Raw genomic sequence first — 72,089 nt, forward strand, 5'->3', positions numbered from 1 at the left:
TATAAGTGTTCTAATGCAATAGCAAGAAAAGTCCCCCCTAAAAAAAAAAGATAGTATAATAAAACTAGGTAGGTTTGGAGATATGTTTAATTTCAAAAGACGAACCAACAACTATCTTGTTTTTCAGACTCAAATTTAACGTGATGAGTAGATGGTTACAAGTAATGAAAGTGTAGATGCTCAAGAAAAGAAAATAGATGGTTACTGGTTAGAACCTGCACATCTTGAGCATTGTGCCAGTATCCAGCAAGGCAAATCAGACAACACGACACTAAAGAAGATATAGCAGAAGAAAACAGGACCAATGGATCAATTATGGTTGTTTTTTTTGTGGGTTTCGTGATGAACTCAGAATCAAAGAAGACCTGAAGAACAATGTATTCTTACTCATTTCCAGAATTCATCCGCATTGGATGGAAGTTGCTTGGCGCAGGAACGCCATTGACCACATGGCAGCTTGATATACCCATTGAATCTACATGAGGAGGTTGACCTGTAGCTGGAACTGGAGGTTGTTGCAGGACAGGATATCCCATGGGTAAATTGTTGACTGCACTGAAAATAAAAGTCACTGAATAACAGAAGAGACAGCAACCCATGCTTCACAAGTATGTAATATGTAGTATGAACTTTGCGTGACAGTAACAATTTTTTTTTTGTATGGCATTATCATCCCCCATTGTATTCTTGGAAGTGATGAAGTCATCCAATATAAGGGTAAAGGAAAGGAGGAAGTAAAGGGGGAAACTAATGTCAGCCTAACATTGACCTCTCCAATGAGACTGCCATTTCAACCCCCAGTGAAGGTTATTATATCTCCATGACTCCATTCAAGTCCAACAGTCCAGTATATATTTTAAGATGTGAGATAGAAATGCAGAAATGCTTGTGCATTAAAATACATCAAATTCAATTATCAATAGAACATCTACAAGCACATGTCACCAAAATACTACAAGTAATATAAAACAAAAACACTTTTTCGCCAAAAACAAAATAAGAAAAAATTGATTTGGGTAAGATAGAGTTCCAGAAGATTTGTCTTTGATGTTCAAGTACACAGTTACACTGATCATTTAGAAGATAATAATGACTTAAGTTTACCTGGCATGGTATTAATCCCATTTTGCAATGGAGCTAATGGAACCTTAGGGGTTACTGGATATTTCATTAGATGATACTGATTCTCAAGCAAGTGATTGAACAATATGATTTGTTTCTTCAGTTTCAATCTTATGTAGTAGGCTCGAAAAAAATCAGCATTTTCTTCTTCCAACTTTTGCCAAACTGTACATAGAAGTAAAATATATTATGAAAACTACAAATGAAAAGCCCAACATGAAAATTATCTGATCACCTAAAGTGATCACATGATAACAGTATGGTGATAAGACAGCAGAAATAAAAGTATTGCAGCCGAGGCATAGCACATTGACAGCCAACCATGAACAACTTCTTTACCTAGCAAAATGATACTTACCTAGAGTTGTAAATCCAGGGTCTATCTTTGCACGGCTGACAAGTGTTTTCACTACTTCATCTCTATTCATATACAACTGCAAACATCTCTCAATCAAGTTTTGAACCTACACCAACAACAATTGTCATAGAAAGTCATATATAAAAGTTCACATAAGCTGTGGAATTGCAAAAAATAATGGAAAGGAAGGTAGAGGGAATCTAAAGGAGTGTTCTATCTTACAAGCTCAATATCTTCATGTGAAACTTTCCTGTTTCCGTTGCCAGTTGCAGAAACTGATCCTGAATCTGCAACAGGATTCTCTGTTTTATTGTTCAGTTGGTCATTTTGGGAATCATGTGAGACTGAGACCTGCGTTGAAGGTTGTTTCTCTTGTGTTTTATGTGAGTCCTGCAAGTTCTTAACACAATGTTTCGACATGTAAAGTAGTTAAATTGGAAAACAGAATGTCTCCACACCAATTATTTGAAAACAAGGCCGGAAATATGGTTTCTAGCCAAAATTTAAAATCTACTTCACTAAGCACAATATTCAAGTATATATAATCAAATGTATTTAAAGCAAACTATTTCCATGTAATTTCAAATATTTGAAGATAAGTTTCATAATACATATATATAGGGGAAAGATCTGGTGTGGCTACTGCTTCCTGTGCGGTCATGTGGCTTTGCACCACTATGTATGCACAAATGCACTACCATGTGTTCATAAATGCACCCGGGTGCTGAGTGGTGCATTTGAAAATGCACGTGGTAGTGCATTTCTGAACACTTGGTGGTGCATTTGTACATACATAGTGGTGCAAAGCCGCACGACCACACGGGAAGTAGTAGCCGCATAAGAACCAACTTCTATATATATAAATTGGTTCATATGCAACGCTGGTCTCCCCTACGGTTGTGCAGACATGTCAGAACCGTAGAATGAGCTCAGCTCAGACGGATGAAAATCAATACAGATGAGAAAAAATGCAAGGGCAAATTTTGTAATTTTGTCGACAATGTTTGTTTTGGTGGTGCACTTAAATGCTGATGAATGGTGCACTTATGAGTGGTCTGCAGTGCATTGCTTGATACTTTGTGGTGCACCACCAAAGTAGCTGAAAATCAATCAAAAGGGAAAAAATGCGATGGCATTTTTGTAATTTTGTGCACCATGTATATTTCGGTAGTGCACTAAGTACTGGTGTGTGATGCACTTATGAGTGCTCTGTGGTGCACTTATGAGTGAATTGTGGTGCACCACCAAAAAGGAAAAAGAACACGGTGAGTTCAAAAAAACCCGTCGAGTGGTGCAATACTAAGTACACCACAATTCGCTCATAAGTGCACAACATACCAGCACTTAGCGCACCACAAAACTACACTTGTATATTTCGGTAGTGCACTAAGTGCTCGTGTGTGGTGCACTTATGAGTGATCTGTAGTGCAGCACCAAAAAGGGAAAAAAAAAAAAAAAAAAAAAAACGCGGTGGGTTCAATAGACCCATTGAGTGGTGCAATATTAGGTGCACCACGTATCACTCATAAGTGCACCACACACTAGCACGTAATGCACCGCCGAAATATACATGTTACAGAAAATTACGAAATTGCCACCACATATTTTCTCCTCTTCATTGATTTCCATCCGTTTGATCTCAGCTCATCCTACAGCTCTAACATGTCCACACGATCGCATGGGAGAGCAGTGCCGCACCAGAGCATGGATATATATATATATATATATATATATATATATATATATATATATATATATATATATATATATATATATATATATATATATATATATATATATATATATATACACACACACACACACACAAATATATAGGATCAGGTGCGGTAATAGGTTCAGGTGAAGGATGGGGTAGCCAAAATCAACAGCCCAGATTGAAGAAAACTTTAAAAAAAAAAAAAAAGTACGGTGACATTATGGTAATTTTGCATAAGTTCAAAACTTAAGGTGCGTAAGTTTATAGTTTAAGGTGCCTAAATTTATAATTTAAGGTGCCTAAGTTTATAGTTTTAGGTGGCTAAGTTTAAAGTTTAAGATGATAAAGTTTTAAGGTTAAGGTACGTAGTTTTATAGCTTAAGGTGCGTATGTTTAAAACTTAAGGTGCATTACTTTTATAGTTTAAGGTTAATCAATTTAAAACTTAAGGTGCATAGTTTTATAGCTTAAAGTGCGTAGTTTTATAACTTCGTTTTTTTTTTTTTTATAATTTTTCTTAATTTGAGCCATTTTTTTTAGATCAACGGCTCAGATCTCACTCCACCTTTCACCTGAGTTATATATATATAAATTTAATTGGTTACTTTAGTGTTTAATTAAAAGTATGAGTATGTGGGGTCAGCCAATTTATGGCACCCAATGAATATCAGGGGAAAATAGCATGAGCCAAACCATACTAAAGGATTGAATCCAAACAATTAAATAGTCGAACTCATAGCCTTATAAACCCATATGTTTTCTCTTATTTTTCCAATGTGGGACTCTTAACACAATTTATTCTAAAACAAGTTTAAGAGGCTAATGAAAGTGATACCAATCATGTTTTTGTTCTTGTAAAAAAACAAAAACAGAATATAAGCATAACCAAATGGCCCCTCAGCAAAGGACAAAGCAGACAATTACTTATGGACATAAAAAATAAAGGCAATACAAATATACAACTTTTGAATACGCATGTTGGAGAAGTTAGCATTAAGCATTATTGAGAAACATTAATTAAAGGATAAAAAATAAAAATAAAAATAAAAAATAAAAATAAAATAAAAATAAAATAAAAAACAGAAACTTTTTTGAAGTTTTGAGGTAACAACCTGTGAAGTCGTCATTTTAGCCAAGTGAAAGCACACTAAATATCTCCATGAATCTTCAATAATTCAGAGCAATAAGATGGAAGGAAGGTACTTGCTTTAAAAGGTCCGTGCTTCTAGTAAGACTGAAGACATTAAAAAGTACTTTAACCTGAAAGGAAAAATAAAAATTCCATGAATCTTCAATAATTCAGAGCAATAAGATGGAAGGAAGGTACTTGCTTTTAAAGGTAAAATGTCAGTGCTTCTAGTAAGACTGAAGACATTAAAAAGTACTTTAACCTGAAAGGAAAAATAAAAATTCCAACAAAGAGTAAGGTAGAGAGAATGCCCACAAATGGACATGCCCATTGTGCTGTTTTCCTGTTGCTGAAAACAGTCATAAACAGACTCCCCCAATAGCTTATACGTTGAAAAGGGATTTTGCTCTAAGTTAAGAGATTCCATGATGTCTATATATACCTGAGACTTTCTCCTGGATCAGGCACAAAACATAAAACACAGCAGAAAAAAACTGTAACCTTTCTACTCTTTCTCTTCCATCAAAAAGCTACTATAGGCAGTAAGTTCATTAAACAGGAAATCAGTTCATCTTTGTTATCAGCTTCAGACAAATTGATCAAAGAACAGAGAAGACGCAGCTTAAAGGGGGAATAATTATAGCCATCAAGGAAAGATTTATCAACTCCAACAAACAAACCAATAATTTTCAACTTCGGACACAAAATTCCTAACAGGTAACCTATAGAAAACCTCACATCACCATTGTCTGACATTGGATGTTAATGTCAACCATGTCACCCCCACAAAACTAATTTGAGACACACAACGAACTTGCACATCTTGCATTTCAAAAAGAATTATCCAAAACTTGAAGAAAAATGCTCAAAATTTTAATTTAAAACAACTATAAAATTTTTACAAGACAGGAAATGCATTTCTCATGTACATGTCCGCAATTCAGGATTAGTTGGACACGAATATTGCAGAGATGATACGTTCAGTTCACAGGATTCGAGTTACAATGAAATCATCCAAGTACAAGGCTAAATAACAGAATATAATCCATAACTGTAATTCTAAGCTCCATCTAAAAATAAACATCTGCATAAACCCTAATAGCATAATATCAGCAGGCGCCTCCAGCTTTTGAATTTAAAAAAAAAAAAAAAAAAAAAAAAAAAAAAAAAAAAAAACTCGTTAAAGATGATACAGAGATGCATACCTTTACTGACCAAAGAGCGAAGAGCAGCGAAGTCGGAAGGACAGAGTGGCGGCGAGGAGCTGCAGGTGTTAAGCAAACTCAGAAAAAAAGGAGTTAAAAGATGAATTAGGTGAAAACTGAAAAGGGAGATATAGAGAGAGAAAGGAAACAAAGAGAGAGAGAGAGAGAGAGAGAGAGAGAGAGATTTTGCTGCAAACTGCTAAAATGGGAACTGGGAAGTGGGAAGTAATGGGAACTTGAGTACAATTAAAGGATATTTTTGAGCTCCAACGACTAGTTTACATAACTAATTAGACAATTAGATTCATTTTTTAAATAGAAAAAAATATTTGCCGTATATACTTTTACGGGAGGAATTTGATGAATGATAGATTGTCAATATTTTATGAATATGGTGTGTTTGGTAAATAATGAATCGCATTAACTAATTATGACAAAAATTTTGAAAATAATAGTAGATTGTATTTGTTTAGTTCAAAAGACTACTATTTATTTAACTTTATATAATTATTTATATTGTTACTAAATTTATATTTATATGATAATTAAAAAATATTTTAATCTAAAATTTATATATTCTATATCTCTAATTTATTTGCAGCATAAATGCACAGATTTCTCTTGGAATTATCAGTATGTTCCATCACCTCCACAACAACAACAATAATAATAATAGGGTAATTCTATTTACACCACCTATTTTACTATTTGCACCACCTACTTAGTAGGTCAAATAGCTTTATAGGTGGTGTAAATGCCAGCATTAAATATGGTCAAAGATTTTTATTTATTTATTTTAATTAAAAAAAAAAAAAAAAAAAAAAACAACTCCATCTAGTCACCTTCTCCGGTGAGAAGGCAGCCCAGTGGGTTGCCTTCTCACCGGAGAAGGCAACCCAATGGGTTATTTTAAAAAAAAAAAAAAGATCTGTCACCTTCTCCGGTGAGAAGGCGATGGACTGCCTTCTCACCGGAGAAGGCAAATGGGTTGTCTTCTCCGGCGAGAAGGCAACCCACTGGGCTGCCTTCTCACCGGAGAAGGCAGCCCAGTTGCCTTCTCCGGTGAGAAGGCAGTCCGTCGCCTTCTCACCGGAGAAGGCGATGGTGTGTTCTTCGTTTTTTTTTTTTTTTTTTTTTTAAGAATTAAATTTTGAACTCATAAATGCAGTTTTAATAGGGTGGTGCAAATAGCATTTTGACCACCCATTAGGCTATTTGCACCACTCATATATTTATTACAATTTACCACCTTTTTACATTTTCAATGATACTTTATACCATATTTGGTCAAAGGGGGTGCAAATAGCAACACCCTAATAATATTTAAAATTAAATTATTATAAATTTGTATCTGAAATATAAAATATTTTAATAATCTAGAATAAAATCTTATATGAGGGAAATGAAGGTTGGTAGCGTCCAATTACATCTATTTTCTTTCTTTCTTTCTTTCTTTTTTTTTTTGTATATTATACTATAAGAATTGTATTAGAAAAAATCATCATTATAGTTATATTTTTTGTTATATATTCTCTTATTATAATCATACACCATATATTTTTTTATTTTTTAATTATAATGTTTATTAAGCCAAGGTAAAAGCATTATCATTGGACATGGGAAGCTATTGGGAGGCACCAACAAAAGTAACCAAACTTTAATCCTTCCTTGTCTTAGCAAATTATTATCGGCGGTTTATCGGGAGCTACTCAAAGCGGGCAACCCCATTGACGGACCTACTCAAGGGAAAGACGTGGAATGGTCCGAGCACGTACTATCAAATGGCATTTGATGACTTAAAGGCCGCGATAAGTTAAGATCTCGTCCTCGACTTAAAGGCCGCGTTAAGTCAAGACTCATGTGAGAACACAAAATTATGGTCTAATCTAAACTCTCTATTTGGCAAGATTTAATGGCTAGGATTTAATATATAATTAGGAAGCTGTTTAATTTATTTAAGACGATGGGTGTATTTGGGTAATTGTGTGCATTATTTTCTTGCATGATGAGTTCCCTCAAGCTTTATGCAACGTGTTTTTAGGAGATATATCAAAGATTTTTAGGCATTTCCTTTAACTTTATTGTCGTTGTTTTCTAACTGGGGTTGTCGTTGTTGGTCATGAGTTTTAGCCATGGCGTCAAGTCAATTTTTTACAATTTTTTTTTGTGTAGTTGTGCACTGTGGTGAGAGTAGTTGTGCAATGTTGCGGTAGTAATTGTGCATTCCTATGTTATGTGTGGGTATTACGTAAAGAGGTACGACTTTATGCTTTGAGGGTCAGTGTTGAGGGTTGAGAGTTGAGGGTTTTGGGTTTAGGGGTTTTAGGTGTGCAAACACGAAATGCTATACACAAATATGCAAGTTTACATTATGTGGGTTAGTGTTGTGCATTGGTCGTAGTATGGGTGTGCATTATCTGGTTACTGGTTACTTATTGAGCGTCGATGGATTATGTTGTCATTTGTTCATCGGCCATGAGGACGTAGAGTCGAGAGTTAGCAACGTAGAACACTAGGAAGCTTAGAGAGACTAAGTGCGTTCGAATATGATAGTGGAGGAAGCTTCATTATTTTGTTACGTGTTTACGCTATCGTCCAGACCAAATTGCCCTTTGGAGCACTTTTCCTTATTAAACAATGCCTTAATCGGCGCTTATTAGATGATTAGAAAGATTTGATCACATTCGTGCATTGTTTAAATTTAATAACTCATATTAGACCACCGTTCTCACTTGGGGCATGGTCCTCATGGGTTAGCAAGAGTTTGTGTTATTTACTTGCTTCTAATTGTGGTTTAATAACAGTTTGATAGAGCAAAAGATCTATTGACACAACATGCCAAATTTAAGAAAGGATTTAAATTTGATCATGTATGGGATATTCTTAAAGACTTAGAGAAATTTAGAGCTACCTCAAGCAGAGAACCAAGTATTAGAAGTCAAAAGTGAAATTCTGACATTGAAGAATCAAAGTCACAAGCCAATAAGTCAATAAACTCACCATCTTTTTGTGTTAATTTTAACAATGATTTCAAAACTCAAGGTTTGAGCAATGAACATCGTACTAAGCGTATGAAGGAAGGGAAAAAAAAAAAAAAGAATTAACAAACTGAAGAATGTCATCAATTTTTTGCAAAAGTCACAGCACAAAATGAAAAGATCGAAGTAATGTTCCAACAAAGTCAAGCTCTAATCCATAAAATTTATGAGCTTCAATTGTTAAAAGTTCAAACTGAAGCAAAGAGAGTCAATGTGACAGAATTTCAAGAAGAGTGCAAAATCATGAGCATAGATGTAGATTCTATTAGTGATCCAATAAGGAATGAGTAGATCAAAAATGCACAACTAAGAATTAATGCAGAGGGAGCTAATTGTCAACCATTTGGAGGAGTAGAATCAAGTAGACAGTTTAACCAATATTTTGATAATTTGAGAGGTAATAGGGGTGACCTTGGAGATTTTTGAATTTAAGTATGTTTAAAGTAATTTTGGATATACCAGGACTATGTGGTCTAATGGTATCCAGGTTAGACTTCCATTTGGAAGATTATGAGTTCAAGCCTCGGTGGAGGCATTATTGGTTCTTTGTGTTTTAGTAGGTTGAGAAAGTATATGAACAGATACTACAATGTAATAGAGCCAGTAATTTTCAAAAAAAAAAAAGTAATTTTGGATATAATATATCATTTTAATTTTGTTAAAATTATGTTTTATTTAGTTTTGTTTTTAATTAATTTATATTCAATAGTAGTTTTGTTTTAATTGTCTTGATGAGATCTTTCAAATGATATAATTTATGTTTAATAATATAAAAGTTATATATAAGTATTTAACAAAATATATAAATACATAAAAACAAAATAAATGATACAAAAGGAATTAACAAAAAAAAAATAGGGACATAACAAAAACATTAAAAAAAAAAAAATTAAAAATAGCGTAGTGAACAGTATTGTGTCATATTTGGCGCATCACTGTTCACGATCGGCAAAAATTTGTCGTTTTGTCGTCCACATTGGAGACGGAATTTGGCATTTCATTTGTCATTTTGTCAATTTGTAACGCCCTTTAGAGAGGGTATTAGAAGAGCTATAAAGTTAAAATTCAATCCTACTTTAATAATGGCGGGGTAAAGGGCAAAGCCCGTTTTGGTAGTTCTACACGTCTACACGAAATGTCATACAAAAGTTCATAAGATAACATTATTCCATAGCATAATACTAGTTTGACTTAAACATAATTGTAACTCTATTTATTAAAAAAAATATTCCGTAATAATGAAAAGAAATACATCTTCAAACATAACATTTTCATTTCAAAGTAACTCATAATATCACAAAATGCCATACAAAAGTTCATAAAATAAAATTACTCCACATACTCTTTTCTATTGTTGAAATTTCAAAGTTTACACAATTCTACATTGATGTAAGATTTTAATGTCAAACTTATTGTATCATCTCCTCTAAGTCAAATGATTAGGTTTGACTTGGTGCTTAATTTGCACGAAGAAAAAATGGTTGGTATCAACTTATTCCTTTTAGGAAAAACTAGTATTTGTCCCGTGCGATGCACGAAAAATATGTTATAAAAATATACTCTATATGAGGTTTATTCATATATAAAATTTTTGTTATTTAATAATTATTATGTGTGAATTCCTATGATAAAATTATGAACGACATAAATATATTTACAATTAAAATAATATTTAAGGTGGGTGATTACTACAAATCTTAAACTATATTAAAAATTTAGAACATAGTATTTAATATTACAAATTTTTAAGAACTTAGTAAACTACAATAGTAATTGAATTATAATTTTAGAGTCACCACGGATCAAAATTTTTAGACCTTTGAGATTTCTAACTCTAGATGTAGCAACATACAATTGACCTTTAAAGACCAAAATCACAATCTTAGTTCGAACATTGATTTTTTCTTCCAAATACTATCGAATTAAGTGTGTAATCAATAAAAGATAGAGAACTAATAATTCGAGAATATAATCTTAATGTTACTAAGCCTACTTCACGTCAATTAAGTTGGATAGTATCCGATGAATCCACGAATAACGCATCTTTGTCTCCGTAGTCCTCAATATGCACATCAACAATCTTAAATATTAGGTCGCCTAGCTATGCCATATATTAATTTCAAACTTATGAACTTTGGGGTTGCATGCAATAAAAAGTATATTTTATGTGGTCTAATGGTACCCGGGTTGGACTTCCATTTGGAAGATTATGAGTTTGAGCCTTAGTGGAGGCGTTATTGGTTCTTTGGTTCTTTGTGTTTCAGTAGGTTGAGAAAGTATATGAACAGATAAAAATACAATTATGTGGATCATCGTTCACACAATAATTTGCCAGTAGAAATTGAAATATAAATAAATATATATAATTATTATTATTATTATTGTTATTGTTATTATAATTAACAATATTATTATGGTCTTGTGAAAATTAAATGTTGATTATCATCATTTAATTTTCACAAGACCATATGACTTTATTATATATAGGATGTTAGTTTTATCATAAATAATATTGTATTTTATAATAAATATTATAAGTTATACATTAATAATTTGATTGAGAAAATTTCAATTTTGGTCCACTGACTATTGCACTTGTGTTAATTGCAACACTTGACTTTCAAAAACGTTAATTTAGTACCTTGACTATGCAATTTCTATCAATTTTGGTCGCGCCGGCCAAATTGCCGGCCAATTGTGACCGGAAAGTTTAAACTTATTAAATAAAAGGGGGCAAAAACATCATTTCAGGATTTTAAGTTTTTTTTTTTTTTTAAATTAAAAATTTGCAAAAGTGTTCACCTTCCTCTTCAACTTGAATTCAGCATGCCCCGACATTCTTTCTCCATCGTCTGGAACTGGAATTCACCTTCGTCTCCAACTGGCGTCGCCAAGCTCTTTCTCCATCGCTTCATCCATTTCTCCATCGTCTGGAACTGGAATTCACCTTCGTCTCCAACTGGCGTCGCCGAGCTCTTTCTCCATCGCTTCATCCATTTCTCCATCGTCGGCGGCTTCATACGTGCTTCAGTAACAGAGATTACGTCTGCGTCATCGGCGGCCGGCTTCACGCGTGCTTCAACAACAAATTTGGGAAGCCAATTGTTGACCAAATCCGACACCGACAAGCTCCTCTGCACCATCGACAAGCCATAGACGCCGTGGTTCTGTATGCCCGAGAATCTTCGAGAAGGCCGGCATAAAATCAGACACCGGCAAGCTCCTATGCACCATCGGTTTCACCAAAACCGTGTTCATACTGGTCGCCACATTCACGCTAGACAAGTTCGGTCGCCGGCAGTTGTTCCTAACCAGCGTCGGCGGGATGGTCGCCACACTGACGCTCCTAGGAACGACGTTGACCGTCATCGACCACTCCGTAGGTGGGTCCTTCTTCCTTTACGCGTCTATCGTCGCCGTGGGATGGGTGTTCTTCTTCACGCTAATGCCGGAGACTCCGGGAAGAACGCTGGAGGAGACGAAGGCGTTGTTTGGGAGATTTTTTAGGTGGCGGTTGAGGCAGAGGAGACGGAGGCGTTGTTTGGTCAAATTGGCTTTCCCAAATTGGAAGGAACATGAAAAGACGATTTTACCCTTTCTAATTAGGTTCCAATTTTGACTTAAAGATTTTCCGGTTACAATTGGCCGGCAATTTGGCCGGCGTGACCAAAATTGATAGAAATTGCATAGTCAAGGTACTAAATTAACGTTTTTGAAAGTCAAGTGTTGCAATTAACACAAGTGCAATAGTCAATGGACCAAAATTGAAATTTTCTCTAATTTGATTTTAACACTCAGCGTTGGAGTTTATTAACTCAAATCCTAACATATCTGCATAAATAAGAATGTAGAAATAAAATAATGAGAGTATTATTTTACATAGAGACTTGTAAAGGTAAGACAGTAAGTTTTTGGATTAAGTTTGAGAGTATTATTTTACATAGAGACTTGTAAAGGTATAACAGTAAGTTTTTGGATTAAGTTAAAAGTCAACTTCATTATTATTTGAGTTAATACCCAAAATCGTCCACGACTATAGTGATTTTTCTCAATTTCGTCCTAAACGACTTTGGTGACCTAATATCGTCTCAGATTTTTGTATTTCGCTCAATTTAGTCCTCCATTTGTTATTCCGTCAAATTGGTGTTAAATTAAGGGACAATTCAGTAATGTCAATATTTATCTCTCTTTACTTTCAACTTGTGAAGTGCGAAATTCCTCTTTCTTGTACGAATTACACCCAGATTTACTCCCGGACCTGCAAATTAAATTTTATATTCGCAGTTTTAGGAGTAATTCGTAAAATAAAAAGGGATTTCGCAGTTCACATGTCTATGAGTAAAGAGATGCCAATATTAAAATTACTGAATTGTCTATTTATTTTACACCAAATGGACAGAATAACAAATGAGGGACTAAATTGAGCAAAAACACAAAAATCTGAGACTAAATTAAGCGAAACACAAAAGTCTGGGAGGATATTAGGTCACCAAAGTTGTTTAGGACGAAATTGAGAAAAACCACTATAGTCGAGGACGATTTTGGGTATTAACTCATTATTATTTTATAGTTGTACACGGATTAAGTTAAAGTCAACTTCATTATCATTTTATAGTTGTATGTGTACATTGAACTTTTGAGAGTACATTTTATATTTATAGAATATATTACATTGGAATACACACACATTAAAAATAATACTATAAATATATAAGTTATTTTAAAATTATTATGATTAGTTTATTTTAAAAAAAAAATCTCTAATAATCAAAATCAATTTAAAACATTAATAAATATCAATTAAATATATTAATCATATTTATAATATTATGAAAAAATTATAATTATATAAGATTTATGATACAATCATATATAGACACATTAAAAATAATACTATAAATATATAAATTAATTTAAATTTATTATGATTAGATTTTGGAAGAATATTCTAAGTAATCAAAATAAGTTTTAAATGTCAGTAAATATCAATTTAATAAAATATTTTTAAAAAAAATAATTTAATAAATACATTAATTAATCATAGGGCATGTTTGGTTATTGGCGGATTCGCCGACTTTGGCGTTTTGACCAAAGTCAAAACGCCAAAGCCATTGTTTAGTTAACAGCGGATTGCTCCAAACCGCTGATTTTAGAAACGCTGCATATAGCAGCGTTTCTCTTTGGCGTTTTGGGCAAAAGCCCAAAACGCCCTAATATATTAAAAAAAAAATAACGTTGTTGTTGTTAATTAAAATGAGAAGCCTCATGCTTCATTAATAATGAAGCCTGAGGCTTCTAATTCCCTGCCCTGGGATGCAAATTGGGGCGTTGAGCTCCCCTTTTAATGAGGGAGCTCAACGCCCTTTTTTTTTTTTTTAATTTATTGTCGATTGTCGATGTGGGATCGAATTTGATCCCACATCACATTTTTTTTTGATTATTATTATTACCATTAATTAATTAATAATAATAATAATAATAATTATTATTATTATTATTATTATATGTATACCCTTTTGGTCATTTTACATGTTAACCGCTAATTTTACCAAACATCTTTTTACAGACCGCAGATATAATCCGCTGGTCAAACCCACTAACATAATCCGCTATTTGTTAACCGCTAATACAATCCTCTAACGCTAACCGTTAACCGCTATTTGCCAAACAAGGCCATAGAAGGATGACAGCTTTTCTGTCATTAGTTTTTTTATTATTATTATTAATTATTTATTTATTTAATAACCACCTTAGTTCTTTTATTAATATTAAGTAAGTTTGATTTAATTTAATTTATTAAATGATATTAACTTTAATTCAAATTATTTAGCATCAGTTATAACAAACAAAATGTTGAGGGAAGTACGACGCAAATTTTATTGTTTTTGACAAAAAATAAATAAATAAATTCAATTAAAGCCTTGAAAAAAAAAAATTAAAGAGATAATGGTACAGCATTACTAGTACAAAAATCCCAATCAAGGGGCATATGAAATGGACAGGAGTTTTGTAAATTTGTAATGTAACCCCAAATTGTTTATTGTTTTGACATGAATTTGTTCCCTAGACTTGTGACTTGCATAAATGGTGCAAATTAAAGTCATGTTCACAACTTCACACTGATTGTGGTCCCACTTCCAAGATCCTATCGTCAAGTGAACAGATCCTCTGATCATGGGCTCAGATTCTCATTTTACTATTTTACTCCTAATCATAATGAATTTCACCACGACTACTTTAATTAGCGCATCTCTAACACTTTTCTCCTCATTTTAGTATATCTTTCCTTATTTTCTCTTGATCCTTCTTCATTTTTCTCCCATATTTATAAGAACATCAATAGTAGTACTAGTCAGGGACGGAGCCAAAAATTTAATTGAGGGGGCGAAGAAGTAGGACGAATTCAAAAACATTTTTCAGTAAAAGCGAAACATTAAAACAAAAGAGATAATTTTAAAAAAAAATTACCTAAGATTTTTTTTAATAACCATTACCTAAGAAATATAGTTGTAAATATTATTGGATATGTGTGAAAAATAAAACACATCGAAACTTTATAAAAATATTCATAACAAAATATGAAACATAATAAATATGATAAAATAATTTGAATAGAAAACACATTATAAATTACACATCTCACTATTAATATAAAAGAATTATATATATATATATATATATATATATATATATATATATATGTGTGTGTGTGTGTGTGTGTGTGTGTGTGTGTGTGTGTGTGTGTGTGTGTGTGTGTGTGTGTGTGTGTGTGTGTGTGTGTGTGTGTGTGTGTGTGTGTGTGTGTGTGTGTGTGTGTGTGTGTGTGTATTAAATATTAAAAAAGTGACTGTGTTGAAGCCATAGGGAAACGACTCAAAAATAGTGACTGTGTTGAAGCCATAGGGAAACAACTCAAAAATAGTGACTATGTTGAAGCCATGGGGAAAGGACTAAAAAATATGTAAAACTATGTTAATGCAAGAATTCGAATCCAAAACCTTTCCTATTACCAAACATGTGCTCTACTAACTAATCTAACTCTTTACTTGTTGACATTTACTAGTTTTTTTATACTAATACTAAAACCTATACTATATATACATATATACATACAAAGATTATATATGGGATGGAGGTGGGGGTGGGGTGAGGGGGCAGCTTCCCCCTTTAGCTCCACCCCTAGTACTAGTTTTTTTGGTGATTTTTATCAGTCCAAGTAGAAAAGAGAGTGAGGAAGGGAGAATTCAAAAAACAAAAACAAAAAACAAAAAAAAAACAATAAAAACAAAAACAAAATAACAAGTGCTTAGAGAAATAATAAAAAATAAAAAAATTAAACAAAGCATATTTACGCGCTAGCTAAGCGCGCAGCATTTCGCGCACCTGCGATGTTAATCTCTTCATTTCTTTGTCTTATAGCATCAACAAGGGGCCCACAAAAATGTATTATTTGCAAGAGTGAAAAACCACCCATAAAAAAAAAAAAAAAAAAAAAAAAAAAAAAAAAAAAAAAAAAAAAAACCCTTCCCTCACTAGTTAAAAACACATCTTTGGTTTTTTGATTTACAAAAATTAAATAAAATCCACAAATGTGAATGCTCTAACAGCACGTTTGGTTCACGGAATGAATTTTGAGGTAATAGGAATGTCATTACATAAGGAATGGAATAGGCAAGGAATAGAATAGGAATTGCATTCTATTGTTTGGTTTGCTGAAGGAATAGACTTTAGGAATTATATTATAGTGTTTGGTTGATTTAAGGAATAGAAATGAAATATGTTTTAAAAGATATAAATGCCCTTATCAAAATATGTGATGGTGGTGGTGGTGGTGGTGGCGGCGGCGGTGGTGGTGGTGGCGATGGTGGTGATGGTGGTGGTGGCGGTGGCAGTGGTTGGGGCGACGGTTGTGGCGGTGGTAGTGGTGGTGGTGGCGGTGGTGGTGCTGGGTGGTGGTTCTGGTGGCGGTGGTGGTGGCGACAGCGGCGGTGGTGGTGATGGTGGCGGTGGCGGTGGCAGTGGTGGGGGCGGCGGTGGTGGTGTTGACGGTGACGCTTGTGGCAGTGGTGGTGGGGGCGGCGACGGTTGTGGCGATGGTTGTGGTGGTGGCGGCGGCGGTGATGGTGATGGTGGTGGCGGTGGTGGTGGTGCTGGGGTGGTAGTGGTGGCAGTGGCGGGGGCGGCGGGGTGGTGGGGGCGGCGACGTTTGTAGCGATGGTGGTGGTGGTGGCGGCGGCGGCGGCGGTGATGGTGGTGGTGGTGGCGGCGGCGGCGATGGTGGTGATGGTGGTGGCGGCGGCGACAGTGATGGTGGTGGTGGCGACGACGATGGTGAAATAGGATAAATTTATATATAGGATAAAAAAATTAGGTTAAAGAAAGGGGTAAAAAAAGAAAATAGATTCTAAAATTTATTCCTGAGCGTTCAGTAATAGGCTAATACCAGGGGGGCCCTAGTAATAGCTATTACCTTATTTGAGGTAATATGCTATTACTAGGAATATTATTCCTGATAATAGAAATGGTTACCAAACAAAGGAATAGCCCTATTACTGGGAATGTTATGCCATTCCCGGCCTATTCCGTGAATCAAACGGGTCATAAGTCCTACACTCCTACACATCATCTATTATTTTATTCACTTTTCTATGATTAATAATTTCAACTTTATCATTATAATTTCTAATTTTGATTTCAAATAATGAAATAAAATATTTTTCGATTTTATAAAATATAATTTCACAAATTTAATTCAAGCATTTTACGCCATATTAAAATTCTTTTTTGAAATCGTCTACGAGTGGTGATAGTGGTGGTGGTGATTGTGGTAATTTAGTGGCATCGGTGGTGGTAATAATAATCTGAAAACTAGAAAAGAGATAAGAAAGAATATAAATAAAGAAAAATAAAAAATGCGAGAAAATATCTTCCGACCAAAAATTTAAGAAAACATTTTCTTTCAAATTGAGACTTTTTCCGTTGATCAGAATAAATATTTTCCTTGAAATTTATTTTCTTTAAATATCCAAACACATGAAATTCAAAAAATAACTTCCAGAAGTCATTTTCATAATTTCCAAATGGACTCTTAATTGAAAATTGTAACAAAGAATCAAATATGACAATACAAAAAGAGTTATAAGATTAAATATGAGGGTGCTTGACAAGTAGCAAATACGGAGTAATTGATAGTTGATACCTTACACTTCTTACATTTAAGATTTTACTATACAAATCATTTTATCAATTAATCAAGCAGGCAAGTATTAGTTACTACTCTTAATAAAGAATACAATTACACTAGCAAAATTCTGTACTAACAAACCAACAAAAAAAGTTTTAACAAAAACATGGAAAAAGTGCTTCTGCAGACAAAATATATGATGTACATCTAGATTTTCTTCATCATTCTTTCTGTTTTTTCTCAGAACTGTAAAAAAAAATTTATGGAAAAAAAAAAGAGGAAAATTCACACAATACAGAGTGAAGATATTGCTAGTACTTTTTGTTAGATTCCATTAACTATGAGTGACCTTGATGTTGTGTCTTTCTAAAACCTTCTGTCCATTTTCCGCCCACCATTTTTCAGCCTGCTCTCCAGAGAAAATTTTCCTACTGTAAAAGAAGCAAAAAAATCCCTTCACCAAACAGAGCATTCAAACAACTTCATTCTTTACAATATATTTCTTGAGATGCAAGAATCTAAAGGTTCATTCTATATACTGGAATCACAATAGGCCAGAATCCATAGGTGAACTTTCTAAAAGACTCGAGAACTGAATTTTTATTCTTTAATCAACGTTAATTTGATCCAAAAGGAAATAAAATTCCATTCGCATACTGAAGGGAGAAAAATGGTATGGTATGGGGGTAACCCCAGCCAAGATGCAGAGAAATACCTGAAACGAAGTCTCTTTAGTTGATTGCCACCTCCAGGCAATGAAAAAATCGTAATGTATACGCCTGGTTCAGGTTGTATCACTCTCTCCGAGTTCTGTTGAACCTTCACTCGATTAGATGAGGGCGGGGCATTTGTACTGTCACTGGAGTCACTTGTGGGCGAGGTTGTGCTATTAGTCACAGTGCTTTCACGAGAAGGTTGACTAGGATCATTTGAAGACTGTTGAGCATTAGAGTCAAATATGCTAGGGGCAATATGGCCATCTGGCCCCATTTCAGACCTTATTTTCAGCTGCCAGAAGATTTGGATCATATGGACCGTTAAACACTAACAGTTAGGTAACAGTACACATTATTAGGCTGTTATGAGAAGGAGTGAGACCAAGTCTTACCCGCTTAAATAATTTCTATACAAATTGTTGAAAAATAAAGAGTTAGGTTTATCTATAGGGTTGTGTCTGTTTATGAATAGGTATCAGTTATGGATAGTTACTTACAGTTATGTGTTTGTATATATATATATATGTACTATGTTTCTTTATTAGAAACACAGATAATACTAATATATTTCAGTCTTATATACATTTTCTATTCTTTAATTCTTCATCATTGCTTCCGCCTAACTGGCGGGTGGTATTATTCTCCACCCGCCAGGCCATTCCATCTTTCAAATTCAACACAAACAATGGAAGAATGACCTATATTTTGATAAAGGGAAAAGATTAAGGATGAATGACTAAACTTCTTTTGGATATGCCCAACAATGAATTATATTTGGAGTATTTACATAATTCTTCAAGGTATTTATTGAGCATTTATAATTCAAGGTATTGTATTGTAAACTTAAGTACAATACAGGGAAGAAATCTAATTTGTTCTTATTCTGGTGCAAATAATTGAAGCATGTACTCTGTCTCAACTAAAAGCCTAAGCTAATAGTTGGATTGTACATTTGTGCGAGCCAGTTCCTTTTGACGGGGCTCCAAGCAACACGTGAGTCATAGTCTCTTTTTCATCAGGTGACGCGGAGATTCGGACCCATGACCTTTGGCATGGGGTTGGCTTTGATACCAAATTGAAGCATGTGCTCCGTCTCAACTAATAGCCTAAGTTGATAGTTGGATTGCACATTTATGTTTATATAGTATATATATGCTCCACACAGATAGTGGAGCTGAGAAGAAAAAATGTCCAACCTGTGCATAGAGAGATTTAATGACTTCTTTTGCAGCTTGGCTTTTCTCGGACTCTTCAGCTGCTTTAGCCTTAGCCTCTTTTACTTGCATTGTTTTTTTCTCGAGTTCTGCTTCAAGAAGCTGAGATTTGCTTGCAAGCTCTTCCACCTATAAACAATTTCAAGGCAATTCCTAGTAAGCAAATTAATAGTGTTCATTAATCGCCTCAACCAAACAGACTATACCCTTTTCATTTTGCATACACATCAAGATTTAGTGTTTATCATCAATGCTAACTGTGATTACCATAGACCTTTAGCCCATATGTAAAAGCCCCCTTGACCACTAACTCATGCTATTGCACAACTAATCGCTAGTTTTCTGTCCAAAATTTGCTTACTAATAACCTATCTTGTCAACTAGATATAGAGAATGTTAACTGACCATGACTAATTAGCGGTATCTGGGCAAGTGTTGCTCAAGAAACTTAACAAGAAAAACAAAGTCGATCTAGTAGAGAAATTAAAATTGTTGTATACTTTAAATAAATTTAATTAAAGTGAGTAGTTTCTATGGAACATTCTTGATTGTTTTCCTCTAGCTCCTAAAACAAGAAGCTTCCCGATATCTCATAGAATATATATTAAAAAATACTTGATAACAAAAGAAAATTGGACGAGTTAATACCAGCAGAGGTTCTCCGATTATAGTGGCACCGCTACGTTTAATCCCAAACTTTCAATTTAACCACCCATGGTCCTTCGACATTCAAATTTAACCATTCATGGTTCTTCAACTTTCAAGTTAACCACCCATGGCCCTTCAACTTTCAAATTTTTAACCATCCTTGGTCCTAATTTTGCCCTTACTTAAACTAACGAAAGGACCATGGGTGGTTAAAATTTGAAAGTTGAAGGACTAGGGTGGTTAAATTGAAAGTTTAAGACTAAATGTGCGGTGCCACTATATTCGAAGGACCCCAGCTTGTATTAACTCAATCTTGAACGCATGTATGAGGAAATTGAAAAAAAAAAAAAAAAAAAAAAAAAGGCGTATTCAAAAAACTCACCTTTGCCCTTAAACATTTGATCTCCTGACTCAATGTTGCTTCATTTTGCTTTGACGGATCATGAACTTCTTCATTTGTTTGAGTAAAAAAAGATAAAGATGGCATTCCAGGTCGCAAGAGACTTGTCTTTCTTACAATAGGATATGTTGCCTGAAGGGAACCAAGAATGGGAAGATTGGGAACCGAGAGAGAACTCTTTGAAGAGACATGTGGACTAGCTGGGGACTGAAGCAGGGAATTATATCCTCTTTGAGCATTTTCACTAAGGAAAGTAAAGATATTGCCTTCATGTTTTTCAACTTTTACATCTCGGTTGGGACTTCTTCCTTCAGTTAGGTTGAAGGAATTAATAGAAGAAAGTTTGTCAGTCCAGAGATGCTGTCGATGAAGTCCAGTATTATCCAGCAACTTGCTAAACTTAGTTTGTGAAGCTACACTTTCAAGTTTTGCGATATCAGTAACAGATCCAGGTGTCATGGGCTTCTGTAACTTGTTAAAACAATCATCACAGACACGATATGGCTTATTCATACTCGGGGCTAAAGAAGCTTTAAGAGATTTTCTGCTACTACAAGTTGAGCAAACAACCAGGCCGCAATTGTAGCAATTATGACGTTTTCGTATGAAATTAAAAGGATTGTGACAGACCGAACACATTGAATTATCGACGCTAGATACCCCTTTATGAAGACAGATTGCAGCAGTTAGATTTGACCCGCATACAATGCTCTTCACCTGCTTATCTTTAAAGAATTCTACAAGGGTGGGGGTACACTGATCACAAGTATCGCCATGACCAAGTTGCCCGTAGTTACCCTTTCCCCAGGTATAGACTTCTGATTTCGAAGTCAAAACAGCAGTATGATGTAAACCACAAGAAATTTCCCGTACAATGCTCTTGGCAATTTTACCTTCGACACAAATTGGAGATGTCCCGTCGGCTAGGGGACTTCCCAATTGTCCATTCTTGCCACTACCCATTGTATATACACGCCCAAAGGTGCTTAGAGCGGTTGTGGTGCTATGCCCACAGGCCACCTGGGTGAAAGTTTTTTCACCCAAAGCAGCTATACACTCTGGAGCTAGTCTGGCTTCTTTATCGCCATGTCCTAGCCTGCCTTTCTCTCCATCGCCCCAGGTGAATAGCTTTCCAGATTCAGAACAATCAGACGGTCCAGAATCGACGGGTGTACTCATTATTTTGACAACTGCAGCCGTGTGCCAAATACCACAAGAAACCCTCAGTGTTTGTAATCCACTCAAAGCCTCCACTTCTCGTGGAATACTAGTTCCACATCGGTTTCCATGGCCTAAGGCACCAAAGCTTCCATCTCCGAATGTAAACAACAAGCCTGAAGATGTTATAAGGGCCGTATGCCAAACCCCACAAGAGACAAAACGCACTTGGAAGCATTCAATGGGACCGCTTAGTTTCTTAGGGATCCAATGACTGACCGCACTTTTGTGTCCAAGCAGACCACAGTTATAAATACCATCACCAAAAGTATATAAATCTCCGGAGATGGTAACCGCACAAGTATGATGTTCACCACATGCTACCATCTCGACATTCATGCCACTAAGAGTGTCAATAAGCATGGGTTGGGGAATATCGGCCTCAATCCCATGCCCCAACCTCCCACCAGCTTCCTCACCCCAACTGAATACCTCGCCTCGTTTTGTGAGCAATACTGCATGCCTATAACCACAAGCAATACTATGAACATCAAGTACTACGGTTGACTCGAGTGCCCTTGGGGAATGAGCATCGATTTTCATGCTAGATAATGAACTGGCTCCGCTCAAGGCACCACCCAGCACTCCAGCTCCAGTGCCTTCACCCCAAATGAAGACATCACCTAGGCTTACAAAGTCTTCACGACAAGAACCATGGCTTGATGAACTTAAAGCACTAGATAAACTTACTCTAGATACTTCAGCAGCTACAGAATTTCGGGCATTTGGGCTTCCAACATCGGTTGGCAGCGGGCTAACAGAATAGGAATTAGTGTCAGCAAATGTATGAGTTTTGGAAGATGCAGTGTAGGAAACAATATCAGCAAATGCTTTTCCCAATCCGCCTTGAGTAAGAGACTTGCTTCGTTGGGTGTCCTCTTGATCCTGTTCCAGTGAAGCATTTAGGAATTTTTTTTTTTTTTTTTTGGTGTGTGGGGAGGGGGTAGGGTTGAGTAGGTTTCTTGGAAGAAGAGGAAGAGGGTAAAATTCGAAACTTTTATGACAATTCTCCGACAAAATTGTAGGAGTGGAAAGTAAATTACTTACAGATGATAATCTTGAAAATGGAAAGACGTTTTGACCATGTGAACTACGAAAAAACACACCTTCAGTTATGCCTTAAATTTTTACCTTTTGGTAGCTTCCATTTGAGATTAGTGCTTTCAGACCAGTAAGCCAAACCTCAGCTTCATCCTTGTCCTTGCATATCTATCCAGAATTTGCATGAGACAAAGGTAAGAGCTGATATAGATAGACATGTTGATTATCATCAGAGTGAAGCACAACTAATTAGTTAGGAAACTCATAAGAAACACACCACATCCAATGATCTATCATTATATATGAGAGAAAATGACTGGTATTCCTTCTCGGGCCGAGGATACCGTTGGAATATTGCCTGAAAAAGAGAAAAAATTATGTCTCACTCGGATGATCAACTGCTCAATTTGTAAATACTCTATAGGTGCATAAACATTTAGAAGCTCAATGCCGGACAACTAGTAAACTTAACAAAGCTCTTCATGATATCGACCTTTACAAGACCATTCATAGAGCAACAAAGCCCTTTGGATTATTAATCTAGAAACTACTTGCCATCTTTATTAAACCAATGAAAGTTATCTGCCAACCCAAAATCTACATAGGTCCCATCTTTCTATTAAATGGCACATGTTTTTTTTTTACTTTTTCATTTTTTTTTTAAAGATAGAAGTATTTCCATTCTTCACTTCAAATTCATTATTTTTTTTGTTAACTCTATAATGGCAGAGAAACTAAATACATTAGTCAATCCCAAATAATCTGTGATTAAAGCTATTTGTATTGGGTAACACTAGCCCCCGATGCACAATCCTTCCCAATTGTGCACTCCAAGAACAATAAAGAGAAATAAAAAAGAACCAATTTGTTGCCGGGAAGTTAGGGTATGTAATTGTTGGGATGCCTCAAAACATTAGGACAAAAAGTAATTCAAATGAAAAAAAAAAAAAAAAAAAAAAGGTGAGATTGAGGATGCATTTGTCCATCAGAATGTTATTTTAGAAAATCTTAAGGAGTTGAGATATATATTAAAATAGATCAAACTCACAGTTCGCTGCCCAGGAATTATCCTTGAAACACGATTCAGTTCTAGCTGCTTCTCTTCTTTGCCATAATACCATAGCAATGCGGACTCATCCTGAAATTGTTTTAATAAGAACCAAAACAACGATTGTTTTCCCAGTAGAGTAACTGAACTGGTAATTTAAGTTAAACATTTTTAAGGAAACTAATGAGGCAGAAAAGATTCAAAATATTTGAAATTTATACTAGCTCAAATATACAGAGTGTGGTATTTTTTCCAAGTTAAACTCCAGATACATGAAGCAACCCTAATAAAAGGTTGTATCTGCCACATCTACCACCATCACCCAATCCTCGCTTTAGAACAAAGAATGGGTAATGAGTATATAGCCAACATTTGCCATTCATTATATCAACGGCTAAATTAGCCCCAAGGATATGGATTAGTTTCCCTAAACACGAACCATTCATCAGAGTTCAAAGGAATCATTGATTCTGTCCCTGAAATTAAGCGCCCTCACGTGATAGTTTAAAGTTCACAAGGGCAAATGAGCAAAGTAGCCAAATAGAAAAATACAGGAGACTTAACACTATTCCAAATAATGATCATGTTGCTCCCTAAATGAAACCACTCAATCTCAAAGTAATACACAAATGATATGACACGCAACAAGAATGCTGTGGTAACTCAAATATTCCAACAATCCAACTTTTATCAAAATCTGGCGCAATTTTCTAATATTCATCAATTGAAACCTACCGTTATGAGGCATTACAAGGAAAACACACAACGCACAACATATTCAGAAGAATAGAAGTTCTAAATGCATTTGATCCACTGTGACAAAGTAAAACCATTCGTTGAATGCATAACACATTCCATGCAATTCACAAATTTAATCATGCCAAAACGGAAATAAATAGTGTTTAGATTGACAATATGGGAAATAACTCACAATAGAAAGTCGAAATGGACAGAACTTTGGTTTTCCTCTGCGCCCATACTTCAACAGGAATGCCCCTTTTTTCAATGTTGTAATGGCCTTCAAGAAACATGGCCGATATGGAAAAAACCAAGACAAAACGTAATCTCATTAACTATTATTCTACACTAGCATTTACCTTAAACTTACATTAAGGGATTTGCAAAGTATACCTGGTCGATATCCCTGTCGGCAATACTAGGCCTTTGAAGACCAGCCATTCAAGTGACAATATTGACACAAAACCCATTTGAACAACAATAGGACAAGGCTCTCCCCCTACTTCTCTGCCCCATATACTAACTACACCCACAATAACTGATTACTTCAAGAGACTACACTCTAACTCCACCTTCAATATCCCAATTTCTTTATCTATCCCATTGTTTAATTCAGGAAACCAAATCCCAAATTTGTGAACTTTCCCCTAAATCATCAAACACAGAGAACCCTCAATGCAAAATGCGACTCAAAGGACATGTAAAACGCCCAAGCTCTTGACCAGCTCAAAACCACTCATAACAGAAAACAATAATGAAAACCTAAACCTTCCATAATTTGCATGCATTACATTGAGTCTTGGAACTTGCATAAATAATTCAACCCCATAAATCCTGTTAGAAGGGATTGCATTTAGCCCTATTTATTGAAATCAAACATTTGCCAAAATCTGGGAATCAAGAGTCCCTTTAAACAGATTGAAATGCCAAAATCAAAACCTTTTTGGAGATTAAAAAAAAAAACAAACAAACAAACAATTTTGTTCGTAAATTGAAGCTTTTTGTAAAATTCAAAAAGGGTTTTTGAAAATGATTGGGAAATTACCAAATATTCAAAGGATGAAATTCTTTTTGCATGCGTCCCTTAACGTGCAAAATCCGTTCATACGTATAAATACGCATGAAATTCTGTGTTTTTACTTTCTCCTTTCTCTCTCATCAATTTGATTTTTCTTTTTCTTCTTTTAGTACCCCTTGTATTCCGCAAAGCCATGTCCTATGTTCCAGCACTGGCATTTCACCATTGCGATGTTTGGCTTTGAGCAGTAGTATTGCAATTAGTTGAATCAAATGTGTAATTGTAATTGGTTAATTATCTAATTAAAAATTTTATAATTTAACAATTACGTATTTTGTATTATTTTTGAAATTTGTATTATTAAGAGTAAATCTTATTATTTTAATTAAAAAAATTATAATTTATACATTTCCATAATATGTCAATTATTAATGTCACTGCTAAATTAGGTACTTATAATGCAATATAAAGCTTGAACCCTCAACCTCCATATGAGAGAATAACTTAATGTCATTAAACCATAAAGTTATTGGCAAAGTAAATGCAATTTAAAACTTAACAAGATTGTTTTACAAAAACTATAATTGATTATACCAAGACGGTGTTTTCTATTTTTGTTATAACATTATCATCATTGAGGACTTTTATATAATTTTATTATATTTATATTACATTTAAGATTTTTTAGATAGATATATAACTTAATCTAGCAAGTAAATGTTAACTAAGTTTCTAACTATAAAACATAAAATGTATAGAACATAATAAATTATCAAAGTACTTAAGAGGTCCATGTACTATATAATTTTGTGTGATTAAGTCTTTATATTTCGATTTTTCATATATGATATGACATTCAACTTATATTTTATTTTATTGAATCACTTCACTAATATATTAATGTTAGAATTTAGAAAATAAATAACAATCAATGCTTTCAACTATATTCAAATTATCAACCCCTTATAAAACTATCTTCAATCCACTCTAACTAACTTACCATGCAACCGCTTTAACACTACTTTGCATAATTTAATTAAAGACCATTTTAGGATGAAGGTTGTAGAAAATTTTATTTATATATATATTTTTAAAAGTTCCGTACACATTAAAATAAACTTAAATTTAATTTTTTAAAATCTATATTATTGATAGAAATATTAGAAATGATTTCTAATTTTAAACTTTCAAATTATTTACACCTGTAATTTTTTAACAAATAAAATATTTAAAACACATGTCACTTGGTTTATTTAAACAAACAAATTATCATTAACAAAATTTAAAACACGTATTTTAAATGAAAATTTAACTATGTTAACAGGTGCGAATAGATTGTGCAAATAATTAGAAAATGAAAAACTTTTTTGCAAATAATTAGAAGGGAAAATGGTACTTTTTACCCCTGAGTTATACACTTATAACACTTTTTCCCCCTCAATTATTTAGGTAAGCACATTAGTCCCCTCAATTATTCTAAAAGTGGTGCTTTTTCCCCCTAATATATTAAATTGACATTTATACCCTTAAAGTAAACATTTTTTTTATTTTATTACTCCAACAAATTATTGCGTATACGTAGGGATGAACACGGTTCGGTTTGAATTGAACCGTTACTAAAGCAATTGAATTAATAGTTTATGGTTATGATTCAGATCTAGAACCCAATATTTAAATGTCAATTTATTAAAATTATGTATCAAAAAAGTTGAATCTTGAACCATGAACCGGCGGTTCCGGATCTGATTTGCGATTTTGAACTGTCTTTATTTTAAAATTTTATTTTTTATTTTAAAATAGTCTAAATTCAATAATAAATGTATTTTATTTTTTTCAGTTCGAAACATGAACCGTCCGTTCCGGTTCACGATTTTAATAAACTCTAAATATCGAATTTCGATTCTAAATTGTAATTGGAATATTTCGGTTTGGTTGCTATAGTGTTTGTTTAGTTTGAACCAAATTATGGTCATAATTTTTTGGAGAAAAAAATAAATTAAATATTTAGTTTAAGGGTAAATATGTCTATTTAACTTTTCAGGGGGGAAAAACAGCCACTTCAATAATTTAGGGGAAAAAAATGCTATAGGTATATAACTCAGGGGGAAAAGTGCCATTTTCCCTAATTAGAAAATCAAAAACTTTTTTGCAATTGATTTGGTTGAAAGAATTTGCATGGAAATAGGCGTGTTTAGTGACGGGCATAGGTTGGAACTAACTATATTCACACTATTCAACTTACTCTTATAATTTCATGGAACAAGGGTCAAATAGGTCATCGAACTGTACTCAATAATGCAATTAGGTCACCGAACTTAAAAAAACTACAATTAAGTCCCTGAACTAACCAATTATATTCAATTAGTTCAATTTATAGATTTTTCAGGTAATTAGCAGGTCACCTCTAATTTAAAATATTTTTAAAATATTATTATTTAAAATAATTTTTTAATTAAAAAAAAATAAGAAGAAGAAGAAGATACCGTCTCTACCGAAGACGAAGAAACCTTCTTCGTCTTCCGGCCATGGAGACGGAGATAACTTCTTCGTCTCCATGGCAGGAGACGAAGAGACTCTTCGTCTCCGGCAGAGCCGATTTGTTGTTTTTTTTTTTTTTAATTTTAAATAATAATTTAAAAAAAAAATTGAAAATGGGTGACCTGCTAACAACTTGGAAAACCTACAAATAAGACTAATTGCATAAAATTGGTTGGTTCAGGGATCTAATTGTAGCTTTTTTTAAGTTTAGTGGCCTAATTGCATTATTGTGTGCAATTCGATGGCCTATTTTACCCTTATTACTAATTTTATCACCTACTTAGCTTTAATTTGTCCTGCAACGGTCCAATATTTTAAAAACTCAAAACTACTCCACCAAGTTAGACTTCTTCTGATTGTTGACTTGATAATTACAGAGTTTCAAGTTCAACTCTCAGCGAGAGCGACCTATTGACTTTATCGATTTAAGTCAGCCAATTATAAAAAATTTAAAGTGATTTATTTCATTGCCAGTTAGAATCAGAAGACATGTTTCATCCAAAACGTACTTTCAAATAGCAACTTCGAACTTTCTCGTAAATCATAGTTAAGCATTTATTAGACTATTACAAATACCTCATAATTTTATCATATAAATACACAAATATAATTAGTAGGGCCATAGGGGAGGCACTCCATACCTTCGGCTTTTTGAACTCTTTATTTATTTTGATAAATTTCCACATTTTGGTTTTGAAAAAAAAATTACACAAATTAATTAAAACCCAAAGAACATATGTAGGTTAGTAATTAGAAATAAAATGTTTGTTACACTTTACCTTATAAGTAACCAACACTTTATTTATGATTAGTATTACATTTTTCAGTATAAGTATTAGTATACATTTTTTATTTAGACCGGAACCGTCTCACGGATCCCCACACAAGTTTTTCATCGTTATTATCAAAAGCTTTCTTACACAGCAATAGACTTTAATTTGAGGCAACTAACTCTTAGCTAGGCTTCCATACAAATTGCATGTCTTTTTCATTGGTTTTGCATGTAAGAGTAGTGTTCGATCACAGAAGTGTGTTTTCTGTTCTTTTAAGCAGATCGAAACCAATTCAATGTAATGCTCCAGCAATGCCTATTTCTCTACAGACAATTCCAAAATGAAAAATTCTGCTCAAACTGAATATGAGAATTGGTGGAAATTAAACCCATTTGATCTGGGGAACAAATTAAAATGGGTTTAATTTCCTCCAATATCTCATTTTCAGTTTATTTGCAAAGATAGATGTGGAATGTTTGGGATGTGAAGAACCACTTTACTACCTATTTGACTGGGCTAGTTTCTCCTCTTTTTTGTTTTTGTTTTTGTTTGTTTTTTCCTCCCCCAATCCTAATATACATGGCTTGAAAATAAGGTAATTTAGACTAATAACATTTGGACCAATGTTGGTCGTAGGCAAAAAGTTTGGAGGGGAGGAGTGAATAAACTTTTGAAATTTTTTTACTTTGAAAAAAAAAAAAAATCATAAGAGTTTTTGTAGTGTAAGTCTTTTACTTGCATTGTTTTGTTAGAATCATAACTTTAATTTTAAAAAACATTTTAAAGAGTTTGTTAGTTATGTATATATAAATATATTTGGGTAGTCAATGACATGTGGGATTCAAAATTATTTATTTTTTTATTTTTATAAATTATAATTTTTATTTTTAAAATAATTTAAATTTAACAATTATTTTATTTTATTTTATTTTTTTCGATTCTGAATCATAAGTTCATAACGAACCGAATCGTGGTCATTTATACATATAAATAATAATTTATTGGAGAAGAAAAATAAATGAAATACTTATTTTTAAGAGTAAAAATGTTTATCTAACATAAAAATGAGAAAAACGGTCACTTTTAACATAATTTAAGGGAACAAATGTTGATACATAAATACTTAGTAGAAAAATTGCTATAAGCATATAACTCAAATGGAAAGACGTGTCATTTTCCTTTTATATATATATATATATATATATATATATATATATATATATATATATATATATAAACGTTTTCTCATATTTCGTTTTCTACATTTTATAAAATAATAATTCTACATGGACTCTCAAATCGTACTCCCATTTTTCTACTCCCTATGACAATACATTGATGGCCCGTTTGGTTCACGGAATAGGCCGGGAATGGCATAGCATTCCCAGTAATAGGCCTATTCCTTTGTTTGGTAACCATTTCTATTACCAGGAATAATATTCCTGGTAATAGCCTATTACCTCAAACAAGGTAATAGCTATTACTAGGGCCCCCCTAGTATTAGCCTATTACTGAACGCTCAGGAATAGATTTTAGAATCTATTTCCTTTTTTACCTATTTCTTTAACCTAATTTTTTTGTCCTATATATAAATTTATCTTATTTCACCACCGTCGTCGCCACCACCATCACCACCACCGTCGTCGCCACCACCACCATCACCACCACCGCCACCACTATCGCCGCCGCCACCAGAACCACCACCCAGCAGCACCACCGCAACCACCACCACCACCGCCACAACCGTCGCCGCCCCCACCACCACTGCCACAACCGTTACTGCCCCCACCACCACCGCCGCACCCACCACTGCCACCGCCACCACCACCACCGCCACCACCACCATCACTACCGCCGCCACTACCATCGTCGTCGCCGCCGCCACCAGAACCACCACCCAGTAGCACCACCGCCACCACCACCACCGCCACCGCCACAACCGTCGCCGCCCCCACCACCACTGCCACAACCGTCACCGTCACCACTGCCACTGCCACCACCACCACCTCCACCACCACCACCACCACCGCCACCACCACCGCCACTGCCACCACCACCACCACCGCCACCACCATCACATATTTTTATAAGGGTATTTATGTCTTTTAAAACATATTTCATTTCTATTCCTTAAATTAACCAAACACTGTAATATAATTCCTAAAGTCTATTCCTTCCGCGAACCAAACAATAGAATACAATTCCTATTCTATTCCTTGCCTATTCCATTCCTTATGGAATAACATTCCTATTATCTCAAAATTCATTCCGTGAACCAAACGTGCTGTGATTGTTTAATTTAGTAAGGGGTCATAAAGCCATTTATTTTTTTGTTCTTTCTCCAATTAAATTTAAACATGAATGAGAGTAAAATTTGGAGTATATTTTTGAGAATTCATGAAATATTTTTCATTATGAAATTGCTTTTCTATTTCTTTTTGGGTTCCGTACTACATAATTTACAAAATACAAACTTCATTTTTTTTTTTCAGAAATAGAAATATTCACATTTTGACAAAATTCTTCCAAGCATTTGTATTTGTGTCAATGGCCCGACTAAATACGCTCAGTCCATCTTGCACTTTCCTCTCTCTGTATTCTTGAACCCTCAATCTCCACGTACTGCGAGGAATAAGACTTGTATGTTCTTATCTATGCTTTGTATTCATAATGTCTTGATCCTTTTTTTTTTTTTTTTTTTTTTTTTTTTTTTAATGTGAGTTAGGGTTTCCGCGCATTGGGATTTTGTTGATTATTTTTGTGATTAATGTTGAGGATTTACGCCCTGCGCCTTTCAAGGTCTAGGGTGCAAATGTGCAATTCAACTGTAAAATGGAACGACGAAGTGCTGAATTCCGTGTGTGTGTGTGTGTTTCTTTTTTTATTTTTATTTTTAAATATTGTACTAGATTGTCCTAATTGCCTTTGTTGTGCCATGCTGCCCTAACTAAATAAAGGCATGTAAGAAACACTTATCAACTTGTGCTAACTAAAACATTGGAAATCCAGTCTTCAGAAATTACTGATATGGCACTGGTGCTCAGTTCTCTATGGAAAATTTGGTAATATGATACATTCTAATCGCATGGGGGTCATTGGGGTGTTGAGTAATGTGAGTATATACACTATATAATCAACCATTTTCAGAAGAAGATTATCATCAACCATGATCTATATGAGTATATGCAATGCAATATTCTTAAAGTGAACAGGGGAATTACATTTGAAATGTGTTTGTTGTTATTGCTGTTGACATAGGAAGACCAGTTATCTATCTGTTGCTCAGTTGCTGTGCTGTAAAGGCAATTGTAGTTAGTAAGTGTAATAATTATTCTTTAATCTTTTGATAGATCTACTGCAAGTTTTCCTCAGTAGTCAATAGATAAGGACCCCTACTTTCATTGAGTTATGTACTGGAGTTAGTTTTGGTGATTATGTGCAGTATTCAGATGCTTGAAAGTTTTAAAATATAGCATGTTTGGTGATTCATTGCTATTCAAAACAGAATACTCTTGCTATGTTAATCTTGATATTATATGTCTACTCCGTAATCAGTTTGAAATATTAAAATGAAGAATATTTTTCTTTTTTGATTGAAAAAAGATTAAAAGAAATATAAAAGAGATTATCTTATGGCGGGAAAGTTAATGAAATGTGGAGTCAGAGGAAATAAACCATAGAATACAAAATGCTCCTCTGACCTCTCATTCTCAACGAATATAGATGCAACATTCTAGCCTGCTTTTTATGTATTAAGAAAAGGGTGTTAGCAATGGTATGCTTGTGATACTACTCCCATTGTCCTAAACTATCTGCCATGGTGCTCTAGATGTGAATTTTGGGTAATGTATTCAAATCCATGTAGCATTCTTGTCTGCTTTTATGTATTAAAAATTACAAGGTGTTAGGTGAGTATGCTTGTGATGCTACATTGCTACTCCCTTTGTCCTAATCTGTCTGCCATGGTGCTCTAAATGACTAGATGTGGTTTCTAGTAAGTATTTTGAAATCTGTGTATATGCTATAATTTGACGTGTATGCGTCAAAAGTTTATATCAGTGTATAATCTAAATTTATCCTGTGTTAATCTAAACTACCAATGAGTTATATATTCATTTTGTGTCCAAGCACTATATAGTTTCTGTAAATAAACTTTAACATAGTACACTTTGGAAAAGAATTGCAGTTACCTGTGCTCTTTCACAAGTGTTTACCATGGATTCTGTAGAGTCTTCTGTGGGTTCTCGCTCAACCAGCAATTCAAAGGTATAACTACTTTCAATTTTTACATATTATTGGCTTTGCTATATGATACTTGTTGAAACACAAAAGTTGTGTCTGTAGAAATATGTCTGTTGAAGTTGTGTAGAGTTGTGTCTGTAGGATTGTGTCTTTTGAGTCTGTATATATATGCCTGTTGTCTCTCCATTTGAGACAAGGAAGTAATACAACAAATTCTTCTAAATCTTTCTTAACAATACTGTTAATTAGATTTAGACTAAATATTCATCATGCTTGAGCTGAATGCTTTTAGTGAGCCCTGGCTTGTGTAACACCAATTATGTCTTGAAGATGTGAAATGATTTTGCATAAAGAAGCCAATTAACTTCCATTATGCCAAATAACATCTATTAGTTATTTGAACTGTTTGGAGTGTTGTAATGTAGTAAAACAAGTTCGGCAAGTTGATCTTCTTTGAATTTGCTGATGTTATACTGTAACTGAACTTTTATAAATGTTGTAATGTACATGCTAATATCTTTTTCATCAGATTCATTGCTCCCAAAACACCTTGCTCCTTTCTTTTAAATTACTACTTAACTGCTATCCATTTCTTGTGTTTAAGGACATCAACACTACTGGTGGAACTCTTGCAAGGAGTCTAAAAAGGAAAAAAGGTGAAGAAAAACACACGTTGGGATTACATTATGTGATAATAAGTTGCAATTTTAACCTTTCATTAATCATTATTTGGCAGTCTTGTGTTGAATCACCTAAACTTTTTGAGCATTCTTCTAGAAATGTTTGTTGCCCTATTTTTACACTCATACATCTCTAAATTTCTGAAATCATAAAGGAGATACCAGCATCTGTGGAAGGATATTATGACGTTGTATGGTTTGGGATTATCCTCCACTATAGATCCCATTTCTAATTGTACAATTTGAGAACAAAGGCCTTGAAAAATCTGTTACTTTGGATCAAGACTTGTTTTGTAATATGAAAAATGATCATTTGTTGCTTGCCACTAAGCAAGGTTGAAAAAATCGCTAGCGCCCTCTAGGCGCCGCCCGTTTATATATATATATATATATATATATATATATATATATATATATATATATATTTTTTTTCTTTTAAATTATAATTTTTTTTTTAAAAAAAAAATTAGTTAAACTCCCGCCTAGGCCGCGGCGACCTACTCGGCGCCTAGGCGGCCGACCGCCTAGAACGGCGATTCCGCCGAATTTCTTGGCGGCCGGCCGCCGCGTAGCCTAGGCGTAATTTTTGCAACCTTGCCACTAAGCATGCTTATTAATAATCACGTGTAGCGGAATATTGTCATAATCTTCAGAAGAAGTCAGAGATTTATTGGCTGATAAATACCTTCAGCAAAATAAGAGTGAATAAATTAGTCATAAGATTACCTACATAAAACAAGAATACCCTTAGCAACTTCGCATAAGCTTGTAACTAGTAAATTCTCATGCTTTAAGTGTATCCAATTATGTGATTCATTGTGAAGGCCAAAAGCTCCTCTAAGACATCCCTCAGCAACTCATAATCCTCACTTTTCTACTTAACCTTTAATACAGAAACCTCTATATGTGAATCCCTATTGTAGCATATAGGAGGTGTAATCATAAATCTTCATTGGAAATCTAACAATTACTCTGTACAATGTCTCTCTTTCTCATATTATTCAATGTACAAGGAGACAGAGGACACCTAAAATTAAAAGGGAAAAATGTGTTCAAGGAAGCTTTTTATGTACATTTGTATGTTCTTTTTCCAGGAACTTTTCGGTCTTTTCCTATAATGACACAACAATTACTATGTAATTTGAATAGTTCATCTTCATTGCCTAATGAAGAAATTGAAGAAATAGTGAAGAGGTTTTGCTTAGTGGCTTATGCACTTTTGAATGTAGAAAGAAATCCCTGTAGAACTTCTATGCTTGCAGGGGACACATATATCCATGAACTTTTGACAGGAAATCCGAATAGATGTTATGAGAGGTTTAGGATGAAGCCAAGTATTTCTAGAAACCTATGTGACAAAGTGAAGAATATGAACTTGTTAATAGATTCATGAATGGGGCAATGGAGCAAGGGGGCAAGTGGGCTCCTAGTATTGTGTCATGGAGTAACACAGGATTGTGGTTGAACGATTTCAATATTCACTTGGTACAGTGCATGTTTGGATCAAGGAAGTTATAGGAGAACTAACTTGCTTGGGAAATGATGTAACGAAACCAATGAATAGAGGACATGTTCAACTAGAAATTTTAGGAAATCCAAAATGGTATCCTTTGGGGGTAATTTTGCTTGTTTTCATTTGTCCTTGTTGATTGCAATTTGTTGTTAAATTGTAGGTCTTGTTTGGTAGACATTTTCGGGTTAGCTTTTAGCTGTTTGATCCATTTTAACTATTTGACTTGGTCGAACAACTAAAGTGAGAGTTTGGTAACTATAATTTTTCTTAGTGTTTTGGGTCCAAACTGCTGATTTTAGAAATACTACTTGGAGCAGTGTTTGGAATTAGTGGATTGAAAATAATTATCACAACTCTTGTTTTTTCCCTTTTCAAATTTCTGCCTGTTTTTGAAACCTACACAGATGAGCAGTGCCCAGATCTGAGAGAAGAGAGACTAGAGGAGAGTGAAGGGCGGCAGCGACAATGGCAAATGGGTAATTTCCTAAACATCTGCCTTTGTTTTTTCCCTTCCTGACTTCCTGTATTTCTTTTTGTGAACAAGGTTGGCTTCTTGATCTGGGTCATTACTAAATTCTACTGTTGTAGGTGAATTGTTCATATATTTTAGAGATTTCTTGATCGCGAAAACCAATCTGAGTTTTCCTTGATTAACGAAGAACAGAAAAGATTCACTAACTAATCTGTAAAATGGATGTATATATTTAAGGTGTTGAATTCCATATCACCATATGACTTGGATGTGTATATCTGCCCTTTTAAAAATGGAGTTATGATATTTTAATGTTTTTGTTGAATTGAATACTGACATCTCATATGCATTAGGGTTGATTAGTGTTAGAAGAGTTAGGTTTGGTTGAGAGAATTACTCTCAACCTTTGGGGTTTGAATTTGAAATAAGTGGTTTCAGACCTTCCTTAGTTTGTATATATATATTCTCTTTCCCTTCTGTACATTCATAGCAATACAGAGAATACACAGATTACATATTGTTATACACTTTGTCACAATTAGTGAAATTGAAACATGAAATCCTTCATTTGTCAGTGTGATTCTTTGCTTTGCTCCTCTTTATTTTATTTTATTTTTATTTTTCACTCTCGTTGCCTTGCCTTGCATGTTGCTACTGACCAATGCCATCTTATTAATTATACTTTTTCCTTGCAATATTTTTAATTTTCCCACACCTTTTGTGTTTCTTACCCCACACAACTACACAAGCCAATGCACACTATTCTAATTAATTTCATAAAATTTCAACAGTTTGTCAAACTTGTTTGGATCAATTTGATTATTTTACAGGCTCTACATGTAATTGTAGAAGGGTTGTCAATTATATTCTTGCTCTAATAAAGAAAAACAAGTCTTCGGCAATTAATCTGGTTAGCATAATTTTATTATAATTGCATCTCATCAACACAATTAACACGAACTTCCAAGAATCAAGGACCTATTGCCTACTGATACGAAACCAAACTTTTTTTTTACACTGCATTTGATATCTTTGAATGTAATACTAGGGTAGCTTCGGTAAGGTTGAAGTTACTGCATACTGATATGAAACCAAACTTTGTTAGTGGTTATTTTGATAACGCAATTGTAGTTTTGGAACCAAAACTTTAAGAAGAGCAATGTTGTAGAAGGCGCTAGTCGAGCGTCGAGGGGTGCCTAGGGCCTAGAGCACCTAGGCGGCCGAGTAATTATTAAAAAACAAAAGAAAAGGCAGTGGGTTGTGAACTATTAGACTGTTATAACCCCCCAGACTAGTCAACTACATATGTTAGACTGTTAGTTGAGTACCTGGCTGGAGGAATATGGAGGAGCAGCCGATTAGGTGATGACGTACATGTGAATTAATTAAAGAAAAAACCACTCGGCCAAGTTGGGCGCCGACTTGGCCGAGTTGGGAGTTGACTCAGGTGAGTTGGGTGCCAAGTTGGCTAACTGACTAAAAGTTGCCTAGGGCTGAAATCCGGCCTAAGAAAGTATAAGTGGTTTGTCTTACTATTGCATGATTAAGACTTTACCTAAATGAAATTATTATTATTATTTGTTTAAAAGCTTTGAATGTATAATGTAAAGCAATGCATTAATAAATATATTTAATACGGATTATTGAGTACAATCTATAAATGTGACTAGTAAATATGTATTATTTGATCCCCATGTGAGCTTATAAGACTATAACATTAGAATTACACACTACTAGCGTACATTCTGATACCAAAGATTTGCAAATGCCATATTTAAGGACATGGCATTAACTAAAAGTCTGAAAGTATACACTTCATAGCAAAGCATTGAATGTACAGACTATCTTATCACTTCTATCAATCAATGATGTATACATTTCATTGCAAAGCCCGATGCCGCTAAATATTTCTTTGCTTGCTCAATGATTGAAAATCCAAAAAGAAGTATTTTCTTTGGATTTCTAGATGACAAGAATAGAGTTGAATACATTGAGTATTTGTATGATTATGAGAAGACTACCAAAAATTAAACTTACTTTGTATGATTGTGATGCAGTGTAGACATTTTTCTTTGTTATTTAGACATTTTAACAATTAACTATTAGATTATGACTGAAGTGATTTAACTTATGTTGATATATAAAATTGTTTTGTTATATATAGCTATGTAATGTTTAACTTGTACTATCAAGTTATGCTATGTTTTTAGTAAGATAAATTTTACTTGTTTTTGTGTAGGTATGGATAATAATGATATGAAAATTAGGCAACTTCTTCTCCTATATCTACAGTACTTGAATAATGAGGATGAATTTTGGGATTTGGTAGCATGTGCGACTGGTTATATATGTATCTATTTTTTGAATCATATGCACAAAGAATTGCGCATGACTTCTTATTTAAGAGGAGAAAGAAGGATGAATGAATTATTGAACGGTTGTGAAGAAAGGTGTTTTAACACCTTTAGAATGAAGCAAAGTACATTTTGTCAATTATGTGTGGATTTGGAAAACAAGTATGGTTTGAGGTCTTCAAGTAGAATGTCAATTTTGGAGAAAGTGGGTTTGTTTGTATATCTACTTGGTATGGGTGCTTCTAATAGAGATGTGGAAGAGCGCTTTCAACGTTCCAGTAAAACTATTAGTAGAACTTTTAGAGAAGTTCTGAATGCTATGGATGGTTTTTCAAGAGACATACTTGTACCAAAAGATCCCGAGTTGAAGGAAATTCCACCACAAATTGTCAATGATGCTAGATATATGCCACATTTTAAGGTAATTATGTATGCTGTTTACTCTATTTCGTTATTTTTATTTAGTGATAATGACTAATACAATGTTTATTGGATCATATTAGGATTGTGTTGGAGCAATAGATGGTACACATATTGCGATAAACGTTCCTGAAGAGAATCAAATACATTATATAGGGAAGAAAGGAATACCAACTACAAATGTCTTGGCAGCATGTGACTTTGGTTTGCTATTTACATACGTTTTAACGGGATGGGAGGGATCAGTTCATGATTCTTGCATTTTTCTTGACACAATCAGTGATTCATCTCTCAACTTTCCAAAGCCACCACTAGGTAATTTTCACACACACACACACACACACACACACACACACACACACACACACACACACACACACACACACACACACATATATATATATATATATATATATATATAATTTTAACATAACTTTTGTGTGCATTTAGGTAAGTATTATTTGGTGGACAAAGACTATCCAGAAAGTGAAGGGTATTTGACACCTTACCCCAAGACAAGGTATCATCAATTGAAGTTTCATGATTCAAATCCAAAGGAATCTCAAGAAGTATTTAATCAAGCACATGCATCCTTAAGAAGCTGTATTGAGAAGGCTTTTGGTGTTCTCAAGTCTCGATGGAAGATATTACAAAAAATGCCAAGATACTCACTAATGGATCAAAATAGAATAATTTGTTCGTGTTTTGCATTGCACAACTACATTAGAAAAAACACAGTTGATGACCCGGGTTTTAGATTCATTGAAGAAAATCCTAAGTTCATTCCCCCTGATGTTTTTCAAGATGTTGAAGTTAATTCTGTACAAATTCCGGAGGAAATGGAAACTCAGGAGATGGCAACTATTCGTGATAACATTGCTTCAAGTTTGATGGCAGCTAGATGTCATTCTTAGTGTAATATCAATATTTTGTAAATAGTAGTGTTAATTATTGTGGTGGATCTCATCCCTAGTAATTGTTTGTGTTGGTATGTGTTGGTTGGTGATCCTTTTGTTATGATGTAGACTCTACTTAATCTAAGTTTAAACCCGGGATTCTACCAAGCCCACTGGGATATACTCGGGCATGACCTTACTGCCCTTTGCAAACATTTCCTCAGTTCTGGAAAACTGCCCAAGGGCCTAAATGACACCCAAATTGTTCTCATCCCCAAGAAGCCTAAACCTGAAAATGTGGGTGACCTAAGGCCAATTGCACTCTGCAATGTTGCCTACAAAATTGTGGCTAAGGTTCTTGCTAATAGACTGAAAGTCATCCTGGGCAGTCTTATCTCGGAGTATCAAAGCGCTTTCGTTCCAAACAGACTCATTTCTGACAATATTATGGTAGCCCATGAAATTCAGCACTTTCTGAAAAGAAAGAATCAAGGAAACACTGGTTACGTTGCTCTCAAGGTTGATATTAGTAAAGCCTTTGATAGAGTGGAATGGAATTTCCTGCGGGGAATCATGACTCAAATGGGCTTTTCTGCTAGGTGGATTAATCTGATTTCTGAATGCATCTCTTCTGTTAAATACTCTATCCTTAATGTAGGGGAGGACATCGGGCCTATTCTACCTCAAAGAGGCTTGAGACAGGGGGACCCCCTGTCCCCTTATCTTTTCATTATTGTTGCAGAAGGCTTGAGCTCTATGATCCAGCGTGCTGAACGGCAAGGTTCCCTTCATGGTGTCTCAATTGCCAGAAATGCTCCAATCATCACACATCTACTTTTCGCGGATGATAGTTATTTCTTTTTCAGAGCTGATCCTACTGAAACTATGGTCTTTAAATCAATTCTGGATTCTTATTCGGCTGCCTCAGGTCAAGTCATCAACCTTGACAAATCAGCCCTTATTTTCAGCAAAAATGTAGGGGAATCAGTCTGCATTCAAGTGGAAGACATACTTGGTGTTAGGAGGGACATTTGCAATGGATTTTATCTTGGTCTCCCCTCTCTTGTGGGCAGAAACAAGACTCAAATCTTGGGTTTTATCAAAAACAGAATCGTTTCAAGAGTGCAGAGTTGGGGTCACAAGCTCCTTTCTAGAGCTGGAAGAGAGATTCTATTGAAAAATGTCATACAAGCCATCCCGTGCTATGCCATGAGCGTTTTCCTTCTTCCAAAGAGCCTTACCAGTGAGATTGAAAGAGTCATGAATGCCTTTTGGTGGAAGGGTGAAGTAGGTGGGAGGCAAGGAATCCGTTGGAAATCTTAGTCATCTTTATGTGTCCCTAAGCTTTGGGGAGGTCTTGGTTTCAGAAGTCTCAGGGAGTTTAACTTAGCTCTCCTCTGCAAGCAATCTTGGAGATTAATAGAAAATCCTCTCTCTTGCTGCCAGATTGTTCAAATGCAGATATTATCCTAACTCCTCTTTTTTTGATTCTGTTAAAGGTCACAACCCATCCTTTATTATTTGGAGCAGCCTGTCTGAAACCCGGGAAATCATTCGCAAGAACACGCGCTGGAGAGTTGGCAATGGTCATCGGATCAAAATATGGAATGATCAATGGCTTCCTGATAAGAATAACCCCAGAGTCATATCCAATCCTTTTCCTATGATGCATAATGAGGAGGTTTCATCCCTCATCAATCCTCATTTCAAAGATTGGGATGCTCATGTCATCAATGATATCTTTCACCCCAGAGATGCTAAACTGATTCTCAGCATCCCTCTACCTGTTCAAAACAAAGAAGATAAACCTATTTGGGCTATGGAGGAAAAGGGCACCTTCTCTGTGAAGAGTGCCTACAAAGCTATCATGGGTGAGAGACCGGAGTCTGAAAAATCTGATTGGAGCTTAGTCTGGAATCTGGAAATTCCCCCAAGGGCAAAAATTTTCATATGGCAAGTCTGTACAAACTGCCTTCCCACTGCCGATCTCCTACGGTTAAGAAGAATTGATTGCCCCGCTATTTGCCAAGTCTGCCACTCAGCCGAGGAAAGCATATCTCACGTTCTTGCTGGCTGCAAAATCGCTAAGGAGGCGTGGACTTACTTCAACAGTCAGCTGAACACTACGGAAGACCACAACGCCTCGACCTGGTTCATGAAGATTATCCGACAACTCCGCAAAGATCAAATATGCAGCTTTGTCATGATTTGTTGGAACTTGTGGTTAGCACGTAATGAAAAAATATGGAATCAGGTCTCAACCACAGGCAGGAATATTGTGGAGAAAACCAGAGCTTTCCTTCTTGATTGGAATCGGGTGCATGCTAAACATTCCAACCGACCTGCTTACATCTCAGGTACTACTCACTGGTCCAGACCCCCCGCTGGTTTTCTTAAGCTAAACATTGATGCTGCTCTTAATCCAAGCATGGGAAGATTGGGCTTTGGCTGGATTCTTCGCGATCATCATGGGTCCTTCATCGCTGCCTCTAACTTCTCCAAAATCGGCTACTGCTCCCCTAAAGAAGCCGAGGCCATCGCAGTTCGTGAAGCCCTCTCATGGCTAAAGCAGCAAAACTTCTCCAAAGTCCTTGTTGAAACTGATGCTCTTTCTGTGGTTCAAGGTCTACATGCTGATAATCATACTTCCTCTTTTGATCTTGTTTTACTTGACATTAAAGATTTACTAAGTCTTTTAGACGATGTTACAATCTCGTTTGTTAAACGCTCTGCGAATGGAGTTGCTCATACGCTAGCTAGAGACTCCATCTCTAATGCAGACCGTAGGGACTGGTTCTCAGAACCGCCTTCTTTTATTTGTACTCTGCTTTCCTCTGATGTTAATGAATGATTTCGTTGTTTGTTTGCAAAAAAAAAAAAAAATTAAATGTTTTGTTATGTTACTCAGTATTATTTAGTCACTTTATCTTTAACTATTAAATATAATTTTTATTTTCTATGCCATAGATGGAATTCATTTAGCAGTTTGATCATATGCCTTTACGGAACAGACTTCCCACAGTAGAAAATTTGAACCAGGTTTTGAGCCATATTAAGTGCACTTTTTCTGCTGCCCAGAACTTAAAACTTGTTAAAGGAGTTGAGAGGGAAGAGGTTAGGTTAGCTTTGTTTGACATGAACCAGGATAAATCTCCAGGTCCCGATGGGATGAGTCCCGAGTTTACTTACCACAAATATTGTGCTTATACCGAAGAAGGCAAAATGATCTCAGACCCAACCTTTTCCCCTTCCAGTTTAATTATTATATTGAAGATATTAAAGAAATCGGGAGACTTATTCTTCATATCCATTTCTCTTTTGTTAAGAGGTCAACGAATAGAGTAGCTCATGATAGCTAAAGATGCTAGCTCGATCTTTCGAGATTGTAACACTTGGTTTAACTCTCCCCCTCTTGCTGCGCGGTTGTTGGCCGGTTTGAGGGAAGATTTGCTTGATTAATGATATAGTTTATCCATTTAAAAAAAAAAACACATTATAATTAGAACACAAAATTTGTAATGGTTTATCTTCAATATGAATTTTATTACGATACATGGTATTGCCCATTATATAAGGATAACTACATATAGTAATTTCGTAATTACCCTTTTACATTTGGTAAATTGTCGAATATTATATATTAAAATAAGATACCATGTAAAGTCACTTAATATTTATTAGGAAATATAATTAGACTATGCAATTAACAAATATTTGATAGTTAATGAACAAAATGGTCTTTCAATTATTGCAAATTTATCATTATAATATACCATTTTGACCTGATTATATAATATTTATCTAATTTAGTCATTTGTTCAGCCTCTATGGTTCATGTTCAGTTGAGTCACCATGATTTACATCCTCCCAAATGCTCTGTCGGGCCGAGGTGTGGGAGCCCTTAGGGTTGGGGTTCAGTCTTTTTGGAATAATTTAGTCATTTGTTAACTATGCTTGTTGACGGGCAGCCTGTGGCCTTCCATGCTCGCTCCGTCAAGCTGGCGGGGCGAGCCACAATTCTATAAAAGTCCATTCCTTGGCGGGTTGTTATTTTCGAAACTTACTTCTTACCTACGTAGAGGTGGGTCGGATCAGATTTGTGAGTAAAGTCTGTTTTGACAGCTCTAGTTACAAGACTAAAGTATTAGGACATGTTTGTCTTGAAGAAGAAGACCGGATGAAAGAGGAGAGAATATTCAAATTTGCTAGATGATGTTTGAAAGCAATCCTGCCCTTATTTATAGTACCCCCAAGTGTAAGGGCGCAAGTTGTACCGTACTTAGGGGCATAAGTGTAAAAGCCTCGAAATAAAATAAATTAAACGGGTCAAAGACTGAAATACGAATAAAATTTATTTTGTTGACAAAAAATGAAAAGATTTTGAAACTTGGGTCTGAAATGAGAAATGAGCGTTTGGACATGTGTTTGATGTCAAATACAATTTTTTTTTTTAAATTTTAAATAATAATTTTTAAAAAATATTTTAAATTAAAGGTGACCGAATAGAAACTTAAAAAATTTACAAATTCGACTAATTGCATGAAATTAGTTAATTTAGGGATCTAATTGTAGCCTTTTTAAGTTCAGTGACCTAATTGTATTATTGTATGCAGTTTGATGACTTATTTAACCCTTATTCCTATATTTAATGTCCGTTTCAAACAAAATATATACCAACAGATTAGCAAATTATACCATGAACCAGTGTCTGTCTTGTATTATTGGTCCTGATTTAGAAATAACCTTTAGATTATGTGTTTGCAGTTGATACGTTCTGTACCTGCAATTAACCGTTTTTGTACCTATAAACAAATTGGAAGCACATAACATGGTAATTACAGACACATAACATGATAAATACAGACACATAAATGGTTAACTACATGTACATAATATGTTAACAGTTAACTACATGCACATAACATGTTAACCAACATCTTATGTATTTACAATTAACATATTTTGTATATGTATTGACAATTTAAGTGTCTATAGACTATAGTTATCATATTATGTATCTGTAATTACTATGTTATGTGCCTTCAATTTGTTTACAAGTATAAAAATTGTTAAACGGCAAATACAAAATGTATTAACTGCATACACATAATTTTTAGACCAACATCCATGGTATAACAATTGTGGCATTCGGACATGAATTTGAAATTAAAACTTGTTTTGATGCGACCAAATTCAAAAACTTTTAAAAAACTAAACCTAATAATGTTATCCAGTTTTATTTTCTTTTAGTCATTATTATTATCCTATCATAATTTTCGTACACAATACTTGCACAATTACTTCGATCCCCTGCTTCCGAATTGATCACTAGAGGTAACAATACTTGCTTGATCAATTTTGATTTTGAATGCCACTACCATGGATGTAAACTAAACCAAGAAAAGGAAACATTTTTGTTGGGATATGAATTGAAACCCCATTGCATTACGAAAATTCATCTTTAACTCTACAATGATTTGTGCTGCATAAAGAGTTTGTAACATAAGTTTTTTCCCCAATCATTATGAGTAAATTTCAGTTGAGTTCATGTGGAAATGTGGATATATGAAATAAAACTATTAAAAACATTCCTATCTTTTTCCAAAAAAAAAAAAAAAAAAAACAAAAAAAAAAAAAACGAAACAAAATTATGCGCATGATCAATTTATTTTAAAAATTATAAGCAAATAATTTGTTAACTGCAGACATATAATATATGACACATAATTTTAATGTCATTTTAATTTGGACCAGAGTCTATAATACAAGGTGAATCGTCCATGGTATAATTTGGCTGGTGACAACGAGATTGAAGTAATTGGGCTAGTTTTACTAAACATTTAGGCCTTGTTTGACTTGGTTTAAAAATTGCTACTGACTCTATTACTGTTCATAACTACTTTCTCAACTTATTGAAGCACAAAGAGCCACTGCGGCTCAAACCCACAACCTCGCATATAGGAGTGCAATCTTGGTGCCATTAGATCACAAGATCTTGGTATACAAATGTTTGGTAATTAGCTTTTTGTACTCCAAAATGCTAAAATTCAAAAAGTTACTCAAAATAACTTTTTCAATTAGCTTTTTGAGAGAAGAAATTATACCAAATAGCTATCAGCTAACGGCTAGTTTACCAAACACATTTCTACAATCAGTTAATGTTATCAACTAGTTATACATTCTAATTAACCCAATCAACTAACATCCATTTACCAAATACGACCTTAGCTTGCAATTAAAATTTGTATGCTTTGAATAGTAAATTGTTTTAACCACTCCTCCAAATACAAATATATCCCTAATGATTAAATCTAGAGAGATTTCACATGAGAAGAAGAGAGCCAAATGTAGCCAGAGACAACTTGCCGAAACGTCTACACAGCTCAGCAAGCAAATGAAGGCGGAGTTTGGCAAACTCGGCAAGTCATCCCTGGCTGCAACTCACACCCTACCTCTTCATGCAAAAATCTCTCTAAAGAAAAGCTAGGCTATGGTGAAGGCACAATCCACACTATATGTATGCATAACTAGATTATAGTGATAGAAAATACCTTCACTTTTTGTTTCTTTTCATTGAAGACAAGGGAATGAATTGGTCGTGATCCTATATATATAGAGCTGAGGATGTTGAGAAATATAATAAGGAACATCAAATCGATCAGAAGGATAAAATTAAATTGGTCAATTAGAAAAAGAAAAAAGATGAAAAGGAATATGTTCCTCAAAATCTGTATTTGTTCCATAGGGGTATATATCAACCACTTTTTGCCCACCATTTTCATGGGCTCCTTTTCATTAGAAACGCCGCACTCTCATCTTTTTTTTTTTTTTTTTTTTTTTTGGGTGTGATCTCTAATTTTAGTGAAGATTCAGAAGACTACTAAGTCCAAGCATACCGTAATACATACAACTAGTATAATTATTATTAATCTAATCCTGTAAATATTATTATTATTTTTTTATAAGGAGGGCTCATGCAAGAATAATTTCTGAAGTAAAAAAGTGAAGTTATTATATATATATAAAGACAAGAAGAATAAGAAACAATATGCACATTGTCTGCTTGGCTATAAATCTCATATTTTTATTGGTCCCTTTCCTCTGTTTCCTTCTTTGGACTTTGCGCATTAAGGTTCATACTAGAGAATGACAATTTGACACCCCCAATAATGGTTGCCTTTTTATAAAGTGCTCCGTAGCATTTCTCCATCTTCTCGTCCTTTCTGATATGCAACGGCCAAATAGTTCACTCTAAATCATTATCATTATAAACTATTTTTAATTTCTTATTGCTTCATTATAGTGTATTATTATTTTATTTTTATTTTTTTGAAACACTTTAAATTTTTTTGTAGTCTACAAAATGTTCACTTCTAGTCATTAAAATTTTGGTTCATATAACTTATGATTTGGGTATTAAAAGGTATTTACATGGAGATAGGCAAAATAGTTTACCTCTATTCCACATTGTTTCCTATTAACGAATTGAAAATTTGATTGATAGGTATATGTGATTTTAAAATTATCATCATAGTTCATTTAGTTTTGTATTAATTTTAGTTGATGTAATAGAGAAGTCTATGTAGCCTTCTGAAACAAAAAGTACTGTAACAACTTTTAAGAAATATAAAGTCTACATGAAGGAGAGATAAATAAGAAAGAGAAAGTTAGGAATCATCTGCAAGAGTCTGGCCCTTGAAAATGTGGGACTCATATAAAAAACAAACCAAACATGACAGCCTTGTGTGGCTGTCACGAGTGCACCAGCGGGTGCGCCAGGCGCGTCCGACCATTAATATCATATTATTTTTTATTTTTAAATCAATTTTTACTTTTTTTTTTCCTTCCATCCCATCTTCTCTTTCTTAATCACTCTTACAAAAATCTCTCAAAAACAACTGCTATAGTGGCGTAAGGCTTCTGCTACCAAATACCAATGATGTGAATAGATGCAGTTGAAGTGACAGTTAAATCAACAAGGTACGTGGTCTCAAGTGGTTATTAAGACATTTTTTTGATTAGTTGATCTAACAAATGATTATTTGTAATTGATTTTTTTGGTATGGGTGGAATTAATTTTGGTTACTTTTGAGTTTTGAACTACTGGAATTCAAATCAATATTAAGCACAAAAAATGATCTGTTATGTTTTTTTTTTTTTTTTATTTTTTTTTATTTTTATTTATCGATGTCAGATTTTGGCTAGATTTATTTATTTATTTATTCCAATTTTGATATGTTTGCATCGTTATTTTTTCTCTGATCATCGTTGACACAACGTCATTGAGCCAAGGAGAGCCATCAAATGCGAGTTGGATTTCGCCGGAGGCATTTTATTTTATTTTATTTTTAGATCTTAAATAATATCATAGTATGATTTTATTTTGCTTGTGTAGAATAAAATCGTCTTTGTTGATTTTATTTTATTTTTAGTGGGTGCAAATATATGCAAAAAGTAATCTTAATTAATAAGACTTTGGAGTCACGGTGTAGTACTATTTTAAAAAAATGTAGTGATTATTGTTTTTTTTTTTTTTTTTAAAGTTAATGTCATAATTAAATGTTGAGGTGATGATGATACGCTTTAGAATTTTCTTTTTCTTGTCTTCGAGATATACATTTATGATTTTTTTCTTATATAAATGTTATTGGTATTTGTAACATTACCATTTAGAACATATGAATGGGTCATTAGACACGAAGTTTTACAGAGTATGTCCATAAGTAATATAATAAGATGAATTTCAGTAAAATTTTGCAAATTAAAAATATTTTGTATATTTTGAATTAAGAGGGCATTTGGTACTTTCTCATCAATTAAATTATCAAAAAAATATTTTCAATAAATATATTTAATAAGAATAACTTTATTGGAAAAATAAATTAGCATGTTTAGTGTTATCCTAAAAACATAACAATTACATACATTACTTGAAAAATTAATTAACACCGTTTAATTCGTTTAATCTTTTACAAGAAAAGTGATAAAATCTCTAATATATCCTTGTTATATAAGAGTGCTTTTTTTAAATCAAGAAATAAAAGCCAACAAAAAATTCATATATATCAAGAATAAAAATGAAAAGTCAGTGTAGTAGGCCCGTGTCAAAATCCCAATTAACTTTTTTATTAATTAAATGTTTTTATATATATATATATATATATATATATATATATATATATATATATATATATAATTTTACCGCACGATAGAATGATACATATCAGAGACAAACACCATTAAATTAAATAATTTAAAAACAAAACACCATTAAATAATTACTCATCATCCCTTTCAAAAAAAAAAAAAAAATACTCATCATCATTACAAGTGTTATTAATTTGTTATACCTTGCATTAATTTCTCATAAAGCTTTAATGAAAATAAAAATTTTCAAATTCATATAATTAGTTAAAAATAAATAATAAATGATAGAATATTAAAATTACTTTTAGATTATACACACACAAACGCACACGCATATATATATATATATATATATATATATATATATATATATATATATATATATATATATATATATATATATATATATAAAGGAAGGTTCAAGTGCAGTGGTGCGGTTAATTGTAGGTTATTAGATTAGATAAATTCAACGAATCACATTCATCAAGGCTTTTTCGATATTTTCGCGCGCGTTCTCACAATACGCGAAATGCAAGGTTAAAGTCGTCATTGGGCACCAGAATATATCAAATCATAGTGTTGTGTGTTTTATGTTCATTATTGGTGCATTATTAACCTTACTGTGGTGTATTTGAGAATTCGTGTTGGTGCCTTCCCGAGCAGTCAGCGCGACCGCACTAATAGTTATACAAATATACACCATCCATGTTAGAAAATGCACACCAAAAAAACATGCACAAATTCGATACGCATCACCAGAACGCACCACTAGGTATGACTAAAAGCATCACACAGTGTTCAGAATACACCATTGGGGTGGTGAGTTATATGGTGTATTTTTTGGGTGTGTTGTGTGTTTTTTGGTGTATTTGTGCATTTCATTGTGGTGCTTTTTCCTAACACTATTGGTGTCTTTTGTTAACACTGTTGGTGTATACTGACAAGCGACCGATATAAATAACCACTACAATTACCATAACACCTCCCACTTACCAGGACGCGGTTAAATCTTTAAATCTTCAGAAATTAGTCGATGCCGTTAGATTAAGCAAAACGGACGACGCTGATATGGCCGCACCGCCGCACCTAAAGCCACTGCCGCATATGAGCCTCATATATATATATATATATATATATATATATATATATATATATATATATATATATATATATATATAATTAGGTTCAAATGCGGTTGGTGCAGTCAGGTGCGATTGTGCGGTGAGAGGAGAGCCATTGATCTTGCTTATATCAACGTCTAGGATTATCAAAATTAAAAAAAAAAATGCGGTGGCAATTTGTAATTTTTGCATCTAGGTCAAATTTAAAGTGTGGGGGTTTTGTGCTTAAGGTGAGTGAGTTTTGTACGTGCTTAAGGTGCGTGGGTTTGTGCTTAAGGTGCGTGAGTTTTGTGCTTAAAGTGCGTGGATTGTGTGCTTAATGTGAGTAGTTGTTGAAACTTAAGGTGCTTGGGTTTTGTGCTTAAGGTGCGTAAGTTTTGTGCTTAATGTGAGTAGTTGTGGAAACTTAAGATGCGTGAGTTTCTTTCTTAAGGTGCGTGGGTTTCCTTCTTAAGGTGCGTGATTTGTATGCTTAAGGTGCGTCAGTTGTGTGAAACTTAAGGTGAGCCATTTTAAAACCTTAGGTGCGTGGTTTGTGTTCTTAAGGTATTTTGTTTTGTGTGTGTGTGTGTGTGTGTGTGTGTGTGTGTGTGTGTGTGTGTGTGTGTGTGTGTATATACACACACACACACGGATGAGATCTGGTGCAAAGAGTTTTTCATGTGAAACATGCGGTGAGATTTGAGCCACTAGTCAAATTTAGATCAATGGCTCAAATCAATGAAAATTAAAAAAAAAAAAAAAACACGTCCTAAGAAGACATAATCAAAATATAAAAATGGTGCACCTTAAATGTTACAAAGACGCACATTAAGTGTTAAAATGACGCACTTTAAGTGTTAAAATGGCGTACCTTAAGTGTTAAAATGGCGCACCTTCAGTGTTAAAAATGGCACATCTTAAGTGTTAAAATGACGCACCTTAAGTTTTGAAAAGACGCACCTTAAGTTATAAAGTGTAGAACTGACGCACCTTAAGCATAGAAAATACGCACCTTAAGTTTCAACAATACGCGAAATTTTCAAAATGCCACCACATTTTTTTAAATCAGTGCTCATTCTATACGGTTGATTTTGACAAGATCAATGACTATCATTCACCCGCATGTTTTACCTAGACACCTCCTTCGCATTTGATCTCCATTATATATATATATATATATATATATATATATATATATATATATATATATATATATATATATATATATATATATATATATATATATATATAGGGAAGGGATCAGGTGCATTTGTGGCTTCCCGTGCAGATGTGCGGTGGATTAATGTGCGTGAGGTTTATACTTAATGTGCGTGAGATTTGTACTCAATGAGCCTGAGATTTGTACTTAATGTGCTTCATGTTAATATGCGTGAGTTTTGTACTTAATGTGCCTGAGTATTCTGTTTAATGTGCGTGAGATTTCTGCTTAATGTGCGTGAGTATTTCAGAATTACGAGCTCAGAAGGAAGCAGAACAGAAACTCATGCACATTAGCGCCCAAGCTTCTTGTTACTTCTTCCTTCAATTTGGCCATGGATTCTAGATTATCAGCTACCTTCAGTGCAGTTGAATGTTTATATAGATGACGCACGCACAGTAAAATTTGCACAGTAGTTAAGTGTGGATTTCTGTTGTATTATTCTCATAATTCTTAACCACCATAGCCCGCCTCCGCATCATCATCATCAGGGAGGGGGCAATGGCTACTGGGGATGGGGAAGAAGCTGACATCAATATTTTCTGCTGCATTTTACACATTCACGCACATTAAGTACAATCTCAGGCACATTAAGCATAACACTCACGTACATTGAGTACAAATCTCACGCACATTAATCCATCGCACATCCACACGGGAAGCATTCAATCGCACGGGAACCTTTCACTATGTGTGTGTCCGTGTGTGTGTGAAATGCTACTATAAGATTAGGATCATATGAAAATAAAGTGTTAAAGAATGGAATAATTTCAATTGTTGGTATTAGTTGACCAAGTTTTGAAAAATAAGGGAATAAAAAAAATGCAGTGATAATATTATCACAATATACTTAGTGATAATTCCATTGATATATAAAAGTGCACTTAAGTGGGATATACCATAATATGTTAGCAAATGCATTGTGAAGCTTTGATTAGTGCAACGTAATAATTATCTAATTAAGAAAATATCACGATATTTGTTACTTTTTAACTTATTTTTCAGTATCAATAAATTTAAATGAACGAATAAAATTATTTTAAGAGTAAATTGTAATTTTTGTCTCTCACAAATATATCAATTATTAATGTTACCTCTAAATTATTAGTGATGCAAATAGTATCTTTCAATTTTCAAAACGTGACATATAATATTCATCTATAATAATTTAGGAGTGATATTAATAATTGACAAAAAGAAATAAATTACAATTTCTTTTATTTTAAATTATTTACGAGAAGTATTATTTTCATGTTAACTTGGACATATTATACATATAGTGCGCCACATTGCACTATCGTCAGACTCAGCTTTTGCCAAGAGAAAGAATACTGCACCTCAATCATTGCATTCATGATAGATCGAAACGTGGTAGGTCTATATACAATATTTTAAGGAATAGAATAAATAGACTTTATCTTCTTCTTCTCCCAAATAGAATCAATAGACTTTATCACTTTTATGGTGTCATGCGTCCCTAGAGATATGCCCAGACCTGTAAATTGTCAAAATCTTGATGTATGCCTGGGTCAAAATTAGATATTCTGCGTAATTATTCCCCATTTAGAACAGAATGATTCGCCAAAATTAACGACAAAATATGGTGATATTTTTATAAAATTTTTTATTTGTAGAAAATTTTGATAGTGCATTTATAGTGTTGGAATAACTTAGCCCGTAAAGCCATTCAATCAATTTTTGGCTGCTGAATTTTAATTTTGAATTTAAACTCCAAGTAATGGCTTGTTGTTTCAGGAGTTACAAAGGTGTTTTGAATGCCACCATTGAATGCTATTAAGTACTACATCTCCAAGGTGTATTGTAGGGGCAACAGGTTTTTACGAACAAGAGACACAACACACGCAACAGATTTTCTTCTATCAAAAACTTTGCTCCTATTCCATTCTTGTCCTCCGTGTTCTGTTCGTGCTCTAGTTCGCCGGGCTCTTCGTTTGGGTGCTCAAATGTTGAACCGTAATACGTTTTATCCTGAGAAACCTAGGCTACTACGCTCCTAGCACTTTTGGGAGGTAGCAAATAGGATTTTAAGGAAAGCGTGTTTCGCTCGACTTGTACTAACCACTCTTCTTCATCTTCTCCTTTTTTCGGTTTTTGGGATTATGCTCTAAGGCAATAAATCCTTGCTCTATATATTTTATATATATAGTTGTTGGATCGGAATTATAATCTGGATATATATATATATATATATATATATATATATATATATATATATATATATATATAATTTTGTGATTAAATCGACTTGGTTCATTTTTTTCCTACATATAGATTGTTGGAGATTTAAAATTTTACAAGAAAATGATCAAATAAGTCATCAAACTTTACCAGAAAAGTCAATTAGGTACTTAAACTTTTTAAAGTTGCAATTAGGTACATAAACATGCCAATTTAGTTCATCAAGACCCAATTACCTGTTAGTGACTTTTAATAACAGGTCATTAGATTCCAATGGTTGTCTGGCGATATTGCGGTGGTAAAATTCGACGACGGCGACCAACACGTGGCCAGAAAAGGCTCTACCATCTCCGGCGACTGGAGATGGCGACCAAACTGGTCGCCATCTCCTAGGGGCAGAGAAAGCACCCAGTTTGGTCGCATTCTCCATCATGGAGATGGCGACTAGTTAGTCGCCATCCGTTGATGGAAAAGGCAATCAAAAGTCGCCTTCTCCGTTCCTTAGAGATGGCGACAATTGGTCGCCATTGTTGACCAGCCTTTCCATCACCAGGTTGAACAGATAGGGTGCCAAGGGGTCCCCCTAGCGCAGCCCCTGCACTGAGACAAATGAGGGGAGTGAACCGCCATTCTAGAGGATCGAAATGCAACTTTCTTTGAGGGAAAACAAAATAAGCTCAATGAAGCATATTAGAATCCAAACCTAACAGTGTGTCATCAAGAAAGTCTCAGTCAACACTATCATACGCTTTTAGTAAATCTGCTTTGACGGCCATTAGTCCTTTACGCCCTCGCTTCCTGCTCATGCAGTGAATGATCTCCTAGGTGAGAATGACATTATCCAGCGTGGAGCGAAAAGGCTTGATTCAAGTCCACGAGTGGCTAGCTGAAGGGTATAGCGACGCTAGCTGGATATCCGATATTAAGGACTCCAAGTCCACGAGTGGCTACGTATTTACACTAGCCGGTGCAGCCGTTGCATGGAAATCCTCTAAACAGACCGTGATAGCTAGATCCACGATGGAATCTGAGCTGATAGCCTTGGACAAATGTTGTGAAGAGGCTGAATGGCTACGCCATTTTTTAGAGGATATTCCTAATTGGGAAAGACCTGTACCTCCATTGTGTGTGCATTGCGATAGTCAAGCTGCAATTGGACGAGTACAGAATCATATGTATAATGGTAAGTCTAGACATGTGCGTCGTAGACATAATACCATTAGACAACTTCTCACAACTGGTGTTGTCTCGATTGACTACGTAAAGTCAGAAGACAATATAGCGGATCCGCTAACCAAAGGGTTATGTAGAGTAGCTGTGGAGAAGTTGAGACGAGGAATGGGTCTAAAGCCCTTGGTATAAGTTCTATAGTGGACACCCAACCTAGCTGGCACCTAGGTTCAATGGGACAACTAAATTATGGAATGGAGCGTGTCACTGTGGGGGTCTCGGATTCCCTACCACTCCTCGTTAGAAGCAGTGGCTCCCGCACAAGGTTAGCATGTTAAATGCTTTAGTGATTCGAATGTCGGTTGACAAATGTGAGTATGCGGGATACTCGGGAAAGATTCACCTATGTGAGAGAGAAGTGAGGGTCGCTTCAAAGGAGAATTGACGGGCACAATTCTTCACAAACTCTTGCAGAACCAGGAATGGTGACCCACGACCAAAATGGGCACAATCATGAGAACAAAGCATGGTTGGGAGGTTCCTGTGTGAGATATGTCATCGTCTACACAAACGGCAGTCGGTTCAAAGACATCGCGTTCTACCGTACAGTCAGTAGAGTAAATGTATCTTCACGAGGGAAGGTTCAAAGGGTGTGACCCTACCTATCCTATGCAGGGATCGACCGTTGAACACAGTTGTTTCCGTTTTAAAACTACCCTGAAAATCAATTTTCATTCATGTGGGGGATTGTTGGAAAAATTAGCTTAAAATGGCATATTAAGTGGCTATTTTGTGGTACAATTATCAGTGGGGTCCACTTCCGATTTGGGTCGGGTCAAAGTGGATTCGGGTTCTTCGTAGTGAGACGAAGAGATTGATATATTGTACGCTCAAAACGGATAATGGGTGAATGAGATATTGATTCTCAAAGTAGACCCATTTGAGTTGGGAAAATAAGGGACTTTGTCCCACATTGGTTTGGAAACAAGATTTGCCCCCCTTATATACATGAGCTCTTTTCAAGCTTGTAGAATTGTATAGCATAGAGGCTCTCTCTCGCGCGCGCGCGCGGAGGGGGGGGGGGGGGGTGCAAATCAAAATCCAACTAGAGGACATCGAAAAGGCTTGATTCAAGCCCGAGCTCGCGTGCGCCGGCACCTGCGGGCACGAATGTCGTCCGGAAATGGGCTGGCCTTGCGGGCTAAGTTATGCCAAACTTCGGTATCATTTTCCATCTGATATAGTCACTTGGTTTGGCCAAAACTGAACCGAGAGCACAACTCTCGTGCATCTGTGACCACGAGAGTAGTGCACTCTCGGGTTGCACCACAGTGCACACAAGAGATGTGCTCTCGTGTGAACCTGCACCCCAACGGTCTGAAACCCGAAAGTTCAGCCTGTTGTACAGATTAAACTCATCTGTTACGGAATTAATACTGTTTTAATTCCAATTTTAAATTCTGAGTTTAATCCTACTTAGTGGTGACCGTTACAGGTGTTATACAATTGGTTTAATACCAATTAAAGGTCATGTTGAATGCTATCCCTTCCAACATCCCTATATAAAGAGAGGTAGAACAGTAGCATTTTACACACAGTACAAAAACGAAAGGAATTCCAGTAGCTTTCAGCTTCCCAAAACTCTGCTTCTACTCTCTTCTTTACCAACTAGTGTTCTCTACTTTGCTTTGTTTGTCGGGTTCCTTGTTTAGGTGCTTAAACAAGGAATCGTAGCACGTTTTATCCTGGGAAACCTAGGCTACAACGCTCCTAGCACTTGTGGGAGGTAGCAAATAAGGTTTTAAGGAAAAGAACCTTGTGTTCGAACTCGTGCTAAACCTATACCCAAACACTCAACCTTTTCCTTCCCAATTTTCTGTTTTCCCATATAATATTAATCTTTCCGTAGGATTATTATTATTTTGGGATTTTCCACCTTATTACCCAACATTAAGTGCCTAAGGCAACAACAACAGAACCAGCATCAAGGCCAACCCAAAAATGTGTGCGAAAGGGTGAGTCCCCGAGTCATCTACTTCTGGCACGAAAAAGATAGAGTATGACCATATCGTAGAAGAGGGAGGCAAGGAGTCAGAAGAGGATCCCGCGCAGCAACATAAAAAAAACAATTCATCCGATAAGAAGTAAAAGATCCATATATAGCAGGGTTTGTATAACAATTGGTCATGGTCCGCCCTACTCAATATTATTGTCTAAGAATAAAATAAACCATTCTCAATTTAATTTACATGATCCTTATGTTAGCAGAGTAGGAGGGGTGAAAGTCCAAAAAATGGAGGTCGAGGCTTGTCCTCGGCAAAAATAAAAAAATAAAAAATAAAAAAAAAAATCAATCATGCCCTAAGGATGTGGGATGTCCGACTTCACCTATCTAACGGAAGTAGTGGTTCTTTATCCTTAAGGATGTGAGAGGTCCGACCTCACCTATCCAACGGAAGTAGTGGTTCTTTAGCCACAAGAGCACCAAAAGTGTTGGCTAGAGACTCGCTATTACCCACAACTCTAATGGGACCATGGGTCTGACCGCTATGGCACCCAACAAGTAGTAGATTCTATTGACAAATACTTGGCGATTTGCTCGATGGCATCCTTGACGTACCTATACTTGAATTTAAACCATCATGATTCGAATTAGAATTTCGTGACTTGTCTTGATTACAAAAAACAAAAAAAAAAAAACAAAAAAAAACAAAAAAAAAAACAAAAACAAAAAAAACAAAAACAAAAACAAATTAAAAACAAAACCAATAAATAATAAATTAAAAAATTTTAAAAAGAAAATGGGCCGAGCCAAGGTCCTTGACCGGCGAAAAAAACATTAAAAAAATAAAGAAAAAATAATTTATTAAAAAATTATTTTATTATTAAATAAAAGTATAAAAGGAAAAAAAATATAATTATTAAATCCTAGCCATTTCTTTATGATTGCGACTAGGGGCTGGTACAGACTAACAGGAATATTCGATAAGTTTGACATTTCTATTACTCCCTAGTTGATTCCACTAAGCTTGCAGCTCGAGAGTAGGGGGCTGGTGATATGTACAAGGAGGAGTCAAAGCATTATTACAGTAAAATAGTAACTGTCAAGCAGAGAGTCAGTTGAACGATGCACTTAAGGTAGACCCATCGCATTTATTGGAGCACCGACCCTTAAAAAGTAGAAGTTATGGAGGAAAGTGCACACCAATTACTAAAGAACGTAACCGTTGCACTTATTTGGAGGCCGTTGTGGCCATTAATGTTAAAATCATTACCACTAGTATAAAGGTTGACCCCAAGTAACAACAGGGGAACACGCTTTGAATTTTGTACACTCTACTTAATAATTTTTTTTCAAAATATACTCCAGTAACATATTTACCATTAGTAGTATAAAAAAATTATACTCTGTGGCATTAACACTAATGCTAAAGGTCCAGTGATATCCTAGTTTGAAGCAAACGACTAATAATTGCCTGTTCGTCTGCTCAAAACATAAATTGTTATTTTTCTTGTTATTTTAACCAAACTTTAGTCCAAGCATTTTGTTTAGGTATGTTCTCTTGCTAAAAGTATGGAGTCACACTATTTAGTGGAAGCAGTGATGACCACCTTGAAACTTATTTTGAATGAGAAGAGATGATTGATCTCCACATTTTGTGATTTTTATTGTGCAAAAGAAAAAAAAAATGCAATTTGCCACAAATTTCTTTCAAAGTGCATGCCACATTATGGTTAAATGATATGTTACATGATTATTATCATAATTGAAAGTGTCAGATAAAAACTTAGAGTGCATTGAAACAAGTCATGAGGAAAAAATATCTAAATGTTGATGATTTTTACAAGAAGATAGAGTATTTAAGGATTGAAGCTAAAATAAAACAATATGAAGAAACCATGATAGAAAGAGTTCTAAATGGTCTTAATAGTGAGATTATATTGTCAAAGAATTATAACAATACTACTATGATAATCTAGACCATTTAGTATATATATGCCAAGTACTTTGTGCATAGATGGTACTCGGGTTGGACTTCCATATAGGAGATTGTGAGTTTGAGTCTCAATGGAGACGTTATTGGTTCTCTGAAATTTTATGAGATGAGAGAAAAACGGTCTTTTTGATGGGCTTAATAATAAGGAATAATGGTCAAATAGACTATCAAACTACACATGAAATTACAATTGGGTCGTCGAACTCAAAACAAATTTGTAAATAGGTCCCTGAAGAACACAAAATTATGCAATTAACCTAAAGTAACTTGTTTACCTGATTGTTGATATGGTGGTTATTGAATGAAAAAATAATTTTTAAATTTTATTCTAATAATTTTAAATACAAAATTAAAAAACAAATCACCCCTGCCCTTCATCTCCAAGCTCTTAGAGACAAAGAAACCTTGTTCGTCTTCGGCTGGAGACGAAGAGGTCCCTTCAAATCCAAGCTGCCGAAGACAAAGACAGGTTCTTCGTCTCTGGCATAGGGATGAAGAGACCTTTGTGTCCCGGCTATCGGAGATGAAGAACGGTTCTTCGTCTCCGGTAGCCTAGAGATGAAGGCCGAGGGAGGAGGTGAGGTTTTTTTTTTTTTTTTTTTTTAACAAAAATAAAAAAAAATGATTTTTAATCTGGTATTCACCACGTCAGGAATCAATAGGTAAACATGTCACTTTTTGTTCAATAACATGATTTAGCGTTATTCAGGCGCCTATTTACATTTTTTTTTACGTTCAATAGATGACCCAATTAGTCAATTACAGTTTCATGTGTAATTTGATGGTCTATTTGACCCTTATTCATAATATAATAATAAGAGTTATTGTTATTATTGTTACGTTGTTGATGTTGTTGTGAAGGGAAATTTTTTTTTTTTTGAAACACTCATGATTCTTTACAAGGTAGTATCTGTTATATACTTTATCAATTTTTTTCAGCCTAAAGAATCAATGTCCCAACCACCGAGATTTGATCAAGTGACCACCCATTTTGAATTGTAATAGATGTGTTATTACACTACATAGTGGTTGGCTAAAGGGAAAAGATCTCAAGATGAAAAAAAAATGTATTATTAATTATCTTTTGGCCCTATAATTTATTATTATTATTATTATTATTATTATTATTATTATTATTATTATTATTGTTGTTGTTGTTGTTGTTGTTGTTGTTGTTGTTGTTATTATTGTTATTATTGTTATTATTATTATTATTATTATTATTATTATTATTATTATTATTATTTTGCAAGTAAGTGAGGGTAATAAGAGCTTGCAATTTGTAAAGATGACTCTTATCCATGGAATGTCCAATTTGCAAGCCCATGAAGTTGATCCACAATCGTTATGCCATGGAACCGTGTTCACCATCCATGGTGAACACGGTCCCAACGGTATTAGTGTACCATTATTTTCTTCTTCTTTTTTTTTTTCTTTAATTAATCGCGTGAATTTTCTTCTTAATTTTCACATTTCGCGGTTTCACTTTAATTTGAGGTGAGAAATAATTTCGGACATTCATAAATTATGAATCCATGCATGCACATTCACTTTGGAACCATGCCTACACATTCCCGTCCGAAACCATGGCTGCTCCTCTGTAGCGCAAGCTTCTTCAACATTCATAAATTATGAATTTTCTGTTATAGAATTATTGTTATGAGATTATGAATTTTCTGTTATGAGATTATGAATTTTCTGTTATGAGACTATGAATTTACAGTAAATTCATAATCTCATAACAGAAAATTCATAATTTAATAAATGTTTTTCTTTTATGAGATTATGAATTTTCTGTTATGAGATTATGAATTTACAGTACATTCATAATCTCATAATAGAAAATTCATAATTTGACCAAACGCGCGCCGTTAACACCACATTAGCGATTTTTTTTTTTTAACATAAAAACGACGCCGTTTGGACCCATGTTCACCATTCATGGTGAACACGTTTCCAGGGCATAATTTGTCGTTGATCCATCCTGAGTGGTTACAATTCTTACGATTGTTATATCATGCATCGGGGTTTATGTTGCATTGTGAACCCTGATACAAAAATTATGTAACTTTAGTTAATGCGTTATGTACATGCAATTAACAATTTCTGTACATGTAAACAAATAACTTAATAATGGTTGACACATAATATGATAGTTACATGTACATAAACTATCAATGCAGGTACAAAATGTGTCAACTATAGATACAGAATATGACTTGATAATTACTGACACATAATATGATAGTTACATGTACAGAAACTATTAACAGTAGGTACAAAATGTTTAAACTATAAATACATAATCTGAGTGTTATTTTTGGACCAGGGTCTACAATTCAAAGTAGACCCTGGTCCATGGTATAATTTGCCCAATTATTATATTGTGGATTATGATTCACATTGTAAGATGGACCACTAATATATATATATATATATATATATATATATATATATATATATATATATATATATATATATATATATATATAGAGAGAGAGAGAGAGAGAGAGAGAGAGAGGGGGGGGGGGGGGGGGGGGGGGAAGTGTTTAGGTGCGGGGATGACTTCCCGTGCGGTTGTGCGGTTAACGCACCTTAAACATTAAAATGGCGCACTTAAGTACGCAAACCATGGTATCTCCTGTCACCGACGAATATGATGAGGCTGAATTGGAACTCTTTTCTGTGTGAATGCCCTTAATTGTGGGGGGTGGTCTCATTGAGCTTCTCAAAGGTTGACGGTGGTGTTTATGAGCATGGGAAACCCACAAGAATTTGTTGCACATGTTTTAACTTTTGTTTGCTGAATTAAACTGATGATGGCGTTATTTGAAAAAAAAAACACAAAGCACCTTAAGCATAGAAATCACTCACCTTAAGAAGGAAAATAACGCACCTTACGAAGGAAAACAATGTACCTTAAGAAGGAAAACCACGCACCTAATGCTTTAGGCCGACTCACCTTAAGTTTCAACAACTCACGTACCTTAAGCATACAAATCACGCACCTTAAGAAGGAAAACCACGCACCTTAAGTTTCAGGTTGACGCACCTTAAGTTTCAACAACTACTCATATTAAGCACACAAATCACGCACCTTTAGGACAAAAACCACGCATCTTAAATTTGACTTAGATGCAAAAAATACCAAATTACCACAACGTTTTTTTTTTTTTTAATTTTTGTTAATCTTAGACGTAAATTTTGGCAAGATCAATAACTCTCCTCTCACCGCACAACCGCATTTGAACCTAATCTTATATATATATATATATATATATATATATATATATATATATATATATATATAAATATAATGTTCATTTTTTAAAGTTCATTTTTAGTCCACCTAATATTACTTTTTGAAGGTTTATTTTTACTGTATTGAATGTTCATTTTTAGATAACATTTTAAAAATGAACCTTCAATACATTAAAATTAACATTTAGTATATTAAAATAAATATTTATTAGTGATTCATCTTACAATATGGATCATGGTTCAGAATATAATTTGGGGAGTTTTTGCATTGGTTAATACCACTTCCCATTTTGATAGAGGATGCTTTAATTCATGAACAAATATCTTTGAAGAGGAGGATGATGAGAATATAAGCCAAGGCAAAGATAATTCAGACGTTATGCCATGGAACCGTGTTCACCATTCATGGTGAACACGGTTCCAACGGTGTTAGTACACCGTTATCTTTCTTCTTTTTTTTTTTTTTGTCTTTTTTTTTCTTTTTTTTTTAATTAATTGCGTGACTTTTCTTCTTTATTTTCACATTTTGCGGTTTCACTTTAATTTGAGGTGAACAAAGATTTCGGACATTCATAAATTATGAATTCATGCCTGCACATTCACTTTGGAACCATGCCTACACATTCCCGTCCGAAATCACGGACATTCATAAATTATGAATCCATGCCTGCACATTCACTTTGGAACCATGCCTACACATTCACTTTGGAACCATGAGATTATGAATTTTCTGTTATGAGATTATGAATTTTCATAAAATTCATAATCTCATAACAGAAAATTCATAATTTGATCAAACCCGCGCCGTTAACTCCACATCCGCGAATTTTTTTTTTTTTTTTTACCTAAAAACGACGTCGTTTTGCCTTGTGTTCATCATTCTCGGTGAACACGATTCCATGGCATAATTTGCGAAGATAATTTGGTTAAAATTCATTAATTGACAATATCGATATATTTGGTCCAAGAGCTAATTGCTTTATTCAAAGAGCCTAAACGGAGGCCCAAATATTTGATGGCAATCCAAATATCCAAATTCGTAACTTTTAAACAGCCTTGTGATTCCAAACACTTTGTGCTTAGATGTCACACGAGTTGGACTTTCATATAGGAGGTTGTGAGTTCAAGCCTTAATTAATGAACGCCTATAGCTTATTTTAACCGCTGATTGTGTTAATTAGAGGGGAGGGTATAAATTTTAGAAAAGTGTTTGGTATATTTTTTTTCTCAAAAAACTAATTGAAAAAGTTGCTTGGAGTAGCTTTTTGAATTTTAGCGTTTTGGAGTTGCAAAAAACTAATTAACCAAACATTTATATTGATATTTTAACTTAATCAAACAATTAATAGTGGTCAAAAAGCGAAAATTGACCTATAAACCAATTTTTTTACCAAACAGGGCCATTAAGAGTAAAATAATAATTTATTTTGAAACATTATTCTAAGTAATGCTTCAAAATAAGCTAGTAATTTAACTTTTCGACTTTCAGTTTAAGTTAGCTTTTAAGCTATGTATGTCAAACAGAGCATAAATCAGACTAACGTGATTCAAAAACTACAAAAAAGTTAAGAGAAAGATCAATAATTTCTTTAAGTTTAAAATAATTATATTCAATCGACACCATACTAAAAGATGAGCTTATAAGGCGTTTGGTTGGGGGGAATGAATTAAGAAGGAAAAGAATTGTAATTCCGTGAGAAAAAAAAAAGAATAAGGTGGGAATAAAGTATGAATTCAAATTACATTGTTTGGTAGGGATGAATATAATTAATAGGAATGAGAATGGAAAACATGATAGAAAGACTAAAATACCCTTGTAGTGTAATAATAATAATAAGGAATAAGGGTCAAATTAGCCATCGAACTACACACGAAAATGTAATTAGGTCACTGAACTCAAAAAACATGCAATTAGGTCTCTGAACAATGTAAAGTGATGCAATTGAACCCAAAAGTGACCTGTTTACCTGAAGTGGAGGTTATTTTATTAAAATAATAATTTTTTATTTTACTAAATAATTGTAAATAACAAAATAAATAAATAAATTAAAAAAAACGCCTCGTCTCCAGGCCGCCGGCTGCCTGGAGACGAAGACGTCCCTTCATCTCCGGCCTGGAGACGAAGGATCTCATCCTTCGTCTCCATGCCGGAGAAGAAGCGACGACGTTGTCCCTTTTTCTCCGCGGCATGAAATGTTTCCCCGCGGCCTAGAGACGAGGCGTTTTTTATTATTTATTATTATTATTTTTTTAAATTTAGTTATTTACAATTATTTAATAAAATAAAAAATTATTATTTTAATAAAATAACCTCCACTTCAGGTAAGCAGGTCACTTTTGGGTTCAATTGCATCATTTTGCGTTGTTCAGGGACCTAATTGCATGTTTTTTTGAGTTCAGTGGCCTAATTGAATTTTCGTGTGTAGTTCGATGGCTAATTTGACCCTTATTCCTAATAATAATAATAATTGAAGACAAATATGTCAGTTTTCCATTTTTCCCTTTTCCTTCTTCATTGAATTAGAATTCATCGTTAGAGGGTATGAATTCCAATTCAATGGATGAAGGGAATTGAAATTGCAACTACCTCAAACCAAACAATGTAGTTTTCTTTCCTATTGAATTACATTGAAAAAGAATTCCAATTACATCCAACCAAACACCTTGTTAAAGTTACTTGTGAGTAGACCTGGCAATTCGTGTATACGGGTTCGTTAACGGGTCGACACGATAACGACACGAACACGATAAGGCTAAACACGGACACGACACGTTAAGATTAACGGGTTCAAATTTTTAACACGAACACGAACACGATTTGTCAACGGGTTAAACGGGTTGACACGATAGACACGTTTTGTTAACAGGTGTCGGGTCATGTCGACACGATATAACACGAAACTCGTTTAAACCCGCTAAAACTATTAATATATTTTTAAAAAACTAAAATTTAAATTTAAGTATATAAAAAAAGAAATAAAACCTACAATTCAATCTATCAAACAAACTAAACAAAATATTCAATTTATAACATTCATAAAATGATAAAATAACATACAAAAATCATAATTAAAGAAGTTCCATACTAGTTTTTAGAATAAAATTGAACACGATAAAAATTCAAATTTCATATTGTTGAACATCAATAATTGGTATATGATCTTGGCCTAATGTAGTAAATTCATCATTAGTCATGTTCATGATATCTTTTGTAATCTCATTCATGAAAATGGTTCTTAGCGGGTTATAAACAGGTTTGTGTAAACGGGTTCGTGTAAACGGGTTGACACGATAATATTAACGGGTTAAACGGGTTCTTAATAGGTTTAACGGGTTGACCCGGTAAGACACGAAACATAACGGGTCAACCCGTTAACGACCCGGGACACGTTAAGACTAAACACTAACTCGTTATTTTCGTGTCCGGTTTCGTGTCGTGTTAACGGGTCGTGTCCATAATTGCCAGGTCTACTTGTGAGTATCAAGGGAAATGTTTAATATTTCTTTATTCAAATTTTGAGTTTTCTTAATGAGAGAATTTCTTGCACAAATTTTTTTTTTTGGAGTTTTTTTTTTTTTTTTTTTTTTTTTTTTTTTTTTTAATTATAGTTTCAAATTTTATTTAAATTACAGTTCTAGTAATTTGTTAGTTCTAGAACTTCAATATATTAAAAATAAATATTTATCAATAGTGTATCATATAATTTGCCTGAATGCATGGGCTGGGCTGAGGTTTAGATATTTGGGCTAAAATCATAGGTTTAGATATTTGGGCTAAAATCATACCCATTAAAGATATGATAATTATTAAAAGAGTACTCCGTATTTTATACAGATACATATAGAAAATAGATAGAAAACCTCAGCGTTCACTTTTCCTTTTGTGCAAGCAAGCAAGCAAGCTCTCTTCTCCAGAGGAACGAGGAGTTTAGAGATCAAAGAGAAGCGAAATCAGCCATGGAAGGTGAAGAAGGAACGCAGACACAACAGCTAATTCTAGCCAACAAAATCTTTCTGCTCACCCACCCCGACGTCGACGACCTGCAGAAAGTTCGCCTCCGCGACGAGGTCTTCAATGCCGTCGTCGCCAATGGTATTCTTAGTTGTTTTGATTGGCTTTGGAGTTTATTGGGTTTTTGTGTTTGAGATTTGGATTTGATTGTCTATGATTTCGCCGCAGATATGGCTCCCTTGTACCAAACCCTAATCGCGAACTCGGTACTGAATTTGGATCAGAAGGTGCTCGATTCGATGCGGGCTAAGATTGACGAGGAGCTCAAAAAGCTTGACGAAAAGTGAGTTTACTCCGTTTCATTGGCATTCCTATTCTTTTTTTTTTTCCTCGTGGAAATTATTTTGTTTGATACTCCGTAATTTTTTGGTTTGCAAGTGCAAAGTTCCAATTAGTTCTGAACTTCATTACTTCACTATTTTAGTTGACGATCAATCACGGGGCTAGTTCTCAATGTGACAAATTTTGACACAGATTTGAAACATTGGCTCTAGTTGGAATAAATAATTATTAAAATACCATGGGTAGAAAGACAGCAAGTAGCATACAGATGTTGAGATTCTGAGAACCTGAGATGCAAAATATTTATTTGGCCAAGTTTGTAGCCTACAAAACAATATGGTGGTATTTTCCTGTACACAGCAGTATGTGTGCAGTGCGTATGTATATAAATATATTGCGTAAATAGAGTAATTAATTTAAAAAATATATAACAAAGGCATAGTCGGAAGTGGCTGTTCACCTGCAAGGTTGCTTCAACACTGCTGTAGACTTCTAACCGAAATGCTCAACCCTACTAATTCTTGAAATTGTTTGAAGACTAGAAAATTTGCTCAACCCTACTAATTCTTGAAATTGTTTGAAGACTATTAACTAGTAATGAACCTAAAAAATGGTATAGTGATTTTTCTGAGCAATTAGGACAAAGTTGTTTATCTTTTCAAGTTTGTCTGCTGCATAGATGGGATATTTTTAAAATAGAGCGTCCAGTCTAATTCCTTAAATTAGTGCTGGTTTTCACTTTTTGGTATTTAGATGTTTGTTTATACACCAAGAAGAACCAATTATGCGCTTTCTTTATTCTGGCTGTCTCTAATTGGATCGTGTCCATCTAGGATTGCTGATGCAGAAGAAAATTTGGGGGAAAGTGAGGTCAGGGAGGCCCATCTGGCAAAATCCCTATTTTTCATTCGTATTGGTGACAAGGTAACATTACTGTTGATTTGTTTTGTTGTGTTAATATTTTACATTTTGTCTATGCTCAATGAGATTCATCCTCTAAAACCCAGGATAAAGCCCTGGAACAGCTCAAGGTAACAGAGAGCAAAACTGTGGCTGTTGGGCAGAAAATGGACTTGGTATTTTATACACTCCAGATGGGTTTCTTTGACATGGACTTCGACCTTATTTCTAAAAGCATTGATAGAGCAAAGAAGTAAGGGGTGATGTGTGAATCATTTGATGAGATTCTTTCTAGTGTTTTAATTCTTTCAAACAATTCAATACTCTATTCTCATTATTATTGTTTGGCCTGGTAGCCTATTTGAAGAAGGTGGTGACTGGGAAAGAAAGAACCGGTTGAAGGTCTACGAAGGACTCTTCTGCATGTCCACCCGCAACTTCAAGAGAGCAGCTGACCTTTTCCTTGATTCTATCTCAACATTTACAACCTATGAACTTTTTCCTTATGACACTTTCATATTTTATACAGTCCTTACAAGCATTATTACCTTGGATCGTGTTTCCCTGAAACAGAAGGTATCAAAATTTGGTTTTGAATCTTTTTTGTTACCTTTTCTGTATGGATGATTTCTGTCTCATTAATATTCCTTTATTGGATAGTGATACATTTTATAATGGTTGTGACGTGTAACAGGTAGTGGATGCACCAGAGATCTTGACAGTTATCGGAAAGATCCCTTATCTTTCTGAGTTTTTGAACTCCTTATATGATTGTCAATACAAGGCATTCTTTTCTGCCTTTGGTAAGTATACTCATTGTTGTGACCTGTTTCTCTTTTCTGCATATTTGTTCTTGTCAGCAGATTATATATTGGTCCTGTTTGGTAAAAAATTGGCCTATAGGCCAATTTTGGCTTATATGACCACTATTAATTGTTTGATTTATTTAAAATATCAATATAAATGTTTGGTTAATTAGCTTTTTGCAACCCCAAAAGGCTAAAATTCAAAAAGCTACTCCAAGCAACATTTTCAATTAGCTTTTTGATAAAATTATATCAAACAGCTATCAGCTAATAGCTAATTTACCAAACACTTTTCTACAATCAGCTAATGTTATCAACTATTTATACCCTCTAATTAACACAATCAGTTAACAGCCAACAATTATCAGCTAACAGCCATTTTACCAAACAGGGCCATTATGTCCATACACTTTGTCCTTTTTTTAAAAAATATTTCTGAAGGATTTTGTTCTAGATGGATGCTACTAGCCTAATTTAGGTTAATTGTTCATAAGCTGCGAGTCCACTGCCTGAAAATTTCAAATCTTATGGTGTTTCTTTGGTTCAATACTTCTATTTCTAAATCTTTATGAAGAAAGATACTAACAAGGGAGACGGTGACCAGAACCAATAACATGGAAAAGTAGAAACTCAACTAGAACAGGGAAAGGGGATGTAAATTAAATGTTTTCTACATATAGGATAATAAGAATGAGATTTTGGTAACAATCATAACATATGCTTGCAATATCAGAATATCTGAAGTACATGATTGTTTGAGATTAATTAAGATAGCAAAAGCTTGTGGGCTAATAAGTTTTTTAGAGTAAGAAAATGCTTAGGAGAGTTATGACCGTATGAATAGGCTAGCTTGACTAAATACTACTCAACAGGGCAGAAAGAACAGTAATGACGTCTGTTATTACTTAAGGATTTGAATCCTCAGTAGATGAGTAGAGTAACAAAAGTAGCTAAGCATAAACAGAATCAAATCCAATAGTAAGGTGTGAAAGTTACAAACCAAACACCTTATTAATGTGTACATGATAATATAGTATATGCATTTTGCTAATTGCATAGTTCTCATTGTCAAAACCATAGAATATCTAGTCTATATGTAATAGTTTGAATTGTGGAGATTTTTGGAGGGGAAGTGATTCAAGCTGAGTGGATATAAAACCAAATAGATAATTTGGAATATCATGATCACTAAAAGGCAACATTTACTTGGATTAAATCTTTGTTAAAATTTTAACTACATTCTTCACAAGGGGATGCAGACAAGGGTGTGGTTTTAGATTTAAGGCTGGTTGGATGACAAGGGAAGTGCATGGTTTAATGATTTAGTTACTATATACTGAAAGGAAGCATACATGAGAAAACCAATGAAAAAAGATTGGAAAGTGCATTGTTTATTGCCTTGTATATTCAGTTTGTTAACATAGATTTGCAATTAACATCAACTGTCCAAGGTAATTATTTAAATATTTCCTCTTAGAATAAGTATGCAACAAAGTACACTCAAAAGGATCTTGCATATAATAGGCAATTTGACACAGTTAATTTGTGTTCAACTGTTAGAGCATATTGATATTAGAAATACCTGGTCTGTTATTGTGTAATTTAAATTGATATGAAATCTTAGATGTGCATCTGACTGAGGAATGTTTTGTATTCAGTTATGTAAAGACACTTAATTGTTATGTATTTATCTAACAACTGATATTTTATCACTATTCTTCATAAAGAACATGTGTGATTGTCTAATTGTTTTTTTTTTGAAATGGATTATTATAGCTGGCATAACAGAGCATATTAAGTTGGATCGCTACTTGCACCCACACTTCCGTTATTACATGAGGGAGGTGCGAACTGTTGTTTATTCACAGTTCTTGGAGTCATATAAAAGTGTCACAATTGAGGTGATGGCTAAGGCATTTGGGGTGACTGAGGACTTCATTGATACGTATGTTGAAGATTTTGTTCTCAAAGCTAGAAGTATGATATAATTTGTTTTGATGCAAGTTATCTAATTGACTGTCCATTTTTTGCACAGGGAGCTTTCTCGGTTTATTGCTGCAGGGAAGCTACATTGCAAGATTGACAAGGTTGCTGGTGTGCTAGAAACAAATCGGCCCGATGCTAAGAATGCTCTGTACCAGGCAACCATCAAACAAGGGGATTTCTTGTTGAACAGAATCCAAAAGCTTTCGCGAGTTATTGATCTCTAGGCAATTTCTTCCTACACTAGCACCAGCCTAGATGTACTCACGGTTCCTGAATACTGAATTTGGTTAATTTTCTTATGTAACTGAAAAATCTTATCTTATTTTTCTGTTTGAATTAAAAATATTTTCCATTACCCGTGGATTTTCTTGATTGGGTAATTTTCCTTGCCGTTCAGAGTTGGTACTATGCAATATTACAATGACTTTTGTTTACATCCTCCAGTTGTTAAAAGGCAATTAGTATGGACTTTTATTTGGACCTAATGGATAATAGAGTTTGAGTGCATCTCACAATTGCAACTTCTTATGTAGGAAATTTGTAGACTAGCAAGCGTTTGGCACATGGATCAGGGTTTACTATGCATTGTGGATTCATAGATTGTGTCCGTAGTTGATATATTATATTTATGTGTCTATAAATAGATTGAAAGACACAGTTATATTAATTACAGGCAAATAATTTTTAGATTAGAGTTTATAATGCAATGTGGACTCTAGTCTATGGTATAACAATTGCAAATGTTTTGATATGATTTTTTGATGTGCAAGTAATTTAGGATTTGACCCCAACAAAAATTTGGGACAATCATAATATACAATAGGTGACACAAATTAATAAGAGAACTATATGATTGTAGGAAGTCCCTTTTATTCCATTTGTTAGTTCGCCCCACCTTCTGCATTCAAGTGCACAAGTGTTTGTCCACATACAAGTAAAACTTGCCCGTACAAACTTGCCCCTCCCCCTCCCCCCTCATAGAGCTGAAGTACTACACAAGCAAACACCCGAAAACAACAAGCAATAAAACAACGCATCGAAACAATTATAATTATCATGATGGTCTAGCTGATTACACGTCCTACATAATCGTTTGAGCCTCAAACTCTTATCAACAGCTCTCTCCTTATTGCTTTCCAAACGCTTTCCATTCCCTTTGTTCTTGACAACGACCGATGGACGACTGACAATCTTCGACGAAAACGGAGACCCACAAAATGCCTCAATAACATCTCTCCTACCGCGTGGTTGCTGTGAATGACCATCATCACCAATAAATGCCACCATTAGCTGCTTCAACGCACTCGTTATTTGCGTCAACTGCTCAATACTATCACCCACCAAACTAACACAACTATAAACTTAGACCACACTTAATTGACAAAGACTTCACAATCTCATCGCCTCCACTAATCTCAATGCCCTCGACCCCATAACCTCATCGCCTCTACTTCACAACCTCAATAAAGTGTCAAAATGCTGCCCTTCAAAAGGCTTGATCGAGTCGTTACAAGTTGGCGATCAGTATTTCGTATCACCAGTACTCCTAAAATAGACGAAAATTTAAACAAGCATAATTAATTTCAGCACAGAAGAAGTTAGACACCAATACGAACTTGTTCTGGAAGACTACAACTTCAAAAAGAAGCCTAAATCGATAGACCATAAGACAATTTTGCGAACCACCCGATAGACCTCATAGGCTGCCACAGCCCACATGCAGACCCACGTGAGCAAAGCTATGACAAACCATACTGGTCTGTTAGTGGATGTGCGTGTACCGATAGTGGATCTCTATACTTAGGAAAAATTCTGGAAAAGAACTTCAAAAATTAAATTTGGCAAAACCTTAGCCCACAACGACTGCCAATTTTTAATTCGCACATTATTCATTTTGAGTGTATTATATTTCGAGAAACACATTTTTTTCCTCATTTTTAGTCCATTGTTCAAAAGTAAGAAATGATAAGAGTAATGAGTTTTATGATTACTAAAGGATTTAAATCTAATAGTATATAGTAAAAGTAAATAAACAAACATTGTAATGGTATCAATCCGATGGTATGGTACAATAATCCCCAACCAAACACCATCAAATAATTACTTTATACAAATATTAAAATCTAAGTCAAATCAATTAATAAATTATAAATAAATAAATAAATGTAACACTGACATATATGTGTGTCTAGGTATGTTATTATGTATGTATATGTATATTTCTTTTCTTTTTTCAAAATATCACATTCAATATATAGAAGACGATTTTTTTTAAAAAAAAGTTTTTCCTTAATTTTGATTCCAAATTCAAAAAGTAGGAGAAA

General features: G+C 34.4%; 4 protein-coding genes and 1 long non-coding RNA gene across 10 annotated transcripts in view; 3 read left to right on the forward strand and 2 right to left on the reverse strand.

Annotated features, from left to right (window-relative positions):
- LOC109173142 overlaps window positions 1-5,750 on the reverse strand; it is a 9,124-nt gene extending 3,374 nt beyond the window's left edge. For 2 of the 4 annotated variants that reach the window (XM_019322411.1, XM_019322409.1), the window contains exons 1-6: window positions 5,532-5,750; window positions 4,310-4,457; window positions 1,703-1,879; window positions 1,481-1,586; window positions 1,105-1,287; window positions 388-550 (exon numbers count right to left, since the gene is read on the reverse strand). In XM_019322411.1, coding sequence (XP_019177956.1) covers window positions 388-550; window positions 1,105-1,287; window positions 1,481-1,586; window positions 1,703-1,879; window positions 4,310-4,324 — 644 coding nt within the window. In that variant the 5' untranslated portion in view covers window positions 4,325-4,457; window positions 5,532-5,750. Of the gene's footprint in view, window positions 1-387; window positions 551-1,104; window positions 1,288-1,480; window positions 1,587-1,702; window positions 1,880-4,309; window positions 4,458-4,486; window positions 4,589-5,531 lie in introns of all 4 variants that reach the window. The other 2 variants (XM_019322410.1, XM_019322412.1) reach the window with 2 other exon arrangements.
- LOC109173144 lies at window positions 1,894-2,899 on the forward strand. Its single transcript, XR_002052855.1, has 2 exons — window positions 1,894-2,201; window positions 2,237-2,899. It is a non-coding gene; the product is annotated as an uncharacterized LOC109173144 (long non-coding RNA).
- A 12,136-nt stretch (window positions 5,751-17,886) lies between the features above and the next one.
- LOC109173027 (E3 ubiquitin-protein ligase HERC2-like) lies at window positions 17,887-25,944 on the reverse strand. Of its 3 annotated transcripts, XM_019322285.1 has the most exons (10): window positions 25,822-25,944; window positions 25,170-25,610; window positions 24,970-25,056; window positions 24,039-24,128; window positions 23,268-23,348; window positions 23,081-23,158; window positions 20,714-22,834; window positions 19,666-19,812; window positions 18,469-18,761; window positions 17,887-18,184 (listed from the first exon to the last, which is right to left on the reverse strand). In XM_019322285.1, exons 2-10 carry the CDS (start codon window positions 25,215-25,217, stop codon window positions 18,088-18,090), a joined length of 3,042 nt encoding a protein of 1,013 aa, XP_019177830.1. In that variant the 5' UTR covers window positions 25,218-25,610; window positions 25,822-25,944; the 3' UTR covers window positions 17,887-18,087. The 3 variants fall into 3 exon arrangements, with proteins under 3 accessions (XP_019177830.1, XP_019177829.1, XP_019177831.1); XM_019322284.1 differs by having other exon boundaries at window positions 25,170-25,944; XM_019322286.1 differs by lacking the exons at window positions 17,887-18,184; window positions 18,469-18,761; window positions 19,666-19,812 and adding an exon at window positions 19,952-20,025 and having other exon boundaries at window positions 25,170-25,944.
- A 5,670-nt stretch (window positions 25,945-31,614) lies between these two features.
- LOC109173004 (putative nuclease HARBI1) lies at window positions 31,615-39,790 on the forward strand. Its single transcript, XM_019322249.1, has 7 exons — window positions 31,615-31,745; window positions 33,292-33,371; window positions 33,952-34,003; window positions 35,945-36,016; window positions 38,252-38,787; window positions 38,870-39,101; window positions 39,237-39,790. The coding sequence occupies exons 2-7, from the start codon at window positions 33,321-33,323 to the stop codon at window positions 39,698-39,700; spliced, it is 1,407 nt and encodes a 468-aa protein (XP_019177794.1). The 5' UTR covers window positions 31,615-31,745; window positions 33,292-33,320; the 3' UTR covers window positions 39,701-39,790.
- Window positions 39,791-65,637: 25,847 nt separating this feature from the next.
- Window positions 65,638-70,291, forward strand: LOC109173189 (26S proteasome non-ATPase regulatory subunit 6 homolog). Its single transcript, XM_019322478.1, has 8 exons — window positions 65,638-65,872; window positions 65,960-66,074; window positions 66,907-66,997; window positions 67,081-67,226; window positions 67,330-67,549; window positions 67,668-67,776; window positions 69,556-69,724; window positions 69,815-70,291. Exons 1-8 carry the CDS (start codon window positions 65,737-65,739, stop codon window positions 69,987-69,989), a joined length of 1,161 nt encoding a protein of 386 aa, XP_019178023.1. The 5' UTR covers window positions 65,638-65,736; the 3' UTR covers window positions 69,990-70,291.
- Window positions 70,292-72,089: the final 1,798 nt, after the last annotated feature.

The sequence above is a fragment of the Ipomoea nil genome, unplaced genomic scaffold (genome assembly GCF_001879475.1).
Source record: "Ipomoea nil cultivar Tokyo-kokei standard unplaced genomic scaffold, Asagao_1.1 scaffold0465, whole genome shotgun sequence".
In the NCBI taxonomy this organism is placed as follows: Eukaryota; Viridiplantae; Streptophyta; class Magnoliopsida; order Solanales; family Convolvulaceae; genus Ipomoea; species Ipomoea nil.

Bases quoted from the DNA above. Each gene is read 5' to 3' on its own strand.
- LOC109173027 (XM_019322285.1), bottom strand. From the start codon at position 25,217: ATGGCTGGTCTTCAAAGGCCTAGTATTGCCGACAGGGATATCGACCAG. The intron at 25,057-25,169 runs GTATACTTTGCA...TGTTTCTTGAAG, and splicing joins CCGACAGGGATATCGACCAG to GCCATTACAACATTGAAAAA. The intron at 24,129-24,969 runs GTGAGTTATTTC...AAACAATTTCAG, and splicing joins GTCCATTTCGACTTTCTATT to GATGAGTCCGCATTGCTATG.
- LOC109173189 (XM_019322478.1), top strand. From the start codon at position 65,737: ATGGAAGGTGAAGAAGGAACGCAGACACAACAGCTAATTCTAGCCAAC. The intron at 66,075-66,906 runs GTGAGTTTACTC...GTGTCCATCTAG, and splicing joins CTCAAAAAGCTTGACGAAAA to GATTGCTGATGCAGAAGAAA. The intron at 66,998-67,080 runs GTAACATTACTG...TCTAAAACCCAG, and splicing joins TCATTCGTATTGGTGACAAG to GATAAAGCCCTGGAACAGCT.
- LOC109173004 (XM_019322249.1), top strand. From the start codon at position 33,321: ATGGATTCTGTAGAGTCTTCTGTGGGTTCTCGCTCAACCAGCAATTCA. The intron at 34,004-35,944 runs GTGAAGAAAAAC...AAACCTACACAG, and splicing joins GAGTCTAAAAAGGAAAAAAG to ATGAGCAGTGCCCAGATCTG. The intron at 38,788-38,869 runs GTAATTATGTAT...GGATCATATTAG, and splicing joins GATATATGCCACATTTTAAG to GATTGTGTTGGAGCAATAGA.